The sequence below is a fragment of the Triturus cristatus genome, chromosome 4_1 (assembly GCF_964204655.1).
Source record: "Triturus cristatus chromosome 4_1, aTriCri1.1, whole genome shotgun sequence".
Lineage (NCBI taxonomy): Eukaryota > Metazoa > Chordata > Amphibia > Caudata > Salamandridae > Triturus > Triturus cristatus.
Window position 1 is genome coordinate 1,227,435,809 of NC_140585.1, and position 72,089 is coordinate 1,227,507,897.

The following is a 72,089-nucleotide window of genomic DNA, read 5'->3' on the forward strand; positions in this document are numbered from 1 at the left end:
AATGGTCCCTTGATTGTATGTTAGCCACCCACCGGTTAGCCAACTTCATGTGCTTGCAAAGAACACAGTCCCTTATCAAATTGGTGCCAACCCAGAACTAGTTTCTTTTTAATCCTCTCAACCTATGGGAGCAAAACTAACATCAATGGTCGCACTACCGACCCACAGCGCTCCAATTACCGACCCCGGTATGCCTACCTGCAAAGCTTCACCATGCGCTGCTTGGACAATGTGTTCCACACTTCGCACATAAGAACTCAATTTCTAAAATTTGTTACTGTAAAATGCTCCCTGCTGTGTTATATCACGATTGACGGTCAACGTTGGAGGGCGGGTGTGGGCCTCCCTGTGCCATGACCCCGCACCTTCGCCATCGTAACAGGCGGTCTGGAGCTTGTTGCCTCCGGTGAACTGCGAGCAGCCATGTGCGCCCCAAGATATCAATACCCTGAACCCCCATTGCTGATTGCCGAAAACTCGCATCGCCATTTGCTACGGATAAGCAGCTGGCAGGGTGTGCAGGCCTAGCACGGCAGTTGTCGGGAGAGAACTCTATGGGGGTCGGGCTGCCTAACTAGTGCGTCCCCTGGCAAACAACAGGGTTATACCCAATTAACTAATGCGTCCCAGTAATAAAATTCTCCGGCAAGCCGCAGGCTATTAGCAAATACACCGGGGCACGGGAGAGTTCGCAACCAGCGATGTGCGCCTCATCGTAATTCCCGGCGCATCGTAGCACAGCTGGGCTCGCCGCAACAGTACACCCACAGGGTCTAATTCCGGTACGTAACGGTTACCCAACATAGTCCCTCCCTACAGCCTTCCTCAAGATGCGGGTCTGAATGGGCCCTGTTGGGATCCACTCATGGCATAGGCTCGGTGGTGATTAATATCACTCAGCTGCCTCGACCTTGCCACCCGCAATACCGTGACTAATCAACCGAGGCTGCTGCGGTTCACTGAACCGGGCACCCCGCACTTCCGAAGCCGCCCCAGCATGCTGAAGCTAGGGCGAAAGCAGCTTGTCTGCGGGGCCGGGGAGGGCCCAAGGACTCTCCTGGCACTCACCCCGCAAATGCTGGCTCGCTGAACGGAGGCCTCAGCATTGCGTCGCTCGCTGCCCCCCCCCCCACACACGCCGGGGCCACATCTGTGAGCACGCGCCCGGTGTGATTGCTGCTGGTGGGGAGAAATTATACCTTGGCCCATCGGGGCTCGAACCCGTGACCCGCAGGCTGCACACGTGTGTACCGACACCTCTAGGCGAACCAGATCAAGGGAGGACACCTCGATTCGGTACTATGCGCCTTAAGTGCACCTCTTTTCTTGGGGTTGCGAAGCACAGTCAGCCCGCTCACCGCGCGCTGGATCTGCACGCTGGTGAGCCTGGGCTAAGTCCAGCTAGTGTGCGCTCGCTGCCAGCCGCCCCACAGTACCATGCTCCCATATGGGGGGCCAGGAGGGGGGTGGCGCTGGTCCACGGCCGGAGCGATAGTGAATGGGGCCGGTCGCCCCTGTAAAGGGGGGATAGCGGGGTTAGGATTGCCTGATCGGGGAGAGGCCAGCTGAAATACCTCTCAACTCCGCCCCTGATCCGGGTCACAAACACAGCAGCACAGACAAGCAGAGAGCCGGTGGACCTCCTGCAGGGCCGGACCACAGGGTAAGCAGCAGGGGCAGGGTACCGCACGGGCATCACCGCAAGGTGGGACGGAGAGAGGAGGGGGGAGGCAGTGCCTGCACTTACCAGCCTCATGTATCCAGGAAGCCCGCATCACGACCAGGGAAACGGCGTGCCTGGCGACAAAGAGGGTTATTTAATTTAAATATAATTTATCCATAACTGTCATGTTATACCGGACCCTCTCTGAAAGCCCCTGCTGTTCAGACATGAATCATTGTAAATATGTTTCTCTGATCTCCCTCAGGGCCGGCTTTAGCGCTCGTGGTGCCCAGTGCGACAATGCTTGTCGGCACCCCCAATGACCACCTCCGCTACGATTCTTCATAACCATCCTTTCAACAGTGCCCCCCAAGCCTCCCTAACCATTCAGTCTCCGGTGCATTTAATTCATTTTATAGCACCGCTCCTATCAGTGTAAGGTGTCAGAACACTTTACATCACACAGATTACATAGAGTCAATCAATAATTAGTGTGTAACCAGTGCATAGGAAATGTTACATAAGAGAGAGGACAAGAAGGTGTAGGAGTCACAGGTCATCCATACAGGTAGGCAGGATAGTTTAAGGGTGCTTGGTCTGGAGAATCAGAAACTTAGAATTGAAAACCTAGCACCATGTATGGGGGGGGTTCTCTTTAATAATAAGAATAAGAATTGATTTCTACCAAAATGAACCCATTTTGTAACATTAGGATAATGAAAAACTGGGGGGAAAGATTCTAGCCTATACCCTGCAGGTTGCATGCATCTTTGATAACAGTTACTTGCTCACTGTTTTTCATTAGGATTTGAACTCAAAGACTTAGCAACAATATGGTCTCTCTGACAAAATTGTAACCCACTGACCTATTTACATTACATTATATGCACTTTGTGAGCTGCACGTTCTTTGCAGAAAGCATAGTAACCCTCTGCGCTACCTTACGATGAGTAGAAACTGCCATTACACAAAACTTCGATCTCTCCCTCTATCTCTAAGAAGTGCATTCATTTAAACTTTTTTATTGGTGGCTGAAAATTTCCGGAGTCCAGGAAAGCAGCAGGTGCTTTTAAAATCATCATATTAGCGCCCCACACGAAGTTAGCACCCGGTGCTGTGGCACCGGTCGCACCGCCCTAGAGTCGGCCCTGATCTCCCTTTAACATGCCGCGCGGACCCCGAAGCCCCAGCATTGAAAGTTGTGAATTGATGAGAGAGCCGGCAAGAGGTGTCTCGAGTCATTGTAAAGCAGTGAATGTAAATACAGTCTAAGGCTGGCATTAAGAGCGGCTACTATGGTGCAGCCTCGGGGCAGGGGTCTTTCTAGTCTCTTTGGCTGTCGTACTTCTATCTGTTGGCCTGACGTGGTCATCCTGGTGTAAGCGCAAGACCCGAGCTGGGGACCAAGTACTGTCTGTGGCTCCTACGGGGTGTGCTCCCCTAGACCCCTCTTTTGTTTTTCGTCCCAGTTGGTGCCTGTAAAGCACCTTGAAGCCTGTGCGCCCCGTACAGAGCTATGTATGCATTCAGCCACTTTACAGCGCCCTGCAGGTTCCGGTGGCTCTGCAGTGCTTTAAATGACTGTTGCGTACGTACAACAAGCGTGGGCGAGCGGAATAAAACACAGGGCGGTATTTTCGGATATGTTAGCGTCTATGAGAAGTGGAGGGGCCCATGTGGGGGGCATTGAGGATTAAGTCTAACTTGTACCACCACACGAAGCCCTCTGTCTCTCTTTTACCAGCTGAGGGGCGTGTCCTGGCAGCAGTGATTTAAAGCAGCAGCACTGCAGCAGTCGCACACGAGCAGCAGGAACAGGCGCCCCTGCCCCAGACAGAATGCGGACGCAACCCTCCCCACAACAAACACCACCGCCCCGCAAAGGGGGGAGGGGGCTCAGGCGCACCAAACTTCCTGACGGCTTGGATGCCACCCGACACGACAGCGAGGCATAGCCACAGTGTGTCCGGCTTCAAAGTGTCACCCAAAACCTAGCATGAATGCTGAGGCCGACCCCCGTGGGGTTCTACACCTAGCGCTCTGGCCCACTGCGCCGTTTGCTGCCCCTTTCAGCATTGTCACTGGAGTCCTCAGAGGGCTGCTAACGGGACGGGCCGTGCCTGGAGGGTGAAACGAGAACCTAGAGAAGCTCCGTCGTGTGCAACTGCATGGACAGGGATGCGCGGCGTGAGGCCGGTGTTACAGTTAGCGCTCTAGCGTTAGACGCTAGAGCGCAAGAGGACACTACGCAACGCGTACGCCACGTTCGTGGCGTACGCCTCTGTATATAATAAAGGGGCGCGGCCTGCTGAGGCGGTCGGGCGCCGAGACCCAGGCCCAGAGTGTGGTGTCATTCATTGCAGCTGCGAGCATATGTAACGAGGGCCTTCACCAGCGCTAGCGGCCCCATAACACTGGCGACGAGTACGGAGATCGACCCCGTGTGCCCCAGCTGTGATACGCGCCCCGCGGCAGTCCCACGCGCGCGCACGTGGACCTGACGGCCCGACTGAAACCGGCTCCTTCTCCCGCAGGCAGTGCAGTTGGGCCCCCTGGAGTCTGCCACGACCAACGGTGAGTGCACGTGTGCACCGAATCACGCCCAGTTCGGCAGATGAACATTCCTGCCACCTGACTGAGTGCTGCCACCTGACTGAGTGACTCCATTTACCTGCTGTGCCCTGGCTGGGCCCTGAAGCCTTCTGTCCATCCCGGGTGTGGGGATCTTTTGCCACTGCGGCCTCCTCTGTCTGCTCCCGCCTCCGCCTCTCCTGCTGTGCTGTGCCCCAGGGAGCCATGGGTGATGACGAACGCCCCGCCCAGGCGGTGCCACTGCACCCCGCGTCCGGCGTCCTGCCGCCCTTCAGTGAAGCTGCTGACCCTGCCACTGCCGCCCCACGCTGGCAAACGTGGATTGGCCGACTCGACAATTATTTCGCGGGCACCAGAGAGACGGATGGCACCGTGAAGAGGTCCCTACTACTCCACTATGCAGGGGAAGAAGTATATCTCCTATTCAAGCATCTCCCTAACACCGGGAACGCAGACGACTATGACGCGGCCGTGAGGGCCCTCAATGCACATTTCGACCCCCAGCTGAACCCGGATTTTGAACATTTCAAATTGCGCCAAGCGAGGCAAAGGGAAGGGGAGTCGGTGGATGCATTCCACGCTCGACTGAGAGTGCTGGCAGACACGCACCTCGTCGGTCATAGAGCCAAGGAAGAGATCAGAGCACAGATAATATGCGGCATACGAAGCAAAAAGTTACGAACACTTATTCTCCGCCAACCAAACATCCCGATGGCGGACATTCTAGTGCTGGCACGGTCCCATGATCTATCCGACGCCCGCGCAGAGGAGATGGAGATGGCGCTCACACGAGGCGCCGGGTCAGGAGTGACAGTCAAAACGGAGCGGGCCGACGCAGTACAGACGCGTGAAGCATCCCGCCGACCGGCGGCAAAGAAGCCTGCAGCCCCGTGTGGGTACTGCGGGTATGACGAGCACGGGGGCAGGACGTGCCCTGCGAAAGGAAAGGCGTGTGACAACTGCGGCGTGATGAACCACTTTGCGTCTGTGTGCCGCAAACGATCCACGCAACGGGACCGAAGGGGAAAGAGGCCAGAGAAGACCATGGTGAGACAGCTATCCCAGCTGTCGTTGTCATCCCCCACCAATCCAGGGCGCAAGCAAGCACAGGCCCTGCGGGAAGATGCGATGGAGTCCGATGATGACGAGGGGGAAACATACCTGATTTCATTCACCAGAGCCCTCAAGAGCTCGAGAAGACCACAACCGAGGTGCGACGTCCTAGTCGCTGGATCCCGGATAAACGCAGTGATCGACACAGGGGCGTCAGTCACCGTGATGGGAGTGCAACAATACAATCGCCTCCGACCCAAGCCCGAACTCCGACGGTCAAAAGCCCAGATCTATGCCTATGGAAGTGACACACCGCTGCCCCTGGCAGGAAAGATGACGGTGCCTGTGAAATCGGATGACGCAGAGATAACAATTGACATACATGTGATCAATCAGGAGGCAGACACCCTCCTAAGCGGGCACGCAGCCGAAGACCTAGGGCTGATCGCATTCCTCCGGAAGGTACAAGAGTCCCAGACGACTACCCTGCTGGACCAATTCCCGAAGCTGTTCACTGGTCTGGGGAACATCCGACGACCACCGGTCAAGCTCCACATTGACCGTTCAGTCACACCCACAGCGTTAAAACACAGGAGGATTCCTTTCCACCTACGCCCGCTGGTAGAGGAGGAGCTGAGGAGGCTGGAGGAGCAAGGCGTCATTGAGACAGTGACAGGACCCACTCCCTGGGTATCACCCATGGTGGTAGCGGAAAAGCCCCGGCAACCAGGCAAGATTCGGGTGTGCATCGACATGAGGCTGCCCAACAAGACCATCAAAAGGGAGAGACACATCACGTCCACGATGGATGACATAATCGCAGACCTTAACGGAGCCCGGTGGTTCTCCAAACTGGACCTCAATGCGGGGTACCATCAACTAACGCTGGCCGAAGAGAGCAGATATATCACTACCTTCAGCACGCACCTGGGGCTATGCAGGTACCGGCGCCTTAACTTTGGCATCTCTTCGGCGGCCGAAATATTTCAGAACACTATCAGAGACATCTTGCAGGGGCTACCAGGAGTACTAAACGTCAGTGATGACATACTGATACACGCCACAACGGTGGATGAACACTACCGAAGGGTCCGGTCTACACTGACGAGGCTGAGGGAGTTTGGGGTCACGTTGCACAAAGAGAAGTGCCAGTTCTTTCAGCAAAGCATCGAGTTCTTCGGATACACGTTTACCAACCATGGCATTCAGGTGGACCCGAGGAAATCCCAGGCTATCAAAAACGCCCCAGCACCGACTTCCGCGTCAGAAGTCCGCAGTTTTCTCGGGATGGCCACGTACTGTGGGCGGTTCATCCCAAACTTGGCTACCACGGCTGAACCTCTCAGACGCCTCACGAAGACAGACACCCTGTGGCGCTGGGGGCAAGAGGAAGAGGATGCATTCCATGCTATCAAGACCACGCTGCTGGACCAAGCTACTCTGGTCTACTTTGATCCGACCAGGAAGACCGAACTGCTTGTCGACGCCAGTCCGGTGGGACTGGGCGCAGTCCTCACACAAGAGCAAGAACCAGGGAGATGGGCCACCCTGGCCTACGCCAGCAAGGCACTCACCGCAACTGAACAGAGGTATTCTCAGATTGAACGCGAAGCACTAGCCATTCGATGGGGCTGCCGGCATTTCCACCTCTATGTCTGCGGGCACCCTTTTACTGTGGTGACAGACCACCAACCATTGGTGCCCCTGTTCAAGGGGACAGCGCCCCACCCCCCCCCCCCCGAGGATCGAAAGGTGGGCCATCGGACTACAACAATACCAGATGGAGGTGACATATCGGCCAGGTGCGAAAAACCCGGCGGACTTTCTGTCACGACACCCGGAAAGTGGGGTGACGTCCCCGATCGGGAAAGAAGAGGAAGATGAAACCGAAGCACACATCGACCTCCTGGCTGCTCTGACCTGCCCTCGGATACTGACAATCCAGGAGATCATACGTGCCGGGGAGCACGACGCCGTGTTGGCAAGGACACGGGGAGCTCTTCAAAAAGGGTCATGGGCTGATTTCCTACACACCGCCAACTCGTGGGCAGACGAGGAGAAGAAGGACTTGCAGCAGATGTGGCGAGTGCGGAATGAACTAAGTATGACCCGCGATGGTGTCGTCCTGCGAGGGTCTAGGATCGTCATGCCGACCGCACTACGCCATCAAGCTACGATCATTGCTCACGACGGCCATCAAGGGACGGAGAAGATGAAGACCAGGATGAGGGCGAAGATATGGTTCCCGGGGCTGGATGGCATGGTGGACGAAGTGGTTAGAAGCTGCTCCGCGTGCCAGGTGACGAGCGGCCCGGAGCCTCCGGCCCCCATCGTGACAGAAGAACCAGGAAGGTACCCATGGGACAAGATTAGTATAGACTTCGGAAGCCTCCCAAACGGAAAAGTGTCGCTGGTGGTTATTGACAACTTCTCGAAATATCCCGTGGTGGAAGTCCTACCGTCCACAGCCTTCATGTTTGTGGGACCAGCGCTGGAGAAAATATTCGCCATGTTTGGGCGCCCCTCGGAGCTGAAGAGCGACAACGGGCCACCCTTCCACGGTCACGAATTCCGGGAGTTCCTCCAGCACCAGGGAATACAACACCGGCGAATCACTCCTCAGTGGCCACAAGCCAACGGAGAAGTAGAACGATTCATGAGGACCCTGAATAAAGTGATTCGAATAGCCGGCGTGGAGCAACTAGACCCCGAAAGGGAAATCCAGCGATTCCTGGGAGAGTATCGGAGCACGCCCCACTGCTCCACCAAACAAGCCCCGTGGTCTCTCATGCTCAATGGCACCCGCCGCGATGGGCTACCCACAGTCCCTGGGTGGGCGCACCCACCGTTCGAAGCGGAGCAGGTTTTTCAACGACGAGCACACCGAAACCGGCAAGTGAGCCGGGCCAGAGGCAGTCGAGACCGCGACATCAGACCAGGGGACAGCGTCCTCGTGAAGGATAGAAGGCCGGGAGGAAAATTCAGACCCCGGTATGAACCAGGTAGTTGGACTGTGGCACAGAGGCGGGGTACAATGATCACAGCGGAAAGAGGGGTGGAGTCGACCACCAGGAACATCTCGTGGTTCAAACGCATTCCGGAGGCCACTGACCGCAGCCAGAGGGGGCTGAACAGAGGGGAGGAAGAGATCTCAACCCCAGAGCTGGAACCTGGACTGACGCCCAGCGGAGCCAGCAGCGCCCCAGAGCAGAGCCCTCAGGCCCCGGCGGAAGGTGAAGCCCCGAATAGCCACCCAACCAGCTCCGGCACTCGTGCCACTGCCAGGTATGGTCTGAGAGAGAACCCCACGCCAAGCAGCCGCCTTAAAGACTTTGCATGCCAAGCAAGTGAGTGACTGTTATGGACTTCCGTTTATTTTGTTATCCAAGTTGGGGAGGGATGTTACAGTTAGCGCTCTAGCGTTAGACGCTAGAGCGCAAGAGGACACTACGCAACGCGTACGCCACGTTCGTGGCGTACGCCTCTGTATATAATAAAGGGGCGCGGCCTGCTGAGGCGGTCGGGCGCCGAGACCCAGGCCCAGAGTGTGGTGTCATTCATTGCAGCTGCGAGCATATGTAACGAGGGCCTTCACCAGCGCTAGCGGCCCCATAACAGCCGGGAAGCTTGACCCCCCCCCCCCAGTCCTGCCCCTTGCCACAACCCAGCGGGCCTCCGGGGGGCCGGACCTGGGAGCTTGCAACTGGGACGGGGTCCCGCAATGGCCTATGTGGTGGGCCCTGGGGGAGGTTATTGGTGATTGACTCTCACCTCGCTTCAAAATCGGCAGCCCTCACGTCCTCAGGCACCGTGCCCAGCAGCCCGACCAGACGGCGTGTCCAGGGCGCTAAAAGAGGAAGGTAAGAGGGTGGGGGAGGCCTATATCCCCCCCGTTCCTCGCGCCCCGGAAGTGACGCACCCTGCGCGCCGCAGCCACAGGCTGCAGAGAGGGGGGACTCCTCCCCCGAGGGATCCCCTAGTAGAAGGGGAGTGGGCTGGTGCCTTGCTGGCACTGTAGCCCTGGTCAGATGCAGTGGTGGCTGCTGTGGCATTTAAGTGGTGTGGCAGCGCGGGGGACAGCAGCGTGGGAGTAAATAATTAAAAAAATCATTCTTATGTGCATTCTGCAATGTTGGTTCTCTTCTAGCCTCTGCTCCTCAACTCTCAGCATGCCACAGGGTCCCCAACGCCAATCCAGATGCTGCTCTCGTGCTGGTATTACCCAGCATGAGAGCAGCACCGTGATTGGTGTGAGCACCATAGTTAGGTGCTTTCTAAGGGACTATGCCCCTCTGCTTGTTCTCCACCTGGCTGTAAAGCACAGCTCGGGTGGAGAGATCTAAGTGCGCATGATGGTTTGGCCGGCCTTAGACGGCCGACCAAACCGTCATGCGCAGTTGAAGCAGTGCCACCACTCCTACTCCTTCCTGCGGCTGTGTCGACGTTTCGGAATGGATGGCCCCGCCATTGGCTCAGCTGCAGTAAGTAAGCGGGGGAAAAGTAAATGATAATAACCTATGTTATTATCATTTTATTTTTCATTTCTTACTTTTCAAAATGAATGGGGCTACGGTCCTCCCCCTTAGCGGAGGAGCCGCCGCTTGTCAGCTGCAAACACTGCACAGCTAACAATATATTACAGATCGTAACCCTGGTCCAGTCTCCGTCTAGCAAGTCTGGCAGTATGATGCATTAACTTTCGAAATGCAAACAATTCATTCAGAAACGTTAGGCTCCAGTGTACTGTTTAAGCAAATGAAATATTTGCCTTTCAATTGTAAAATGCAATAAATTAACTTGATATTTCCATGTGCCTGGCAGAGACCGCCATAGGAATAAAAAGAATAAGCAAGGGTTAGGGGTGTGCTTGCCCACCCCACCCCTCCCATTAGCTCCACCTCTAGGTGGAAATCACTGAAAGATATCAAGTGCATGTGGCAAAACCATTTACAGAACTGCCATTATTATGTTATGACTTTCCTACATATCAGCTACTGGTAGTTGACTAGGAATGCAGTGTGGATTCCTTACAGAGAAATTGACAGTTACTCAGGGTGGATGAAAACCAGGAGGTAGGCAGGCAGCGAGTGAACTGGCACCATGTCACTCAATTTGTTTCTGTGACTTGAATAAGCCAAAGTGAACATAGTCCTAGCGGCACCTGACAGGTAAATGACGCCTCGATATTTGGACCAGGTGTAAAGCAGCTGGCACACATAGTGCACTGGCATTGAGGTTGGTGTATCTGGATAGCACTGTGGCTTGTGAGTTGCGTTTGTTAAGGCGAAGCCTGTCAGCCTGTGTGGAGGCTCTGGTTTTCCCTAAACAGCCTATACTTTTAAGCATAACATTGACTGAACCGGTATGAAAGGCCCCTAAATGATTGTTTCTTACAGCAGATGGAAATGTGATGTAGCTGCTCCTATTTTCGGCATGGATGAACCAAGGAAAAAAGATTTTTTTTTAAAAAAGAAACCCACTTACCTTGCTCTCGTCTCATCGCCGACTCGGCGATGCAGTGAACGCAAGGTGAGTGTTTAAATCTCGTTTTCCCTTGTCGTCTGTTGATTCCCCCCACCCCGTCCCACAGCTCTTACCTGCACAGGCCGCTCCTTCGAGGCAGTGCCGCCATCAATTGTGGTAGGCTGTAGACTCCGGTGGTTATCGCTGTCAGCTAGCTGAGTTAGAAGGGTATGAGAGCCTGTTGCACACTATGCTCCTTCCCAGTGGCCATATCACCCTTTCGAGTCTCACAAATTCAGGAGCAACATCCGATGAGACATATCAGGCAGGACACTCGCTAGTCGCCCTGGCAGCAGGATAAGTGAACATTGTAGGCCCAGACATCTCGCTCAGTAAGTGCCCAGAAACATGCTGTTGGAGTGCCGCTTGAGTAAAACAAGCATTGGCATAGCCAATAGGTCTCGCCTTTGGGACCATATAAGTATTTAGCCATGCAACAGTTGATGTTCTTGCACCAAGGATATTGTACTGCATAACTAAATACTTATAAGGTCCCAAAGGCGAGACCTGTTGGCTATGCCAATGCTTGTTAAACTTGGTAACACTCTCTGGGCATTGGTTGCATTACGTTAGTACCAATTAAACACCCAAATACAGCAATATTTGACCTGTCCAGGTTTGCAAAGGTCCTTCCACTGTGCAGCAACAGGTGGCGTCGCATTTTAGTAACCTTTGAACCTTTTGAGCTAGAAACTTTTTTGGGGGGGTTAAAATCTGCAGATTAAGCGGCAAATGCGGCAACTTTATAATGATGCGAAAATCGCAGCAGCCACACAATCGCATAATTCCAGTGGCCCTGGACAAGACATAGTGATGCAGTGTGATAAAACATACTGATGGAGTGTGAAAAGACATAGTGATGCGGAGTGATAGACATGCCCAGAGGTACTCTTATTTATCACAGTTACTGACAGTGTTATATTTAGGGGATGAAGCATAGAGACAGACATGTCTGTGGTGTGGCATGGATTTGTGTGGTGTGATGTGGAGTTGTGTAGTGGAAATATGTGGCATGGTGTCCTGGGAAATTATGTGGCTAGCAATTAAATGGGATTACATGCACTGGAATTATGTAGCGTGAGATTATGTGTTATGGAGTTTATTATGTGGAATGGTATTGGTGTTACGGAGTGGCATGTTGTGGAGTTGAATTATGTGGTATGCTGTTACATTTTGTGGCTTGATGTGGAAATCTGTGGTGTGAATTGGAGGTATATGGTGTGTTGTGTATTTGAAATTTGATGTTTGGTGTAGAATTATGTGGTGTGTATTCGAAATGTGTGGAGTTGAATTGTGTGGCCTGGAACTGTGTGGCATTGAGTTAAAATATGCTTATTGGAATTTAGTGTTATACTGCAGAGAGCATTTATGTGGATTTCTGGTATATGGCATAGATTGCATTTATGTGGGATGTATTTATGTTGTGTTGAGTAGAGTGTAATTATGTGGAGTGTAAACATGGAGCACTGAGTGGTATTATGTGGAATGCAATTATGTTGCATGGTCTAGAATTGTGTGGCATTGAATTGTGTGGTGTTGTGTGGAATAAAGTGGGTGGTTTGGAGTGGAATTATGTGGCATGTTGTGAAGTTGAATTTATTTTGTGCAATGCCTTTAGGTCTCACATTTGCCAGAAGGGCTATTGGTGTTGTACATGACAATGTCTTTTACTGGTGTGTTATGGAGTGGAGTGGACATATGTGGTGTGGAGTGGAATTTTGTGGATTGGATTAGAATTGATAGCTGTGAAATTGTGTGGTTTGAAAATTTGTAGTGTGGAGCGAATGCGTGTAGTGGAATTATGTGGCATGATTGTGCAGTGGAATTGTGTGGATAGTGATTATATGGCATTGAGTGTACTGGAATTATCTAGTGTGTAATTGAGTGTCATGGAGTTAATTATATAGAATGGTATTGTCTGTTGTGGAGTGGTAAGTAGTGGAGTTGAATAATATGGTGTGCTGTTAAATTTTGTGACATGATGTGGAATTCTGTGGTGTGGATTAGGTATGTGGTGTGTTGTGGAATTGTGTTTTGGAGTTGAATGATGTGGTTTGGTCTAGAATTATGTGGTGTGGAAAGGAAACGTGTGGATTTGAATTGTGTGGGATGGAACTGTGTGGCGTTGAATTCTATTATGCTGATTTGAATTATGCCGCATGGTGTGCTACATTAGTGTGTCATTTTGTAGACTATCAAATGCATTTGTTCACTGCTATGCACTAATCCGAGAAATACTTCACACATCTTAATTAAGAACGAACACATTACTTTATAAGCATCTAAATTTGATGAATTAATTGCAGAACATCTGCTAAAAGCAGAATACGCCACTAGCGCGTTAAAAGCCAAAAGACTGCACACACAGCAATATCACTGAAAAGTGTGCCATGTTTGAGTATCTGGCAATATTAAAGAAACATTATGGATCATTGGAAACATGGAAAAGCCCCATAACAGTTCAAATAAAACACGTTTTGACTGCTGCTGAACCAGTGCCTCATAACAGCATGCAAAAACTGTATGTAAGTAATTTACTTTATGGAATCAATAAGCTTGTTATCAAATGCAGGAGAGGGTTACCATTTTTAACAAAACATTTACAGAACGCGTTTCCGCTGGGGATATTATTATAACTAATAAACATGTACCTGCAAGCTGCTGTCTGCCCTCATCACTTCAAGCACTAAAATAGATCTGTAGATAGAGAGGTTTTCTAAAGTAATCAGCTGAGAACCAAGGAGCCCGATTGTTAAGGCTGCAAGTTAGCTGAACAGTGTAAACCAGAAGTGGTGACATATTGGTGAACTGTAAAGACTTGACAGTGGGAGTGGACAGGACAGTTCATCGGAAATGTAAGTAGAAGAATTTTGAAGCACATTGGAAACCTGTAAAAGCAGGACCTGAAACATCTGGAGAGCTGTAAATCATCCAGGAGTGCTTCGGGGAGCTAGAAACGTGAATTGGGAGCGCTTGTGCAAGCAGTGGAGCTTGGAGTCACGCCTATGAACTTGCTGCAGCCCGAAGGATGTAGAGATGTGTCTGAGATCGTGCGAGCTTTGGAAAGGAGATACAATAGTCTTGTCTTTGGACAGACATTGTTGACTGGATTGTTTCTTTCATGTGAAACAAACAAAAAAATAACAGAAACACAGGGACTCCCACCCAAACACACCGATCTATGCCCAGGAATTTTTTTAATAAGGCCGTGGCTTAACATCTTAAAGCTGCTGACTGTAGAACAGGGGAACAGTGTTTGAGTCTTGCTTGCGTCCATGCCTAATAAAAAATAAATAAACACAGTCACATGATTACAAGTTAACAACAAAAAAGACCAATCGAAAGGCAACTGCAGACGCTGCAACTGTATTGGTGGTAGGAATGTGTAAACACTTAGAGGAAAAACAGCTGACATTTTGACCAGGAGTGGTGCTTGCGTGTGTGTGCGTTTTACACTCGTGCTTGTGGCGCGCCGCTGCTGTCTCCCGCAAGGTGGATGCCGCCACAAGTACGAGTGTGTGCTTGAAAATGAGCTGAGCGACGGCTAAAGGCCCTCCTATGCAGCGCATGCATGCTGCGTAGGCAAGACCTAAAAAGAATAAAACTTACAGACTTGCATCTGTAACTCAACAGGAGCATGTCCCAGGCAATGACAGCAAACAACCACGTGCTCTGAACAGGAGCACAGCGACTTTCCTGCCACTGTGCTGCCAAAAGTACACTGCATTCCACCATGCTCAGCAAAAACAAGGCAATCAAGAGAGAATGCCAACTAACACTGAAGATGAGGTGGACTAAATGGGAAAAATTATTTTAAAATGTTTTAGAAAATGGGAGTAATTAGTGCTATAAACAATGAGTTGCAGACTTCCGTCCCGCAAGCGAGGAAGAAGGTACAATAGAGAGCTCTAGCAATTTTAATCCAAACCTTATTTGATTTTCAGAGGTAAAGTACTCTAATGAACAGTAAATATTTTAAGCACTACCCTCCTCTTAACATTAACTCCCTGCCTTTAGTTTTGGTTGAAGTCCTCGTACCTCCAACTTGATGCTGTCTGCCCTACCAAAATAAAAGGTCAACCTCTCTTCATCTCATTCTTTTACTAAGCTCTTTCGCTCTACAGGGGTCTGGCTGTTAGATGCTGTGGAGTGGATGAAAAGTCTTCACAAGGGTTCTTGGTGGCCTGCCATCGTATATCATGAACAGGGATTTATTTTTGTCTGCCCCTAGGTTCTCTTACTGTCACTATATATATATATATATATATATATATATATATATATATATATATATATATATATATATATATATATATTCACTTAAAAAACCATAGCTTTCACACATGTTATAGTTAGCTGGACATTTCACTCGTAAAAAACCAATGAAATTCCCCCGTTATAGTTAGTTCAGATAACTATAACTCGCGCGACCGCCACTCTATCACAAGGATGATGTCATGAGTGATGTCATGAGTGATGCCACTGACCATGTCATGAGTGATGTAATATGTGACGTCATCAGCAGTGGATTGCGGGCGCGCGAGTTATAGTTATCTGAACTAACTATAACGGGGGAATTTCATTGGTTTTTTACGAGTGAAATGTCCAGCTAACTATAACATGTGTGAAACCTATGGTTTTTATAAGTGAATTTGCAAGGTTTTTTAAATGCTAATTCCTAACTATAACGTGTGTGAAACCTATGGTTTTTTAAGGGAATTTGTACGGTTTTTTAAATGCTAAGTTATGTATTTATTAATTTATTTATTTATTCAAGGTTTTTCACCGTGCGCGCACTGTGCACGCACGGTGCACTACGCGCACCGCGTTTTTTACCAAAAATAATAAAATGTTTTTTTCACCCTTGGGGGTCCTTCTGTGACCCCCTGACAAAGGCTAGGGGGTCAGGAACTCTCTTCCCTGCCCCCTTTTCACGTTTTCCACCTTTTTTCCACCTTTCCTTTTCAGTGCGACAGACAAAATGGCGGCCGACACTTCCTGATTTTGACCGATTCGAATGTTTATTGACATCTATCAACCAATCAGAATTTCGCTCGTGCACGGCACCGTGCGCGCACAGTGTGCGCACGGTGCGCACGTATAGATATTTATATGCTTTTAAATGCTATTTTCTCAGGAAATACTGAACAGATTGACACCAGACCTGCAAAAGGCACTTCCCTGACCTGAGGACTACCTCTCTGCCAAATTTCAAGTAATTCTGTTCAGCCGTTCGGGCTGTACCTTCGACTAAAGGTCCTATGGAAAAATGCATGGGGAAAACGTGTTTTGGGACCCCCCTTTTTTCTCGGCCCCCCCTTGACGTATCACCCCAAGACTTTCAGGGTAGGAGCTGAGCGGAGCGCCCCATTAGTTTTGAAAATTTCGCGAGGATTCGTTAACCGGCGCCAAAGTTATTCAAAATAGAATTTTGAGATTTCCTATGGAAACACGATCCTAACTATAACTATCTACTGGCGACCGCCAGTAGATAATATATATATATATATATATATATATTGCTTCCAATCCTGGTTTCTCCCGTGGGATGCTATTCAAAGAAAAATCTTTATTCCAACAATGTGGCCCAGACGCGTTTCGGTGGACGAGTCCGCCTTCCTCACTGTGTCTGGCCTCACTCTGGTAAGTTAATTTAAGCATTTCAGTACTCGTGACACAAACCAAAAAGGTTGCTTAGCAACCAGAATAATCAGTGATAAACATAGAAAAAATACTAACAGAAAAATAGTTCTTCTGACTCATATTACCTTGATGAGTAATGTATTAGCCACCTTTACCACAAATAACTCAGTGTGGACTGTGTAACATTTTCAACATTCTATTTAAGCATTCAAAACAATTATTGTATTTACATAAATACATAGCGAGGGTATCAGTCCATTGTTATAAGCCCATATCTAACATTGGTAACAAAATTAATAATGATGTTACTTGCCACAAAGTGAAACGCATGTGCTGATATTGATTTTTGAGCATTATAGTCGCTGTGAACTGCAATGCAATATATAAACATAGAGCCCAAGTGGGCAGTGATATATCTGGCATCGGATCATACCCCTTCTCGATTTTGTTGAATTGGTAATGGTGGAAACCCTGAATAGTTATTACTACATTAGGAAATCTAAATAATTAAAGAATAAAGCAAGATAATGATAATAGGTATGTGATGAATGAAACATAATGTGAAAAGACAAAAAGGGAAAGGAAGAGTGAGTTAGATCTCATGGGGTTGGTTTAAAAATCTAGAGTGGGCAGTCTTCTACATCATAGTTTTAGCAGTGATAGATGATTAAAGGTGTACACTCATAGCTTCGTCAGCATTCATACCATTCAGAATTTTACAATCCAACTGGATTATATATCTTGACTCCAGTCTCCTAAGTGCTAGTTGTCTATTGCCACCTCTGATGTTCTTCTTTACACTGTCAATAACAAAGTAAGTAAGATCCTCCGCTTTGCCGCCATGTACCGCATTGATATGGCGAGCCACTGGATATGTGGGGTCATTATTACTGATGGCCCTTAGATGTTGTAGTATCCTAATATGTACGGGATGAATGGTACTTCCCACATACATTTTGTTACAAGTACAACGTAACACATATACCGCGAAATCTGTTTTACAAGTGTAATTCTCCCCAATCTCAAGTGGAGTTTTTCTTAGAGGAGTGGAAACTGATCTGGTGTTAATTCTATGTTTGCAGGTTTTGCACTTTGTGCATTTGAAAAAGCCTTTTTGGGATTTGAGCCAACTGGCACCTTTGTCCTGCGCAGGAGCGTTGGACACTGTTAGACCTGGCACCTTGGCGTGAGTTTCCCTTCCACTTTTTGATGGTGTGCCTCGATTGTTTTGCTGGTGTTGTCCGCTCAGGGCACTGCGCCACGGCTAATCCGTGCCGCAGTGCAAGTGCTCCCTAGGTAAAGTGTACCTGTAATTGATGTTCCTGATTGGTTTATTGGATTCACTGTCAGTCCCCAGTAGAGTGCACCAGGGGTGCCAGGGCTTGTGAATGCCAATGCTGCTGGTGGGCTTGCAGCGCTGGTTGCGCCACCCACAGAAAGCGGCCGTGTAAAATGTGTCTAGGCGTCTGCCACCGCAGACCCTGTGCGCGGTCCGGGACCGTCGCGCTGACTGCGCAAGTGCCCCCACTTGCCAGTCCCTAAACCTTCCCTTACCGACATATTAGCCACCCCTCTGGTAGGCCCAAGGGCAGGGTGCATTGTAGGCCTAAGGTAGGACATGCCCTGATGTGTGTGGCATGTCTTAGTAGTGAATTACAGCCATTTTCGTTTTTCACTATTGAAGGCTACCTGCTCTCCATAGGCCAGAATGGGCTGCTGGGATCACGCCAACGCTGTGACCCCAGTGGACTCAGAGAGCATGGTAGAATGTCAAGTTTAGTATGCCTGAACTCAGAATAATAAAATACTTCTTGTAGTCAAGTTTATTTTAATATCCTGGGTTTGTAAATACTACTTTTAGAAAGTTAGTATTTACTGACCTGACCATCTCAGTCCGCCTCTGCTGTGTGTGTGTGTCCTGCCTAGCAACAGTAAGGAGCAGGGTTGGGGAATCCCCAGAGACAGGTTGGCTGCCAGGTGGTGGGTAGAGAGATGACACCTGGATGGGTGGGAGGAGTACACCTTGACTCTTGAATAGACCTGTGCTCTGCCACCACAAAGCCGGCGCCGCCCCCTGTGGGCCCTGCTGCTGAAAGGAAAGAGCAGAGTCACCATAACAAAGTGCTCCAGAACTGGACTGAGCCAGGCCTAGGCCCCCTGGCGCTAAAGAACAAAAGAATCATGGTATAAAAGTAGGAGCCTGGCTCCTAAGAAATTAGAATCCTGTTTACCACAAAGAACCTCTACCCGACTAGAAGGAGAAGAAGACGCTGGAGGAGCTGGCCTGCTGCTTGCCTTGCTGAGAAAGGAGAGGAAGAGACTTACTGAAAAGACTTTGCTACTTTGTGCTTGAACATTCTCCAAGGGCTTGATCTGAGCTTGCCCCCTGAACTGAACCCCAGGACCAGTGGGTTCTCTGTGCTTTTGCTCGTCCTCCAATTCGAGCCGTGTGTGCATCCCGCTGGAAAGAGACTGCGCCCCTCATCGCCCCTCCTAGGGCCGTGACACTCAGAAGCTTGCCTGCCTCAAACCCGTGAGAGCCCCGCTCCGTCCAGAGCCGCTCTCTGTCCCCGGGCCAGGCCGCCTGCATCCCTGTCACCGCCTGCTACTGGAGCGCGCTGACCGCGCTATCACCCCTCCCGCCGGAAACCGTCCGACGACTGTGATCTACGCCGGGTCATCCAGCTGCACTGACCGTGCCCTGCGATCCCGCTTCGCTATCCCCGGACATCTCAGGCCGCGCCGCCCCCGCTGTGGAGACCCCCCGGCACCGCCGTGCTAAAGGGTCGCTGGCCGCGCCTGCCTACGTGCCCACACCTGCTGATTGAGGACCCAAGAACACTTCCCAAGCTGAGAGTCGCACCGACCTGTGCCGACTCTCCACATCACGAAAGAAGTTCCAGTATCGGGCTCGGGGCCCGCAACGCCTTATTTCCCCATTCGCAGGAGCCGATCTCTGTGAGTACTGGAACCACAAGTAACATTTGCAAGAGACTACAAGGTCTCCATTTGAAGCTACGAACAAAGAACATTTGCCTGCTTTACAACCTGGTGGCCTAGCGAAAACGTTATTGGTCTTGTGATAAGTCTGCTGAGATATATATACCTATTTTTACATAAAGAAGCGTATTTTTATATATATCCAAGTCTGGTGTCCGTTTCTGGGGGGATTGATGTATTTACTGTGTGTATGATTGTAAGTGCTTAACCAACAACGCCTGAGGAATCGCCTTGGCTGCTCACGCCACGCACCTAGAGGGTGAGCAAGGGTCATTCGCGAGGGGTTATCCTGTGCCCTGACGTGGAGGAGAGGGTTCCTGCTTGACACAAGGGCAACCTTGCGCCAACCAGAGATCCCCGACTCTAACATTGTTGGCAGCGGCTGGGATTTCGGATTTGCACTTGTAATTTACATACAGTGAATTATTAATCACCAGATAGTGAGAGCAGACCAAATAACGCAGCCACAGGTTTTTATTTGTTGAACTTTGTTGAGACATCTGCCATTACTGCAACCATGCCTAGCTCACTCTCCGCTGGGAGAGCACTCTCTGTGATTTCCGGAATAGATGAGGTGGATTGGGAGAGACTGGAAGGCTACTCGATGGAGCAATTGAAAGGCTACAGTGTAAAATTCTGAGTCCCCCATGCTGGATTCAAGAGGAAAACCCAGTACACCAAGGCGTTGAGAGCCTGGAAGGAGTCAAGAGACCCACGGAATGCGGGGGACATCGTTCCACCCGACAACCTTGAGGAGCCCAGCAGAGTCCGGTCGCCAGAGGAGCTGGCAGACAGGGCAGCAGACAGGGCGCATGCAATGGAGATGGCAAAGTTGGCAGGACAAATGGAAATGGAAAAACAGAAGTTGGCCCTGGAGGCACAACAACGCCAAATGGATCATGATATAAGATTGAAGGAGTTGGAGCTGAAGGCGAAAAGTTTGGACACCGCTCCTTCTGGTGGCAGCACTCCACCGGTGCAGGTAGAGTCCAAGGTGTACATCCCCAAAGATGTAGTAAAGGAGTATTTTAGAAAGGATGACATAGGGCAGTGGTTTAGAGCCTACGAGGTGGCCATGTCTTCACACCGGGTCCCTGAGAAAGACTGGGGAGCGGGGTTGTGGGGAAGGTTCCTTGCTGAAGGGCGTGACACACTGTTAGATTTACCCTTAGATCTCCAAGCCTCATACCCCCATATGAAGGAAGCTTTAATGACCAGGTATGGGTTAACTCCTGAGCTATATAGACAGAGGTTCAGGGAGACTAAGAAGATCCCTGAGAGTACGTATGTGGAGTATGTGACCTTTTTCTGCAGAGCGCTGGATGGTTGGGTGAAGGGTAGCAAAGTGAATGATTATCAAGGGCTGCTTGATTTAATTGCATGGGAGCACTTGTCCAGTCAATGTTTTCCTGAGCTACGCCAGCACCTGATTGATAGCAAGCTGTCCAACCCGAGGAAGCTTGCTGAGGAGGCGGACCGCTGGCTCAGCACCAGGGTCCACAAGGGTCAAGTGGGAGACTCCGCCAAAGGTGGGCAGGGTCCCCAGCAGAAGAGTGGGGGGGACAGGGGTAAACAGAAGGGGTTCCAAAAAGGCCCCCAAAGTAATTCCCAAGGGAACCAGCAGAAGGGTTCTCAGCCTCCCCCACCCCCGCAGCAGAACGGGGCCCCGACAGGTAGACCTGTTCCAAAGGGGCCCTTCAATTGTTATAGGTGTGGTGACCCGGGTCACATTGCCTCGGATCCTAAGTGTCGCCTGTTTGGTAAGACCGCACCCACTGGTGCTCCACCCCGGCAAGTAGCTAGTGTTAACTTTGGGGAGGAGGTAGCAGTCCAGGAGGGTGGGGGTCCCGGGCAGATGACCCTAGTCTCGCTAGGAGACAGTGAGATGGTCCCTGAAACCTACTTACCCTCTAACACTAAGAAATATGGGCAAGTAGTGACCATCAATGGAAAGAAGGTTGAGGCTCTTAGAGATACAGGAGCCAGCGTGACCTCGGTGAGGCAACACCTGGTGTCTCAAGAGCAGATTGTACCCAATGCCTACTGTAGGGTTGTCAATGCTGACAACATAGAGAGTCGTTGTCCAATGGCTCAAGTTCCCTTTGAGTGGGGGGAGGTCTCTGGTACTCTACAAGTCGCTGTGAGAACTGACATGCCTGTAGACTGTCTGCTAGGGAACGACCTGGAGAGCTCCCCTTGGGAAAAGGTGGAGAAGACCACGCATCTGAGGATGGTGGGTCTACCCGACTGGGCGTGCGTGACCACCCGGTCCATGGCAGCCAGTAGGGGTGTTGAGAGGGTCCTGGAGCCTGAGGGAAAGGTCCAGGAACCGGCCTTAGGGAGAAGGCGCAGGAGGCGCGGGAAGCCGGCCCCCGAAGTTCCCACGGCCCAGGAGGAAGCAGACCCGGAGGGGGATGCTCTGGAGCCAACCGGGGAACAGATTGCCGAACTGGGAGACCTGCCTGAGCTGACCCATTGGCAGCAAGAAGGAGGTCCCTCCAGGGAGGAATTCTGCAGGGAGCAGAAAGAATGCCCTTCTCTCGTGGGTATGCGGCAACAGGCTGCCGACCAGGCCAATGGTGTTCAGGCCAAAACACATTACGTGTACTGGGAGAGTGACCTCCTGTATTCCGAGCCTAAGGCTGCTGAACCTGGGTCAGCCCGTGTGCTGGTGGTACCCCAGAAGTTCAGAACCTTCCTACTGGGGCTGGCTCACGATGTGCCGTTAGCAGGACATTTGGGGATGGACAAGACCTATGACAGGCTTGTCACCCACTTTTACTGGCCCCAAATGCACAAGAATTCAGATTCCTACTGCAGAACCTGTCAGACTTGCCAGGCAAGTGGTAAGAGCGGAGGGCAGCACAAGGCTCCTCTGCAACCTTTCCCCGTGGTCGGTACGCCATTCCAGCGAGTGGGTATTGACATTGTGGGGCCTCTGGACCCCAAGACGGCCCTGGGCAACAGGTTCATCCTGGTCTTGGTGGACCATGCCACCCGGTACCCTGAAGCCATCCCTCTGAGGACAGTGACGGCCCCCGTGGTGGGACGGGCACTGATGGGAATTTTCTCCCGAGTGGGATTCCCTCTAGAGGTGGTGAGCGACAGGGGGACCAATTTCATATCCACGTATATGAAATCCCTGTGGAAGGAGTGTGGGGTAACTTACAAGTTCACCACTCCTTACCACCCCCAAGGAAATGGGTTGGTTGAGAGATTCAACCGAACCCTCAAAGGCATGATCATGGGCCTGGACGGTCCAATGAGGCGTAAGTGGGACGTCCTCTTGCCATGCCTGCTCTTCGCTTACCGAGAGGTGCCACAGAAGTCTCTAGGGTTCAGCCCCTTTGAGCTTCTGTATGGTCACCCGGTAAGAGGACCTCTGAGTTTGGTGAAGGAAGGCTGGGAGCAATCTCCCAGGAAACCTCCCCAGAATGTATATAGTTACATGCTGGCCTTCCGAAACCAGACTAGGCGTTTCAGGCAACTTGCTGAGGCAAATCTGGAAGCCAGCCAGGAGGAGATGAAGCGGTGGTACGACCGGAATGCCACTCTGGTAGAGCTTCAACCTGGACAAAAGGTGTGGGTCTTGGCCCCAGTGGAGCCTTGTGCACTTCAGGATAAGTGGACAGGTCCATTTGAGGTTGTGGAGCGCAAAAGTCCTATCACCTACTTGGTGGACACATGCGGTCTCCCAGGAACCCTTTGAGGGTCCTACATGTTAACCGCCTTAAGCCCCACTTAGAGAGGACCGAAGTGGGCATGCTGCTGGCCACTGATGATGGAATGGAAGAGGAGACCGAGCCTCTTCCTGACCTCTTAGTAGCCTCTGAGAAAGATGGGTCAGTGGATGGAGTTACCCTCTCACCCTCCCTGACGCCCGAACAACAGGAAGATTGCCGCCACTTGCTGGGGCAGTTTCCCGATAGATTCTCCCTGGTTCCTGGTGTCACAGATTGGTGCGTCCATGATGTGGACACAGGAGACAGCTTACCTGTGAAGCACAAGGCTTACAGGGTAACTGACAGGGTCAGAGCTTGCATTAAGGAGGAGGTCTCCAAAATGCTTGCGCTAGGGGTGGTTGAGTCCTCCAGCAGTCCTTGGTCCAGCCCCGTGGTCTTGGTCCCCAAAGCTGCTGCGCCGGGAGCCACACCTGAACTCCGGTTCTGTGTGGACTACAGAGGACTCAATTCAGTAACGAAGACTGACGCGCACCCCATCCCCAGAGCTGATGAGCTCATTGATCGGCTGGGGGCTGCCCGGTTCCTCAGCACGTTTGATTTAACGTCTGGGTACTGGCAGATCGCCTTGACCGATGGGGCCAAAGAGAGGTCAGCATTCTCTACGCCAGATGGGCACTTCCAGTTCCGAGTCATGCCATTTGGAATGAAGAATGCCCCTGCCACCTTTCAGAGGTTGGTCAACCAGGTACTGGTTGGGCTGGATGCGTTCAGTGCCGCCTACCTGGATGACATCGCGGTGTTCAGCGCCACCTGGCCCGAACACCTGCACCACCTCTGGGAAGTGTTGATGGCTCTGCGCCGAGCAGGCCTCACGATCAAGGCAAGCAAGTGCCAGATCGGGCAGGGTTCCGTGGTGTACTTGGGACACCAAGTGGGGAGTGGCAAGGTGGCACCCTTGCAACTCAAAATTGAGACCATCCTGGCTTGGGAACCCCCCAAGACGCAGACCGCAGTGAGGGCCTTCCTGGGGCTCACTGGGTACTACAGGAGGTTTGTCAAGGGCTATGGAACGATTGTTGCCCCCTTGACAGAGCTGACTTCCAAGAAGCAGCCCAGGAACGTGATTTGGACTGACATCTGTCAGAAAGCTTTCGACACCCTGAAGACTGCCATGTGCACGGCGCCCGTGCTCTTGGCCCCTGACTTCTCCAAGGAATTCCTAGTACAGACAGACGCTTCAGAGCATGGTGTAGGGGCTGTTCTCTCACAGATGACTGAGGAGGGCTGGGACCAACCCGTAGCCTTCATCAGTAGGAGGTTACTTCCACGGGAAAGTAGGTGGAGTGCAATTGAGCGAGAAGCATTTGCTGTGGTCTGGGCGCTGAAGAAGCTAAGACCCTACTTGTTTGGGTCTCACTTCCGGGTTCAGACAGACCACAGGCCCCTCAGATGGTTGATGCAAATGAGGGGTGAGAACCCGAAGCTGTTGAGGTGGTCCATCTCCCTACAGGGTATGGACTTTACGGTGGAACACCGTCCTGGTACAGATCACGCCAACGCTGACGGTCTGTCCAGGTATTTCCGCCTTAGTGACGAGGAACCCCCTGGGCAAGGGTAGTTCTCCCCACATTTCAGCTGGAGGGGACACGTGTTAGACCTGGCACCTTGGCGTGAGTTTCCCTTCCACTTTTTGATGGTGTGCCTCGATTGTTTTGCTGGTGTTGTCCGCTCAGGGCACTGCGCCACGGCTAATCCGTGCCGCAGTGCAAGTGCTCCCTAGGTAAAGTGTACCTGTAATTGATGTTCCTGATTGGTTTATTGGATTCACTGTCAGTCCCCAGTAGAGTGCACCAGGGGTGCCAGGGCTTGTGAATGCCAATGCTGCTGGTGGGCTTGCAGCGCTGGTTGCGCCACCCACAGAAAGCGGCCGTGTAAAATGTGTCTAGGCGTCTGCCACCGCAGACCCTGTGCGCGGTCCGGGACCGTCGCGCTGACTGCGCAAGTGCCCCCACTTGCCAGTCCCTAAACCTTCCCTTACCGACATATTAGCCACCCCTCTGGTAGGCCCAAGGGCAGGGTGCATTGTAGGCCTAAGGTAGGACATGCCCTGATGTGTGTGGCATGTCTTAGTAGTGAATTACAGCCATTTTCGTTTTTCACTATTGAAGGATACCTGCTCTCCATAGGCCAGAATGGGCTGCTGGGATCACGCCAACGCTGTGACCCCAGTGGACTCAGAGAGCATGGTAGAATGTCAAGTTTAGTATGCCTGAACTCAGAATAATAAAATACTTCTTGTAGTCAAGTTTATTTTAATATCCTGGGTTTGTAAATACTACTTTTAGAAAGTTAGTATTTACTGACCTGACCATCTCAGTCCGCCTCTGCTGTGTGTGTGTGTCCTGCCTAGCAACAGTAAGGAGCAGGGTTGGGGAATCCCCAGAGACAGGTTGGCTGCCAGGTGGTGGGTAGAGAGATGACACCTGGATGGGTGGGAGGAGTACACCTTGACTCTTGAATAGACCTGTGCTCTGCCACCACAAAGCCGGCGCCGCCCCCTGTGGGGCGGCTGATGTCTCTGCCCTGCTGCTGAAAGGAAAGAGCAGAGTCACCATAACAAAGTGCTCCAGAACTGGACTGAGCCAGGCCTAGGCCCCCTGGCGCTAAAGAACAAAAGAATCATGGTATAAAAGTAGGAGCCTGGCTCCTAAGAAATTAGAATCCTGTTTACCACAAAGAACCTCTACCCGACTAGAAGGAGAAGAAGACGCTGGAGGAGCTGGCCTGCTGCTTGCCTTGCTGAGAAAGGAGAGGAAGAGACTTACTGAAAAGACTTTGCTACTTTGTGCTTGAACATTCTCCAAGGGCTTGATCTGAGCTTGCCCCCTGAACTGAACCCCAGGACCAGTGGGTTCTCTGTGCTTTTGCTCGTCCTCCAATTCGAGCCGTGTGTGCATCCCGCTGGAAAGAGACTGCGCCCCTCATCGCCCCTCCTAGGGCCGTGACACTCAGAAGCTTGCCTGCCTCAAACCCGTGAGAGCCCCGCTCCGTCCAGAGCCGCTCTCTGTCCCCGGGCCAGGCCGCCTGCATCCCTGTCACCGCCTGCTACTGGAGCGCGCTGACCGCGCTATCACCCCTCCCGCCGGAAACCGTCCGACGACTGTGATCTACGCCGGGTCATCCAGCTGCACTGACCGTGCCCTGCGACCCCGCTTCGCTATCCCCGGACATCTCAGGCCGCGTCGCCCCCGCTGTGGAGACCCCCCGGCACCGCCGTGCTAAAGGGTCGCTGGCCGCGCCTGCCTACGTGCCCACACCTGCTGATTGAGGACCCAAGAACACTTCCCAAGCTGAGAGTCGCACCGACCTGTGCCGACTCTCCACATCACGAAAGAAGTTCCAGTATCGGGCTCGGGGCCCGCAACGCCTTATTTCCCCGTTCGCAGGAGCTGATCTCTGTGAGTACTGGAACCACAAGTAACATTTGCAAGAGACTACAAGGTCTCCATTTGAAGCTACGAACAAAGAACATTTGCCTGCTTTACAACCTGGTGGCCTAGCGAAAACGTTATTGGTCTTGTGATAAGTCTGCTGAGATATATATACCTATTTTTACATAAAGAAGCGTATTTTTATATATATCCAAGTCTGGTGTCCGTTTCTGGGGGGATTGATGTATTTACTGTGTGTATGATTGTAAGTGCTTAACCAACAACGCCTGAGGAATCGCCTTGGCTGCTCACGCCACGCACCTAGAGGGTGAGCAAGGGTCATTCGCGAGGGGTTATCCTGCGCCCTGACGTGGAGGAGAGGGTTTCTGCTTGACACAAGGGCAACCTTGCGCCAACCAGAGATCCCCGACTCTAACAGACACAATTTCTTGTTTCATCGATTTGGCTCTCCTGAAGGTTAACTGGGGAAGCTTAGTGCAAGATGGGCCTATGGTGGGATCACAGCGCAATATTGGCCAATGTCTATACAGAATTTTCCGTAGATTGTAATGGTATGTGTTATATCCTGTAATTAATCTTGGTGTCTGTTTTACAGACTCCCTTGGGATTATCCTGCTTTCCTTGTTTTTAAATATTAGATCTTCCCTAGTGATAGCTATACACTTCTGTTTTGCTGTTTCTAAGGTTTTCGACTTATAGCCTCTGTTGCTAAGTCTCTTATATATATATATATATATATATATATATAAATATATATATATATATATATATATATATATATATATATATATATATATATATATATATATATATATATATGCAGAGAACTCCGTCTTGAATATCTCATTCACCAGGAAGGACGAAAACGGACCCACACAGCTTCGTGCAAAGGTATTTATTATTCCATTAGAACACCAAGCACCGCCATGACGCGTTTCGGCCCCAGAAAGGCCTTGATCACATGACGCTGCCAGGAAAAACCATCTGATTTAAAGTGAAAGTGAAAATCACGTGACTGTGAGGCAAATAGACATAGAAAACATATATCGATGTATCAATACATAAATACATTGTGATCAATTGGTCTTTTGTAGTAATTTACACCAACGAATTGTCATGACAAATATCTTGACCTAAGTGTGCAAAAATGCAACAGTGTAAAATGAGCATGTGCAAATAGGCAAATTACATCTATCCCAATGGTGGGAGTAAAAGCACGAATCGTATATAATAACTGGGGTAAAAACAATGTGCAAATGCGCTTAGAGTCCAGAACCCCAACCGGCAAAGCTGATATTTATGTACTGCCTCAAATGGAATGTGCAAAATATAAGCAATAGTGCAAAAAAGCCCAATGCAATTATATACATTTCATGTTGCATAGAATACAATTAATTTAACATGGAAAGTTCCATCATGAGCATGTTTTAACCTTGATCAATGGTCATGTCACATCAGACCAACTAACATAAATGTATAAAAAAAGTTTTTTTCTCCCATCAATTTATTTGAAGTACTTAAGAGAATGGTAGTAAATCATACCCAAGTGGGTCATGGAATTGATGCATTCCCATGTAGATGGGATGTCCCTGATCTCTTATCAGAAACTTAAACCACAATTGATACACTCATGCAAAAAATTAAAATCAATTAATTGATTAAAATATTCATTCAAGATTAAAGTGCCAAATGGTAGTTAAAAATAACCCCTAAAAGCGCTAATAAAAATGTATTACGTCATAAATACCTAAAATTACCATATGTATAAAATCACATATATATAATTGCTTGGGGGAACAAACTATATTGTTTGATAATCAGGGAGACCCTTTGTACTCCGACTTGTAAAATAAAAAATGGTGAAATGGTCTCTAAATACAACCATATGAAGCCCACTTGGGCTCCACGTCTAATCTGCCTCAAACAGACACGTTATATTGATATAGCATCAAAAAGAGGAGAGGAGTGAAAAAAGAAAAAGCAAATATTAAAATCAGGGAAAATAATATGTCTGCCATATGACTTTACAGTACTGAGGTCAGACATTTGTGTTTAACACAATACAGATAGCTGTAGGTGAAATATCGCAAGAGTGGGAGAATTAAAGGCAGGTGAAAAAATCCTCACTCGAGTTGAGCCCATTCGGAGTTTTGGTGTCTAACTCGAGGATGTACCTTGTCTCTAACTTTCTTAACAAGGCTTTGCGGTCACCACCACGTCGAAGGGGTGGGACAGTATCCACCACAAAGTAACTCAAATAGTCTAGGCAACTACCATGGATCTCTTTAAAGTGCCTAGCAACTGGATATGCTGCGTCGTTATTACTGATAGCCCTCATGTGCTGGAGTATACACTTGTGGACCTGCAACTTGGTACTACCATCATATTGCAGGCCATACGTACACTCCAGCACATAAACAGCAAAATCAGTTTTGCATTTTAGTTTTTTAGAGATAACTACAGGAACATCATTAAAAGGGATTCTGTATGATATTTTGTTCCTTCCTAGTTTACAGGCTTTGCAGGATGCACATTTCATAAAGCCTTTGGTAGATTGTAACCAGGAACTGGTAGTTGATACTTCAGGACTGCTCTTGACAAGCATGTTGTTCATTGAACGTGCTCTGCGAAAGGTTATTTCAGGAGCTTTGGATAGAGTGTCACCAATCACTGGGTCATAACGGACAGCCACCCATTTTTTGTTGAATATCATGCGCAACTTATTGTATTGTTGACTGTACGTGGTAATCATCCTGGGTGATTCGATGACGGCTCTGGATATATTGGCAAACTCAGCTTGATTGGGGCTGCACCCTAACGCTGTAGAACAAGAAATAGTGTTTGCTTTCTTAATCGCACTATCAAGCATATTAACAGTGTACCCCCTAGCTAGAAATCTTTTCTTGCTCTCAACCTGAGCCTTTATGCAGTCAGCATCAACACTACAAATGCGTCTGATACGCAGCATCTCACCATAGGGGATGCTGCGTATCAGATGGTCAGGGTGGTGGCTGGTGGCATGTAGCACCGTGTTGCCCGCTGTGGATTTGCGATGTAACCGGGTCTCCAGATGATTATCATTAATGTACACTTCCACATCCAAAAAGTTTACGGATACCTTGCTAACATGTGCTGTAAATTTAAGATTGAGGTTATTGTCATTGATTTCCTCAATGAACAAATTAGCTGCTGACTCAGAACCTCTCCAAATGAGGAACAAATCGTCTATGTAACGGTACCAGGTTATTATATGGTTGGTCAGAATATGCCCAAACCTAGCCGTAAGGACCTGCTCCTCCCACAGTCCCATATGTAGACACACGTAACTGGTGGAGAAGCAAGCCCCCATAGCCACACCTCTCATTTGTTGGAACACCTGACTTTGGAACAAAAAGTCGTTGTTATTTAAACATGTCAAGATCATGTCAGACAGCATTTTGTTATGTTTCAGCATATGGAGTGGTTTTGTCCGTGAATAATGTTCAACTGCTCTGACACCATCCAGATGGTGTATGCTGGTGTACAGAGCAGTGACGTCAAGATTTATTAGCAAGTAATCCTCTTGCCAAATTATAGTGTCTATCTTTCTCAGGAAATCCCCTGTATCCTGTAAATACGATGGTAAATTTTTGACATGCTCCTGTAGGAAATAATCAATATACCCCGAAGTATTCTCCATGATACTGTTCTTTGCGGAAATTATAGGTCTCCCAGGAGGTTTGTTGGGGTATTTGTGTATCTTTGAAATTAGGTGTATTACTGGAATTACCGGATGGTTTCCTTTGAGGAATTTAAATTCGGCACTGCTTAGTAACCCAGCACTTTTCCATGATAGCAGTTTTGTGTTGAAGTCATTCCAAGCTAGTTTTACCGTCTTCCAATCACCCCGCCTGTAACATTGTCGATCATTCAGGTGTAGGAGTGCTTCATCCATATACATTGTCCTCGGCCAGAGGACAACATTGCCCCCCGTGTCCGATTGGCGAATAATCACATTATTGTTGCTCTGTAGTTTCTTCATTAGGCTGCCATAACAGTTGTTTTGATGTGAGCTTTTTCGTTGAGCCTGTAGTGTGGATGTGTGCATTCTTTTAAGATGAGTAGTCACTGACTCATTGTAAATATCGATCTTATCATGCAACATAATGGGATTGAATGTAGACCTTGGTTTAAATTGTGTCAAGCCAGGCATATCCATTCTGGTCAAAGCATCAATGTAGGTTGTTGTATCCTCAAGTGTGCCTTCTCTATATAATTTCTGTAGGTTACACATCAAATCATACTCCTTAGCTGTTATAATCGGTGGACTTAAAATTTCACATGGTGCTGCACTTTGAATTGTGTGCTGTTTAGTTTTGTTTAATAAGTGAAATTTGAGCAATTTGAGTTTGCGGGTGTACTTGTATAAGTCAATGCGAGTTTGTGCATAATTGAAATTGTTCGGCGGCCAGTATGATAGTCCAAGTGATAGAGTTTTATTTTCAGTGGCAGTGATTTGCATGTCCGTTCAGTTGACTATTGAAAGAGGTTCACCAGAGGGAAAAATCATTTCCGACTCAATTTTCTCTGTGGTTTTTTGTTATTGGACTTCCCGCCGCTGTCTGTTTTTGTGGCATTGTCTGCGCTCGCGGCGTTTGAAGTTTGCTCTTTGTGTTGTTTTTTTTTACTTTGGGCGCGTGGTCTTAGGGTTTGTCTGCGATCCTGGCGCAGGCAATCCACTTCCTGCGCCAGTGAAAAGTTTTGTAAACCCCAACCTAAAGCTTGTGGTTGCTTGTTCATTTTCGGACTCGCTACCCGGCACTGAGCTTAAATCTGACATGGAAGTTGACGATTGGGCTGCATCACATGCATTAGATGGCACTGATTGCAGTTGAGTCGTTTTTTCGCCCTTTTCAAAGAATCGAATTTTTTCGCAATGTGAAAATTTGCCCATTTTGATAATCTAAATTATCTCTCTGGAATTTAAACGCCTTGCGTTTTTTAATGATATCTTCTTCTTTGGACAAACGCACATGCATTTCCCCACGATATTTTTTTTCCAATTCTAACCCACCCATTTTTTATATTTGTTCATTTAGTTCATCATTTTTGATTTGTAGATAGGTACGATCACTCTCCGCATATTTTATCAGTATTTTCACTAATCTACACGAAGAGTCCAAGTTACATTCTCTCCATTTGGCCAGCATTTTTGGGTCGGGGTTCTCGTAACTTGGGGCCAACATGATGCAGAGGCCGCGCGGGATGCGCCCCACCTCCAAGTAGCGTGAAAGAGACCTATGCTCCCACCACTTCGATTGTCCTGTGCGCATAGCCTTCTCCAGTTATTTATATATTATTTCTCCTGTTTGCCCTCTCCTATTCCACAATTTTAATCCGTTTCATTTTCTCCTCGTTGTTGGACAGAAGCCTACGTGTGGCTGACTGTGAAGCACCTTTGCTCTCTCTAGGGATCTAACAACATCTAAGGGAAGATAACTCAACAATCAAGGCTCTTGCATCATTCCGTATATGGTGACTCCACCTTTCCTTTCTCCTGTTTGCTGTATTGTGTTTCTCCGGCCCCCTCTCCTGGCCCTCAGCTCTTTGAAGAGATCTCATGGTTATTCAAAGAACTATACATATAAGCAATGTAAATTCTTAGGACAGGCAGAGCCAACAATGAAAGACCCGTTGAGCTGCAATTATATAAGTTAACTTTTTTTTGCTTTCATGCTCATTCTCTCACTCTTGGTCTTACAATGGTTCTACAGGTTTGTCTCCCCCAATCCCACTCTCTCTTTCTCTTTCTGGACCTCGCTTTCTAGGTTTCCTTTGATATCTATGGCTTGTGATTTTTTTCTCTAGGTCTTTCTCTCGTCTCAGTATTGCATCTCCCCCATTATGGTCTGTGCACAGCAGCAGGATTGTCAACAAATAGTTCTTTCATAGGAGAAACTGAGAAAGAATATATCATTTCTACTGTATTCAACCCGATCATTCTTCACCGCACCGTCTTTTGCCTCCCAATGACATTTATACCACATCCTCGCATCCTCACCACACAATGCATCATCCCCTCACCCTGCACAGCTCAGGCTTTCCTCCACAGCCCCTTCATCCTGCACCCACAGAGCTTCTCCCACTCATATCTATTAGCTATTATCATCTGCAGCAGAGCTTTTGGATATTAATAATGCATGTTACATGCAAGACAGGCCTGATAACTGCATCTAATGCTAGAGATTGTGCGTTGTAGGTGCAGGGACTACAAACAAACTGTTTGAATGGTAATCCTAACAAATGGATGCTTAATTGCCATGCTTTTCAGTTTAGAAACTCATTGTTTTCTTAAACAGTTAAAACTAATATCACAGAGAAGGAAACAACTTTCCACTTCTCTGGTGCAAGTTGTACCCGCAGCTTAAAGAAGCGATGAGCTTGTAGAGATCTGTCTTGGAAGGAAGAAGAGAACATAGGATTACCTTTCATATGGTTACGCACAGGGGCTGATTCCTCGCTCCATAAGACAGCATTAGTGATAGTGCTATGTAAGGCTCTGGTGCAGGGCTTGCGTTAAGCACATGGACAGGTTGATGCACATGGACAGGTTGAAGAAGAAAGATGCTGAAGGGCTAAATTCCGACTGCTGACCCAATGACCACATAAAGGTATGCAGAGAAACTGGACTTGGCTTGGCATATTTTAGATTTAGTAAATTAATACAGCCCCATGAGCTGGAAGGCTGAATGTGTTTAGGGTGGAGAGTGGATAGATAGGTTAGGAATGTGTGATGAAGTATTATTGAACCCATTTAACATTCGCTCTGCCCTGCATACTATCTGCTGAATTGTTCGTAAATATTATTATCATACCAATATACATGATTTGCAAGCAAATAATACAAATTAAATTTTTGTATGATGATAAATTAGCATTCATTGTGTGTGTGAGCTGATTTGGGGATACAATGGCAGGGCTCAGTTTATCATCACCTGCAGATAAGAGAGCCTCTGGCGGGCTTGTCTAACTTTTAACACTCCTTGTCTAAGTTGTCTAAAAGGTCATAGCTCACAAAAGGAGGAGTGAGCAACACCTGCCAGTTCTCCATCCCTTTGAAAAGGGTGCAGTGCCTTTTTGGCTAATGGGATCTTCCAAGTTTGGACCCAATAATATTCCAGTGAACACAACACCATTGCCCTGCATGTTCTTCTCCCTTCAGGCCTCCGGAACGTCACCTTCCACTGCACAAGCCTTCCTTTCTTCACATCTATCTCTGCTCATCCCCTGCCCTCCCTATCTTTCTACTTTCAACACTTACCCTCATTTTCCATCCGAGACTTTTCAATCCTCTATCCCACCATCCTCCTCCCTCAAGGCTCTCCTCTCATCTACTTACTCAGCTTTCCTCTGATCCTTTACCATACCGACCCTACAAGACACTACACTGCCTTTCTTCCTGAAAAGAATGGCCTGCCACCCAGATTCCTCCTCCAGAAAGTGTCAGGACACAGGATCAACGAAATTTGGTCTATTTGTTGTTTATTTCTTTATAGTATCCTGGGAAATAGCATCTTACAAATGAATAGGCTGAGATTCAAACCAGTGTCCTGCAGGATACACATAGATTTCCACATAAGTCACAATACTGGCAAATCTATACACAAAGATGTTGTGTGCTTTTTATAGGAATAATCCTAGAACCTATCATATTGTAGCTGAATTTATATATCATGCCTTGCCCTTGATAAGGCGCCAAGTGCATTTGTAGTTGTAATGCAGACTACTTTATGGGAGTGCTTGAATAGGCATGCATTGAAGAGAAATGGAGCTAGAGATAGACACTTTTAAACCTTAGATGCTAATGTGTGGATAAATAGAAAGTATCCGACTGCAATGTGGCATATGCAGGAGGTACTTTGGTGACATTAGTTGCTCATACCACCTTACACTGAATGTGTAGTTGCATGTAAGCATGGGTGTAGGTGAAAGGTGTGTGAATCGACAGAATCATATAGGTTTGTACATACCATATTTAAAGTCATATAAAGAATACAGTCTAGCGACATTGACTACTAAACAAAGGAAAACTGCCCAAAGCCAAATGTTTCCACCTTTTCAGAGGTGCCCTCTTCCATCAGCCGTAGTAAATGTTCTGAACCCATCCAGGAGTGGCATAGGAACAATCATCATACATCAGTGTCAACGTATGCCGTCATGGGTCCACCAAGGAGAGACAGAAGAGAAGCTTTTTAGTCAGAGTATAATATCCTCAGGGGAGTCCAGTCAGAAGCAGCTGAGGAGCAATCACTATATATCCAGGCACACTACATGCTCTGAGGAAGCATCTCATATGAATTGGTACTAAACAACCAGCTTTGGCATACTCTATAGAGACCACTAGTAGCAGCAAAGGGGAAGCCATTATACAACCAGCTAGTGGTCCTCTGCACTATGGAAAAAGCAGTAAGCAACCCACAGGAATGGGCATTCCACTAGCTGCCAAATTATAACCTGTTGCCGAGGTCTATAGTGGTTGTTAAAGACCGTGTACCCAAGTTAAACGCTCGTGCCACAGGCGATAGATAGACAAATAGATGGACAGGCATACAGACTGACTGGCATACAGACAGACAGACAGGCATACAGACAGACAGGCAGACAGACAGACAGACAGACAGATAGATTTTAAGAGAGGCTGATGGATAGACAAAAATGTGCCCTAACTGGCACTGCTGGATTTATGGTCAGTAATTGTTGGAAGAATAACGTCAAAGGCAGCTGGAACTAATAAATAAAGTTGAAGTTCTGCTCATACTAAGCGATACAGAAAAATAAGCAGCCTATTACACTCGAATTTATCTAGCCAGATGCTTTTTAGTGGCTTCAATGAATTGCTTTATTTTTCTTGGATTTATTTTTAAGTATTACTGTAGGAAGGCGAGTCATAGAATGGAGCCCCATGTCTTTCTAGCGTTGGATGTAGAGAAGGCGTTCGACACAATTCACTGGCCCTACCTTCATCAGACATTTCAGAGGTTCGGTTTTCACCTTAATTTCCAGCGTTGGGTTAAATTGCTCTACCAGACCCCTACCGTGGTGGTGAGGGGTCTGGTAGGGCAATGGGGGGCTCCCCTCAGCCTTTCCAGTCTGCTGGGGCACCCGGCAGTCTTGCTTCTTGCCCCCACAGCTCTTTGATTTCACTATTGAGCCATTAGCTGCTATTATTCACTCTTGTTTCAACAATCGTGGATTCCTTGTTTCAAGGGCAGATAGGGAGGAGGAGAAAATCTCACTATATGCAGGTGACATATTGCTTTATGTGACTTAACCGGTTACCACGATTCCGGCTATCCTCCGGGAGTTCGAGTCATGGAGCATACTCAGGGTACCATATTAACTGAGGTAAATCGGTGCTCTGTCACCCCTTTGGGCCACCATTCTTCCCCGGACCCTTCAGGTGGAGACAGCGGGATTTCAGTATTTGGGGGTATTTGTGACTCCTTGTAGGGAGACATGCCTATCTAGGAATCTGGGTTGAGTGGTATCCAATTTTCAAGAGGAGGCGGAAATATGGTGTATGCTGCCATTCACTCTGCTGGGAAGGGCAGCTATGTTTAAAATGATAACACTCCCCAAGTTGCTCTACACCTTACAAAACATATATTACCTGGCTCACCAAATAGAGGGAGTCCGGTGGACTCTGCTGTGGGGTGGTGGACATCCTAGGATAGCGCTTAAAACCCTTCAGCGCAACCCGTATAACGGTGGGATTGTCCTTACGGACGTAAGAGCCTACAATTGGGCATCCCATCTGGTAGCTGTCGATGACTGGTACTTCACACCGCTGGATCATTCTACGTACAGGCTGGAAAGGGCACAGTTTTCCACTTGATCTTACTTCCATCACCTGTACAGTGTGAAGGGTATTCAGCAGTTACTACCGGCAACGTGGGTGGCAGTAGAGGCTGGAGGAAGGGCAGTAGATGTGTAAGTTGGACTAGGAGAATTACTCGAGCGACTCCACTTTGGAAGGGGGCGTGGATGCGCAAATTGAGGAAACGTAAGGGGTTTAGATCCTGGGATCTGCTTGGAATCTCCCGGGGTGGAGACCTCCTGGAGGACAGTGGTCTGATGTCCTTCTTCACCCTTCAAAGGGACTATAATATGATTACAACCAATATTTTAAATACACCCAATTGCTCCATGCTTGGCAGGCAGAAAGCCTGGGGGAGCTGGAGATCCCAGAATATGCCTGGGCACGGTGGATTTAACATTAGGCAGGCACATCAACACTCGAAATTAAACATGATAACAGTACTGTAAAAACAGCTCATACCCAAATAATATATTTACTTGATTTATTTTTTCCATTTTCTAGTTATTCTCTTTTTTTTTTTTTAAATACCAAACTATATATATCTCCCAGTATTCACACTTGTTTATAAACAACACAGGATGTACTTTTTTTCAGTTAATACACATATTTTCTTTGATACTCTGTAAACCAATTGTCAGGAAATCACAGTTGTCATATTTTTCATTTCATTATTACATTCAAAAATATTTCAACGATCTCTCTGATCAAATAGTCAATATTTTAGAACCATTAGTCAAATTAATGATGTGCAGAGACTGGCGACTTGTTGACAAACTCCGCATGTTTCGGCATAGGCCTTTGCTAGGACTCCGTCACAGTGATTACTAATGGGTGTTTATGATACAAAACAACCCCAAGCAGACTTTGGCAGGTAATGTTTCTGTTACTGCCGTATGTTGATTTTTTAATTTACATTTTTTCTTGAAGGTAGATAGCCCTCTGTATGTTCTTTCCTGTATCGACCACGTTAGTTTAAAAACGGCACTTCTTAGATCACTCCCAGTGGATAATCAAGATACTCCTCCCGGGTAGCGTTAAAGGTATGAAATACTTGATGTGCGTGTATCAGAATGGACAACAATACTTAGATGTAAGGATGTGTACCTCACAATATATATCACTATACACGTTTGTGTACAAGTTATTCAGGGAGCATGTATGTCTGAATTTCACATCTGTCTATTTAGGCTCCTCCACAGTTTCGGCCTTGTCGATCGCTATCTTTCACCTCTTCTACGACGCCAAAAACGTGCATCAAGTATTTTATACCTTTAACGCTACCGTGGAGGGGTATCTTGATTATTCACCTGGAGTGATCGAAGAATCGCCGTTTTTAAACTAACGTGGTAGAAGCTTTAGACATTAGGGGCGCTATTCACAAAGGTACATTTTCATGTATCGATTTACGACAAGTAACTTTACTCATACAGTTTTGAGCAATTTTACTACTTTGGCTATTAACCATTTATGAGTGTAAAGTTACTTGAAAATGTAAACTTATACTTATGTGTGCAGAGATCTCCACAGTCAAGATGAAGATCTCCGAACATAAAAGACAGAAGAAGCAGAAACATAGAGCTCTGCATGTAGGTTAGTGAATAGTATTTTATTGTATGGTAAGATATACTGTTGTAGTACTACTAAACATATTACAAAATGCAGTTTGTGAACAGGCACCTAGGAAGGCCCCCAATAAACAATCACTGCAGTAGGCAGTGGCATCGTCACAGTAATATATGTATTTATTTCAATTGTAAACTTCTAATTTTAAGTAATCCATCAGATGTTTTTGCATGGAGTGTGGGCATAAACAAGACTGCACCAGCCAGTGCTAGAAGTACTGTTAGTAATACATGAAAGCGCAACCCCACAATATGGCGTTACACTTATTTAAGAGTGGTTATGTGTAAAAATGTGCTGTTGCAACCACTTCTGACTGTATTGTTAGTAATTGTTGGAAGAGCAACTTCAGAATACATGTGATAGAAAAAGAGCAGTGAAACAGTGGTTACGTTTAAATAAAGTTATTCATTTTTGAAGCCTGGGCTGGATTTATTGTCAGCAACTGTTGCAAAACAACCTCAGAGACCGAGGGGCAAAAGAGGATGCAATGAGAATATCTGTTCCCAAGAAAAGGAAACATTGCAATATAAAATCATACATTTTCCTCACATTTCTGTGAGAAACACTTCTAGAATCTGCATAGATCCACACACTTCATACCACCCAGTGTTTCCACACTTCTCCCAATAAAATTGATGGCACGCTACTTGTGTGGCTGAGGCCCAATGCTTGCAACAGGGTCAGATTACGCACGCAAGGATGCAGAGTTGTCCAAATGTTGTATGGATCCAGGAAAACAACAAATAAAATCATCTCCTGGTGGCTTTCTGTCTCTTTGGTGGGGCAGGTGAAGGATAAATACCCGTACCCTCTGGCCAGGGAGGGCAGAAAGACTGTATTGCCCGGACAGTGTAAGTTATAGGTCCAAGCCCAAGGGGGCATCTCCCTCCCCACCCAACAGTAAATAAAAGCATTCGATGGAGATCTAGGGGGCCTTCTGCCACTCCGGGTGGGGCACATTGTGGTACACTGTACCTAGCTGTCCCAATTCAGGGCAGAAAGACGGGGGTGGTGGGATCACATGCCAATACCCAAAGGGATCTCCCTCCTCGCAGGAGTAAGTAACGTAATTCTCTGGTGGTCTAGTGGGCTTTCTGCCACCTGGAGAGGAACATTAGAGGCAAACACCCCCTATCTGTCCACTGTGGAGGCAGACAGACTGTTGTGCCCCGGTGTGGGGGGGAAGCCCAGGTTGGGCACGCACACCTCGCCCCCGCCACCCATAAACAGTATCCCTGGTATCCAGTGGAGGTGCTCCATTAGAGAGAGAGAGAGAGCATTGGAAAGGGGTCCAACGCTACCTCTCCAGTTTTGATCAGTACTTGTTGGGCAGAGGGATGAACCCATGGCACTGATCAAAAGTGAAAGCAGACTGCACCATTGGCGTGGTCTGTGTTCACTTTTGTTTTGCTGTGATGTCAGTGCACTGTGCAAACTGGTGTTACAACAAAAGGAAAAAAATCTAATTCAGAAATTGAGGGAAGATTTGCCCTCACATCCTCACTTCGATTTTAGAAAGGGAAATAATTCTCTTGCTTTCTCTAGAAACATTGTTTTTTTTGTGCAGCCATTGACTTGTTCCTAGTGTTTGCTCTGGTAGGGAGGCTGTTGGGTATGTATCAACTGCCGTACTAATGCTGTTAGAGGTGATGCGTGTATCTACAGTTAGTCATTCAGGATGTTCAGAAATGTAGAAGACCTAAAAGAAGATGGGTTGCACAATTTTACTGTAATATATCAATGGGGGGAGGGAAAAAGAAGCAGAGGTCCATTCGGCTTCCAGAGGTTAGTACAAAGATATCAGGGTGGGGGAATGGACCACTTGTCCTGTGTACCAGGGTCTTTCAATTTACGTGGTTGGGCATCCTTAAAAAACCCTCATATACGTACACTGGCGTTGGGCGGTATATCTTGATTCTCCGCCGTAGTGTATCGTGATAGCATGATCATTGGGCTTTTTATTGTCCAAATGCTAACCTCCCCATGGAGGAAGACCAACTGGTTATACAGTAGTGGTCAGGAATAATGGAACGAGGGCGTGCTCGTGCTCTGTGAACTGTGATGTTAAAATTCCTAAAGCCAAGTCCCGTGTCCTTTATTCTTGGGGTTCTTGACAAAGGGAAATTAAAAATGGTGTTCGTGCATATAAAAACTTGTTTATTAGTTTGATGCACTGGTATGTATCTAGTGTTATCTGGTCAACATGTTTCAGCCCCATGCAGGGTCTAGAGGCTTTCGTCAGGACCGGAAAGTGAAATGGAGGGCTTAATTGGGCTCTCCACTATTTTCTGTGGGTGGGGAGTAGTACTCACCACCATCGATTTAAGGAAATCAGACCGTTTGTATCCGTTCCTGTAAAGACAATCAAGGGTTAAATGACAGCCTAGCGTGATACTCTACAATGCTAAAACGATATTCTCGTGCTTTATGTCCTGTTAACATCAATATTTCTAATTAATGGACTGCGTTGCTATCGTGCCTTCTTTCATTACACGGTGCATGCTTTATTAAAAGGGACTAACTACAAAAAGGTTTTAGTGAATGCTATCTCGGTTCTCTTACTGGTGTGATTCTTAATTAGATTAAAAAAGGGTCGCTTAGGTGATGCGATTATTCCATCCTTGTTGTTCTCATAGCTACTCGTTTCCCTATGATAGCGCGAGCCGTCGTTGTGAATAAGTAAGTTTAGTGTATAGAGTCTCAAAATACGATTGTATGTATGGTTATGGTAACAAACATGAAGTTCATTGCATGGTGAGCGTAAAGTTATGTGAACAGACGGCGTTGCCGTCTGCTGATTCAGCGTTACGGAGACAAAGGCCAGAAGCAAACTGTCTGAGTCAAATACCTTTCAAAGCAAGTTGGACATCTTCATTCAGGATGTCAGTCAGTTAGGTGAGCGCCAATTGCTGCATGAAATGGGAAAATATAAGGTTACTTATCTCACAGGTTGACGCGGTGTAGAGAGCTCGCCTCGCCGTCGCTTACCGGCTACTCTGGCAGAATAGCTTGTTCTGACTCTGACGTTCCCCTGGATTAACGTGCTCCCGGTTGGGCTCGTTTTTCAAAGACCGGTTCTATTGAAATTAAAGTAGGACTAGTCGGTCTTGGTTGGCCTCGGGAGAGCACTGATGGTTGGCATAACGGTCTTTGCCGTATTAGTGTGATATGGTGTGCGAAGATGAGAATCTCAATCGTATTCTCGCATCTTGACTTGCGCCCAAAAGGACAGAGATATTGGTGGCAGATGGTTTCGTTTGGTGAGGCTTCCCTTTCACGGGATGTATTCAGCGGTGTGCTCAGTTATCATAATGAGCATTTTTTTGTCTCTTGTATACCGTGGTTGCTCAGTGTGCACAGTTATCATAATGAGCATTTTTTAGTCTCTTGTGTACTGTGGTTGCTCAGGTTAGTGTTTAGGGGTTACAGAGAGACTTATTCGTATAGAGATCATAACAGAGTGTACTCAATCGAATAGGCACTACTGCAGTTAGGTTCTCTTCCTTACTCTGGGTGATGGTGATGTCTGTGATTCATGATGAGTCTATACTTGGAATCTCCAGTATGTGGGGATTACATTACAGTATTTCATCTTTTTAGTGCGTGCCACGGTATGGTATCGTTCAGGCCCTCTTTATCTGTCTTAAGGCGGTGCACCCAGCGCTGTTCTTTTTCAAAGAGGGTGCGTTCCACATTATGGCCTTTGAAGAGTTGGGTTTCCAAAACAACCCATTGTAGATCTTCTGCAGTGTGTTTGGCTTCAATATAGTGTTTGCTCATTTGTGTTGTTGCTCTCTTACATGTGATGTTACTTCGATGTTCTATGATCCTTTGTTTGATTTTCCTGCAAGTCATTCCTATGTATTTCAATCCACACGGGCAGACAATCATGTACACCACATGGGTGGTGTTGCAGTTTGTGTGGTGACGTAGTTCCCATTTTAGGTTTGGCAGTAGTTGTAGGGTCTTGGTCACTTTCGTGAGTTTGCAGACCGAGCAGGTTCCACAAGGGTAGTGTCCCACTATAGGATTCAGATTCCAAACTGTAGTCTGGGTTTCTCTTGGAATAATATCTCTTGGTCTGGTGTGGACCAGAATGTCTTTGATGTTTTTGGTTCTCCTATGGGCAAATCTCGGTTTGGGCCATTTCAATGTGCTTGAGGTCAAGATTCCCCAGTTTTTATTGATAATTTTCTTTACTGCGTTCGATTCGGTGTTGTAGGTTGTTACGCATGTGAGGAGATATTCTGGTTCTTCTCTCTGTATCGTGGAGAGTAGGTTCTCTCTGGGCTGGTTACGGGCTCTTTTCTGGCATCTTTTTATGATCTTTGTAGGGTAGTCTCTCATCCTGAGCTGAACCTCTAGACCTCTTGCTTGTTCTTTATAGTCATCTAGGTTACTGCAGTTGCGTTTTAAACGTAAGAATTGACTATAAGGTAGATTGTCTCGGAGGGGTCGGGGGTGGAAACTGTTGTAGGAAAGAAAGCTGTTCCTTGCCGTGGGTTTGTAGTAGGTTTTGGTGTGCAATGTTCCGTTTTTGGAAAAGATGGTTACATCCAGGAAGTCCAGTTGTTTCTTGTCTGCTGTAGATGTAAACTTCAGACATTCGTCTCTAGTGTTTAACCACATAAGGAAATCATTGAGGATTGGTTGGCTGTCTTCCCATATCATAAATACATCGTCTATGTAGCGGCGCCAGAACTTGATGCTCTGGTGGAATGGATTGATGGCATTAAGTATGTGCTCTTGTTCAAAATTACTCACATACAGCCCTGCTACACTTGGAGCAAATGTACTGCCCATCGAAGTTCCGTGGCACTGTCCAAAGATGGTTCCTTCGAATTCAAAGTAGTTCTCTGTGAGTGCCAGTCTGCAGCATTCTAACACGAAGTGTCTTGGTGTTTTGTAGGTCCAGTTGTCTGTGAAAAGAATTTCCTCAAGGGTATCTAGAGTCTTCTGTTGGGGTAGGCTAGTGTAGAGACTCTCTACATCTAGACCTACCAGAAGCATGGTATGTTCATTGTAGACCTGTCCTTCAAGTAGATTGAGGAGATCACGGGTATCTTTTAGATAAGTTGGCGTTTTTTGTACCAAAGGTTTTAGGAATTGATCCGCAAACTGAGAGAGTGGTTCTAGCACTGAACCAATTCCGGACACTATTGGGCGTCCTGGTGGTGGGATCCTGTTCTTATGGATCTTTGGTAGAGAATAAAAATACGGGGTTCTTGGTGATTTGGTTTTTAAAAACGCAGCTTCTTGGCTCGAAATCCATCGATTGATCTCCGCTTCGTCCACCATTAATTCAATGGTTCTTTGTAGTCTTTTTGTAGGATCAGCAGGTAGTTTAACATAGAACCTTTCATTAGAGAGTAGATCTGTACATTGTTGTTGGTAGCCTTGTCTGGTTAGTAGAACAATGGCTCCTCCTTTGTCCGCTGGTTTGATTATCAGGTTGTCGTTTTTGCGTAGATCGTCCATCGCTCTTTGTTCCCTCTTGGGAAGATTAATGTAGGGTCTCCTGTTCATGGAGCCTAGGTTGTCTGCTTGCTGCATTATGGCTTGTTCAAATGCTTGTATCTCCACCGGAATTAGGTGCATGGGGGGGTTGAAGGTAGATTTTGGTCTCAGGTGTGTGTCTCCTTCTTTCGGTTGTGTATCCTTTCCTTTGAAAAAAGCCTTGAGTTTTACTTTTCTGCAGAACTCTGCTAGTTCACATTTCAATTTGAAGACGTTGAGTGTCGGAGTCGGAACAAAGCCCAGACCTTTATTGAGAACATTTTCTTGGTCTGTTGTGAGTGTGATTTCAGTCAGGTTGACTACCAGTGATTGGTCGTGCTGGTTCCTGGTTGGTCCTTGGTCATGCTCCGGGTGTGCATTTGTCTCTCTGGTTCGTTCCAGGTGACTGTTTTTCTTCTTCCTCTCTGGCGTCCGGGGCCTCTCCCTAAAAAAGAGGAGGGCTGCTGTTGCATATTTACCATCGTGCCCATGTGTGGTGGGCCTTGGAAATAGGGGTTCATCCATCCTTGATAATTAGGTACGTAGGGTTGGTAAATTGGTGGTGGGTGTTCATAGTACCTTGGCATTTGCCAATTATTTCCTCTCTGGCGGCGGTTCCTCCTATTTTGGCCTCTCCCTCTCCTTGGGGTTGTTCCTTCATCGCTACTCCAGTTAGAGTTGTTGGAACTCTCTACTGAGGAATCATCGTCTTCCCTGTCTTCAGGGGTAATGTAGTCCTCTCTTGAGTAGGGGTGCATCTTCTCTGTTGAGAATTTTTTTAGATCTTTATTTAATTTTTGAATTTTATTTTGGGTGATGTATTCCTTTGTTTCGTTCATTTCTTTATTTATTTCTTCAAGTTTTTTCTTGAAGACTGTTATATGCACGTGTTGCTGTTTTAATGATTAGGACCAGATAGTCTCTGGTGGGGAGGTTAGCATTTGGACAATAAAAAGCCCAATGATCATGCTATCACGATACACTACGGCGGAGAATCAAGATATACCGCCCAACGCCAGTGTACGTATATGAGGGTTTTTTAAGGATGCCCAACCACGTAAATTGAAAGACCCTGGTACACAGGACAAGTGGTCCATTCCCCCACCCTGATATCTTTGCACAATTTTACACCAGCTGGAGGAGCCGTAATGCAATGATGGTAGGCCATCATACGTCACATTGCCAAGAGATCCCGCTAAAGATTGAATAATACACTACTGCACCTCTTTGTGAATGTAAAGAAGAATGAAAAATGTCCTAGCTATCGTAATTGAAAGTTTCCATTCTATTAAGGACTCGAAGGTGAGGATTCTGCCTTCTTTCTTCACTTTATTAAGACAGGAGCCATCAAAACTTTAAACAAACTACTTTCCCATGAAACCTTTGGAAAAATTGTTGTACAAAAAATGACCAATAGGATCATAGTGAGTGTCTAATCAGTATGCAACCAGTCCAACGCAGTCCCACTTCACTGGCCCCTTGTCCTCTTTCGTAGCGAGAAGTCAGCCATAGGATCACCTTTATGCATCCTGTTTGTTTGCATCAGATCCTGCAAAGCCAAGGAACATTTTTACCACCAAGGCCTATGAACACAAAGCCTGTAGGGAGACAAAGCGGCAAAGAACGAAGCAAAACAATGCAATCAAGACCAACGTTTCAGTCGTCAATTGTAAATGCAAGACTTACGTACTCCAATACGGGGAGGAATCCCTAGGGTGGATAATCCTCGCCTCCGAGTCCTTAATAGAATTGAAACTTTCCATTATGATAGCTAGGACATTTTTCATTCTATGTCAGGACTGGAGGCGAGGATTATGCTAGTTCAAAGCTTGCTCACTACGAGGTGAGCCATATTAGGCACTGGTTTGAAATAGAACCTTTTAAAGGTTGAGTCCGAAGACCAATCAGCCGCTTTGGGGATATCTTCCAAACGGGCGTCCAATCCAAATGCTTTAGACGCCATATAACCTCTAACTGAGTGTGCTCTAAAAATCCGAAGATCAATACCAGCTTCCTGCATTACCCATCTAACCCACCTAGCTATAGTGGGGAAGGAAACTACCTTAAAAGGATTACGAAGTGCGATAAGCAGTTGTTGCTCCCCGGAAGGAAGAATCTCATCAGTCATTTCTTCATATGCTTTCAAGCATCGCACCACGCACAGTGTGAGGGAATCTGGGAATTCTGGGTTAGAAATTACTCTTGTGTGACATTTTGTTCTTCTGTGGAGAGTGAAGCTTACCCCGGTCGGGGAAAAAATCCTGCCTGCTATGTCTAACGCCCTCACATCAGAGACACGGCAGCATGATATGAGACACAGAAGCATAGCCAATTTGGCTGACAATTCTTTCCTAGACAAAAAACGATTAGGTCGCCAAGAAAGGAACAGGTTAAGGCCCTAGTTAACGTCCTTGAGAGCAGAATACCGAGGTTCTAGAGGAAGAGAGAGTCTGATGCCACGTAGCAATCTACATATTAAGGGGTGCCCTCCCACCGCTGAGTCATTGATTGGAATATACCCAGCTGAGATGGCCGACCGAAAGGTGTTAATCAATCTGTAAGCCAAACCCTTATGGGCTAAGTGGGCCAGGAAATTAAGTATATGGACTACATCTGCCTCCAGGGGATTGAGGCCCCTTCACATACACCAACCGGACCATCTGTTCCACGTGGATTTGTACCTCTTGACAGTACTATCCGCCCACGCTCTGGACATGAATGCCACAGCCTCTTCTGAATGCCCGGCACCTCCCAGCATCTCCGGTAATCCGCCACGCCATGAGCCACAACGCTTTCTCTTGAATCAGAGGATGAGGAGCCTGGTCGGGGCTCTTGAGAAGAGTCGGAAACTGGGGGAGTAGGATTGGAGAATCCCAAGAAAGTTCCAGAAGAACTGGAAACCAAACTTGCAACCTCCAAAGGGGGGTGATTAGAAAGACTTCCGCCACTTGTCTCCTGACCTGTGCTGTCACCCTTGTGATCATCGCAAAGGGTGGAAACGCGTATCCTGTCTCCTGACTCCAGTCCTGGAGAAACACATCTGTGGCCACCGCTAAAGGGTCTGGTCTCCAGCTGAAGAAGCGGGGAAGTTGGGGGACCAGCCTTGAGGCAAACAGGTCCATCGAGAAAGGACCCCACTGGGAGTTGAGTGTCGCAAACACTGCTGGATCGAGTTTCCAAAGACTCGAGTCAATGAAGTTGCAGGATTAGAAGTCCGCTACTTAGTTTCGCTGCCCGGCAGGTACTCTGCCGTGCCGGACACCTGATGGTCCAGGCAATATTGCCAAAATCCGGCCGCCAGGTCTGAGTGTGCTTTGGACCGTGTGCCCCCTAAATAATTGATATAGCGAACTGCTGAAATGTTGTCCATCTTCAAGAGGACACATGATTGAATAGATTCTTTTGTCCAACGACGAACTGCGAACAAACCTGCCAGGAGTGCTAAGCAATTTATGTGTAACAGTCGCTGTTCTTGAGACCACAAGCCTCCTGTAGAGAGAGCGCCGCATCTGGCCCCCCCAGCCTGTCCTGCTGGCGTCAGACTCTATAACTAAATCTGGCTTCGACCCGAAGATTGCTCCATGTGGAAAAGCCACCATTGGATATCCTCCCAAGCTGCCTCGGCTAGAGCGACCTTGTGAGAGATGGGGTAACAGCTGCACAGGTTGGATGCTTTTAAGCGCTGTAGGGCCCAGTAGTGGAGGGGACCTGGGAAGATAGCCCGGATCGATGCAGAAAGTAGGCCCACTATTCAAGCTTCTTTGGACAGAGTCCTCCTTAACTCGTGTCAAATTTTCGCTACCTTTCTAGATGGTAGACTTAGAGCAAAGGACATGTGTCATGCACCCCACAAGGCTCACCTGTAGCTTACGGAGTTTTCTCACAGAGACGACATGAGCTATCGCCCTCAACCCCACCTCACCCCCGTAGGGAGCTAACACCAACAGGGATAGAGATGGATTGGGGAAGGTAGCCAAAGGCAGTAGGAATGAGGTGTGGACGCGCCTCCCTGTGATGAGACCGCTGTGTATCAGCCTAGTAAAGGAAACAAGGGAGACCAGTTAGAGCAGGGACGCGCAAACCCCTATCTAGGTTACCTCTCATGCGCCAGGGGGCTCGGATAATTACCTGATGAAAGAACGCGCGTTGACCCAGGGAAGAAGCCACTCCGATAAGTGCTCCTGCACGTCCTGCTTCCCTTCCACGGAAAGATGGAGTGGCAACAACTAGTATCCTGGCGCCAAGGACTAAAGTACACACAGCGCTCTGCTTGTGGTGAAAAGAAAATGGTAAGCGCTACTGCGCGAGGTGAAGGAAAATGAAGCGCTCCAGCGCGGTGTCTGCAATGGCTTTGAATATACTCCAGCGCGTGCTTGCTACACGCCCTCCTGAAGTGTTTCTCCGTGTAGATTGTGCTGTTTCCCCTGATAAGCTGTGCAAAGGAAAAGAACAGCGCTCCTGTGCTATGAAAACAGCATGCGCTCCTGCGCGGTGTCAAAAAGAAAGCCCCAGCGCTTCTGCGCTAAGAAAAATAAATAACATGCACTCCTGCGCGGTGACAAATGAAAACCCAAGCGCTCCAGCGCGGTAACTGTTACGGCTCTGGCCGTGCTCCTGTGATATCTGCAAAGTGCCCCCAGGAGTACTTCGGCTTGGAACTAGAGCAATGTCCCCCAAAGATGCTCAAGCCCTGTGCTGGTCCCTTGCTCTAGGAAACGCTCAGCAGAGCGTCTTCACCAGGTCCAGATAGGCGCTGTAGCGCGGTGTCCTGAGCTAGTCTCAGAACGGTAACCCAGTACGCAGTCCGTCGAGTCCTCCGGAAGGGTACGAACCTGCGTGGCGGTCTGGAAGGCAGAGTCGACGGGATCAGTTGCAGCGTTAATTCGAAGCGCTGATCCGCGGGAACCGCCGTGGTTAAATCGGCGTTCCCCGGAAGCGCTGGTATGACGCAGCAGTGGTTCCGGTCTGAACACTAGACCGCTAACTGCCAGCTGCGTGTCCGTCATCACCATCCGATCCCGCATGCGCCTGAGAGGTAACGCGCAGCGGAGCCGGGAACCATGACAGTACCCCCTCCCAAGACAGGTTCCCCCGCTCCCCAGCACGAAGGTCAGACAGGGGTGGCAGGGCGAGGGCTAAGAGGATGGCCAATGTGGAAAGCACGCACTAGAAGAGAGGCATGCCGGACATGAGACAGAGGCTCCCAGGATCACTCCTCCGGACCATACCCCTTCCAATCCACCAGATAGTAAAGTCTTCCCCGGGTACGACGGGAACCCAGAATCGCCCTAACCTCGTATTCCAGGTGTTCCTCCCTAAGTACAGGGGAGGGAGGAGATGAGCGAGCACCATCGGGGTGGACAGCTCGCAACAGGGACACGTGGAAGATGGGGTGTATTCTCATGTGGGGAGGCAACTTGAGTTTCATTGCTACGGGATTCACCACCTTATCTACAACGTAAGGACCCAAAAAGCGGGGCAGGAGCTTCTTAGGACCATGCACATTGAGGTTACGGATGGAGAGCCACACTCTGTCCCCTTTCTTGTATGCTGGTTCCTTCGTCCTCCGCTTGTCGGCCTGTTGCTTGTAGGATTCTTTGGCCTTGGCCAGCTCGAACCGGGCCTGTTGCCAGAGATCGCACAGTCTGGCATGATGGATCCGGACGGTGGGCAGGGGACTGTGCAGGGGTTCCTCCCAAGCGGTGGTACGTGGATGCCGTCCCTGAAGACAAAAGAAGGGAGACATTCCGATGGCGGAATGTTTGCTGTTATTGTAGGCGTATTCTACCATCCATAGCGCCTCTGCCCAGTCACGGTCCACTTCCAGTAGCAAGCAACGCAGATACTGTTCCATGGTGTGGTTGGTTCTCTCAGCCTGGCCATCGGTTTGTGGGTGATAAGCGGAAGACAAACGTATGTCCATGTCCAGTATCCTGCATATTTCACTCCAAAAACGGGACACGAACTGGGATCCACGGTCTGTAATGACCACCGAAGGAATGCCATGGAGGCGCACGATGTTGTGTAGGAACACCAAAGCCAATTCGGTGGCCGAAGGGATTCTCTTCAGTGGTATGAAATGGGCCATTTTGGAGAGGTGATCCACGACGGTCAGAACTGCGGTATACCCAGCTGCAGTGGCCGGTAGTTCTACCACGAAATCCATGGAGAAGGTGTGCCATGGATACGGAGGCACTGGGATGGGATGCAGCAGTCCGATTACGGGCGTTGAAGCGGTCTTTCCTTGGGCACACACCGCACATCGTGCTATGTAGGCTTTGGAGTCGTCTTCCAGGGTTGGCCACCAGAAGTGCCGTTGCAACAGCTCTATGGTTTTGTGGCATCCGGGGTGGCTAGATGCTTTTAAGCGCTGTAGGGCCCAGTAGTGGAGGGGACCTGGGAAGATAGCCCGGATCGATGCAGAAAGTAGGCCCACTATTCAAGCTTCTTTGGACAGAGTCCTCCTTAACTCGTGTCAAATTTTCGCTACCTTTCTAGATGGTAGACTTAGAGCAAAGGACATGTGTCATGCACCCCACAAGGCTCACCTGTAGCTTACGGAGTTTTCTCACAGAGACGACATGAGCTATCGCCCTCAACCCCACCTCACCCCCGTAGGGAGCTAACACCAACAGGGATAGAGATGGATTGGGGAAGGTAGCCAAAGGCAGTAGGAATGAGGTGTGGACGCGCCTCCCTGTGATGAGACCGCTGTGTATCAGCCTAGTAAAGGAAACAAGGGAGACCAGTTAGAGCAGGGACGCGCAAACCCCTATCTAGGTTACCTCTCATGCGCCAGGGGGCTCGGATAATTACCTGATGAAAGAACGCGCGTTGACCCAGGGAAGAAGCCACTCCGATAAGTGCTCCTGCACGTCCTGCTTCCCTTCCACGGAAAGATGGAGTGGCAACAACTAGTATCCTGGCGCCAAGGACTAAAGTACACACAGCGCTCTGCTTGCGGTGAAAAGAAAATGGTAAGCGCTACTGCGCGAGGTGAAGGAAAATGAAGCGCTCCAGCGCGGTGTCTGCAATGGCTTTGAATATACTCCAGCGCGTGCTTGCTACACGCCCTCCTGAAGTGTTTCTCCGTGTAGATTGTGCTGTTTCCCCTGATAAGCTGTGCAAAGGAAAAGAACAGCGCTCCTGTGCTATGAAAACAGCATGCGCTCCTGCGCGGTGTCAAAAAGAAAGCCCCAGCGCTTCTGCGCTAAGAAAAATAAATAACATGCACTCCTGCGCGGTGACAAATGAAAACCCAAGCGCTCCAGCGCGGTAACTGTTACGGCTCTGGCCGTGCTCCTGTGATATCTGCAAAGTGCCCCCAGGAGTACTTCGGCTTGGAACTAGAGCAATGTCCCCCAAAGATGCTCAAGCCCTGTGCTGGTCCCTTGCTCTAGGAAACGCTCAGCAGAGCGTCTTCACCAGGTCCAGATAGGCGCTGTAGCGTGGTGTCCTGAGCTAGTCTCAGAACGGTAACCCAGTACGCAGTCCGTCGAGTCCTCCGGAAGGGTACGAACCTGCGTGGCGGTCTGGAAGGCAGAGTCGACGGGATCAGTTGCAGCGTTAATTCGAAGCGCTGATCCGCGGGAACCGCCGTGGTTAAATCGGCGTTCCCCTGAAGCGCTGGTATGACGCAGCAGTGGTTCCGGTCTGAACACTAGACCGCTAACTGCCAGCTGCGTGTCCGTCATCACCATCCGATCCCGCATGCGCCTGAGAGGTAACGCGCAGCGGAGCCGGGAACCATGACAGTACCCCCTCCCAAGACAGGTTCCCCCGCTCCCCAGCACGAAGGTCAGACAGGGGTGGCAGGGCGAGGGCTAAGAGGATGGCCAATGTGGAAAGCACGCACTAGAAGAGAGGCATGCCGGACATGAGACAGAGGCTCCCAGGATCACTCCTCCGGACCATACCCCTTCCAATCCACCAGATAGTAAAGTCTTCCCCGGGTACGACGGGAACCCAGAATCGCCCTAACCTCGTATTCCAGGTGTTCCTCCCTAAGTACAGGGGAGGGAGGAGATGAGCGAGCACCATCGGGGTGGACAGCTCGCAACAGGGACACGTGGAAGATGGGGTGTATTCTCATGTGGGGAGGCAACTTGAGTTTCATTGCTACGGGATTCACCACCTTATCTACAACGTAAGGACCCAAAAAGCGGGGCAGGAGCTTCTTAGGACCATGCACATTGAGGTTACGGATGGAGAGCCACACTCTGTCCCCTTTCTTGTATGCTGGTTCCTTCGTCCTCCGCTTGTCGGCCTGTTGCTTGTAGGATTCTTTGGCCTTGGCCAGCTCGAACCGGGCCTGTTGCCAGAGATCGCACAGTCTGGCATGATGGATCCGGACGGTGGGCAGGGGACTGTGCAGGGGTTCCTCCCAAGCGGTGGTACGTGGATGCCGTCCCTGAAGACAAAAGAAGGGAGACATTCCGATGGCGGAATGTTTGCTGTTATTGTAGGCGTATTCTACCATCCATAGCGCCTCTGCCCAGTCACGGTCCACTTCCAGTAGCAAGCAACGCAGATACTGTTCCATGGTGTGGTTGGTTCTCTCAGCCTGGCCATCGGTTTGTGGGTGATAAGCGGAAGACAAACGTATGTCCATGTCCAGTATCCTGCATATTTCACTCCAAAAACGGGACACGAACTGGGATCCACGGTCTGTAATGACCACCGAAGGAATGCCATGGAGGCGCACGATGTTGTGTAGGAACACCAAAGCCAATTCGGTGGCCGAAGGGATTCTCTTCAGTGGTATGAAATGGGCCATTTTGGAGAGGTGATCCACGACGGTCAGAACTGCGGTATACCCAGCTGCAGTGGCCGGTAGTTCTACCACGAAATCCATGGAGAAGGTGTGCCATGGATACGGAGGCACTGGGATGGGATGCAGCAGTCCGATTACGGGCGTTGAAGCGGTCTTTCCTTGGGCACACACCGCACATCGTGCTATGTAGGCTTTGGAGTCGTCTTCCAGGGTTGGCCACCAGAAGTGCCATTGCAACAGCTCTATGGTTTTGTGGCATCCGGGGTGGCTAGATGCTTTTAAGCGCTGTAGGGCCCAGTAGTGGAGGGGACCTGGGAAGATAGCCCGGATCGATGCAGAAAGTAGGCCCACTATTCAAGCTTCTTTGGACAGAGTCCTCCTTAACTCGTGTCAAATTTTCGCTACCTTTCTAGATGGTAGACTTAGAGCAAAGGACATGTGTCATGCACCCCACAAGGCTCACCTGTAGCTTACGGAGTTTTCTCACAGAGACGACATGAGCTATCGCCCTCAACCCCACCTCACCCCCGTAGGGAGCTAACACCAACAGGGATAGAGATGGATTGGGGAAGGTAGCCAAAGGCAGTAGGAATGAGGTGTGGACGCGCCTCCCTGTGATGAGACCGCTGTGTATCAGCCTAGTAAAGGAAACAAGGGAGACCAGTTAGAGCAGGGACGCGCAAACCCCTATCTAGGTTACCTCTCATGCGCCAGGGGGCTCGGATAATTACCTGATGAAAGAACGCGCGTTGACCCAGGGAAGAAGCCACTCCGATAAGTGCTCCTGCACGTCCTGCTTCCCTTCCACGGAAAGATGGAGTGGCAACAACTAGTATCCTGGCGCCAAGGACTAAAGTACACACAGCGCTCTGCTTGCGGTGAAAAGAAAATGGTAAGCGCTACTGCGCGAGGTGAAGGAAAATGAAGCGCTCCAGCGCGGTGTCTGCAATGGCTTTGAATATACTCCAGCGCGTGCTTGCTACACGCCCTCCTGAAGTGTTTCTCCGTGTAGATTGTGCTGTTTCCCCTGATAAGCTGTGCAAAGGAAAAGAACAGCGCTCCTGCGCTATGAAAACAGCATGCGCTCCTGCGCGGTGTCAAAAAGAAAGCCCCAGCGCTTCTGCACTAAGAAAAATAAATAACATGCGCTCCTGCGCGGTGACAAATGAAAACCCAAGAGCTCCAGCGCGGTAACTGTTACGGCTCTGGCCGTGCTCCTGTGATATCTGCAAAGTGCCCCCAGGAGTACTTCGGCTTGGAACTAGAGCAATGTCCCCCAAAGATGCTCAAGCCCTGTGCTGGTCCCTTGCTCTAGGAAACGCTCAGCAGAGCGTCTTCACCAGGTCCAGATAGGCGCTGTAGCGCGGTGTCCTGAGCTAGTCTCAGAACGGTAACCCAGTACGCAGTCCGTCGAGTCCTCCGGAAGGGTACGAACCTGCGTGGCGGTCTGGAAGGCAGAGTCGACGGGATCAGTTGCAGCGTTAATTCGAAGCGCTGATCCGCGAGAACCGCCGTGGTTAAATCGGCGTTCCCCGGAAGCGCTGGTATGACGCAGCAGTGGTTCCGGTCTGAACACTAGACCGCTAACTGCCAGCTGCGTGTCCGTCATCACCATCCGATCCCGCATGCGCCTGAGAGGTAACGCGCAGCGGAGCCGGGAACCATGACAGTACCCCCTCCCAAGACAGGTTCCCCCGCTCCCCAGCACGAAGGTCAGACAGGGGTGGCAGGGCGAGGGCTAAGAGGATGGCCAATGTGGAAAGCACGCACTAGAAGAGAGGCATGCCGGACATGAGACAGAGGCTCCCAGGATCACTCCTCCGGACCATACCCCTTCCAATCCACCAGATAGTAAAGTCTTCCCCGGGTACGACGGGAACCCAGAATCGCCCTAACCTCGTATTCCAGGTGTTCCTCCCTAAGTACAGGGGAGGGAGGAGATGAGCGAGCACCATCGGGGTGGACAGCTCGCAACAGGGACACGTGGAAGATGGGGTGTATTCTCATGTGGGGAGGCAACTTGAGTTTCATTGCTACGGGATTCACCACCTTATCTACAACGTAAGGACCCAAAAAGCGGGGCAGGAGCTTCTTAGGACCATGCACATTGAGGTTACGGATGGAGAGCCACACTCTGTCCCCTTTCTTGTATGCTGGTTCCTTCGTCCTCCGCTTGTCGGCCTGTTGCTTGTAGGATTCTTTGGCCTTGGCCAGCTCGAACCGGGCCTGTTGCCAGAGATCGCACAGTCTGGCATGATGGATCCGGACGGTGGGCAGGGGACTGTGCAGGGGTTCCTCCCAAGCGGTGGTACGTGGATGCCGTCCCTGAAGACAAAAGAAGGGAGACATTCCGATGGCGGAATGTTTGCTGTTATTGTAGGCGTATTCTACCATCCATAGCGCCTCTGCCCAGTCACGGTCCACTTCCAGTAGCAAGCAACGCAGATACTGTTCCATGGTGTGGTTGGTTCTCTCAGCCTGGCCATCGGTTTGTGGGTGATAAGCGGAAGACAAACGTATGTCCATGTCCAGTATCCTGCATATTTCACTCCAAAAACGGGACACGAACTGGGATCCACGGTCTGTAATGACCACCGAAGGAATGCCATGGAGGCGCACGATGTTGTGTAGGAACACCAAAGCCAATTCGGTGGCCGAAGGGATTCTCTTCAGTGGTATGAAATGGGCCATTTTGGAGAGGTGATCCACGACGGTCAGAACTGCGGTATACCCAGCTGCAGTGGCCGGTAGTTCTACCACGAAATCCATGGAGAAGGTGTGCCATGGATACGGAGGCACTGGGATGGGATGCAGCAGTCCGATTACGGGCGTTGAAGCGGTCTTTCCTTGGGCACACACCGCACATCGTGCTATGTAGGCTTTGGAGTCGTCTTCCAGGGTTGGCCACCAGAAGTGCCGTTGCAACAGCTCTATGGTTTTGTGGCATCCGGGGTGGCTAGATAGAACGTGATCATGACACATGTACAGGGCTTGTTGTTGGTGACTCACAAACGGTAGGTAGTATTTGTCATCCTTAAACCAGAACCCATTCCGTGCTACTATCCCCTCGTTTTCTTTCAGTGCGGGGGCGACCTCGTTCTGGTTGATGTCCTTTTGTACTTGGGTAAGGAAGTCGAAAGACATAAGCGCCCCCTGGAAATGGCGTTCTGGGATGACCGCTACAGGTTCTGGGGCAGACGGGTTGTCGTTCATGTCTTCCAGACGGGATAAGGCGTCGGCTTTAGCGTTCTCTTTCCCTGGTCGATAGGTAATGTTGAACTCATGTTCGTTGAAAATCAAGGTCCATCGCAACTTGCTGGATGTGAGGGCCCGGGCTGAACGAAGGAACTGCAAGTTCCGGTGGTCCGTGTATATGAGCACCGGGTGTTTGGCGTCTTTGAGATAATGGCGCCATTCACCGAATGCGGTTTTGATGGCCAGAAGTTCTCTTTCGGACACGGTATAATTGCGCTCGGCCGGTTGTAGCTTCCTGGAATAGAACGCCACTGGATGCAGGAGGCCCGTCTCGGTGTCTCTTTGTGATAGCACACCTCCCAGTGCGTCTTGCGAGGCGTCGGCTTCTACGATAAACGGCCGTTCGGAGTCAGGGTGTCGTAGGACAGGTGCCGTGGTGAATAGTCTCTTTAGTTCCCTAAAGGCGTGTTCTGCATCAGTGTCCCAATGGAACAGGACTCCTTTGCGTAACAACCGGGTGATAGGGGTCACGATTCTGGAAAATCCGGTGATGAAGCGGCGATAATAATTAGAAAAACCTAAGAACCTCTGTACTCCTTTCACGATGGTGGGAGAAGGCCATTGTAGTATTGCTTCTACCTTCTTGTTATCCTTTTGGATTCCAGTGGGAGTGATAATATGTCCGAGGAACTCGACTGTTGTGGTGTGGAATACGCTCTTCTCCAGCTTCACGTAAAGTCGATGTCGCTCCAGTTGCTGTAGTATGGCACGGACGTGCTGAATGTGTTCTGTAAGGGAGCTTGAATAGATCAGTATGTCGTCTATGTAGACGATACAGAAGACGTCAATGTAGTCCCGGAGAACCTCATCAATGAAATACTGGAATGCGGTGGGGGCGTTGCAGAGCCCGAAGGGCATGACCTGATATTCGAAGAGGCCGAACTTCGTCCGGAAGGCGGTCTTCCATTCGTCACCCCTTCGGACTCGGACAAGATGATACGCCCCCCGCAGATCCAGCTTGGTGAAGATGGATGCTTTCTTCACCTGGTCCAGGAGATTGGATATTAGCGGCAGTGGATACCGATTCTTTATCGTGATGGCGTTTATCGCCCTGAAGTCGATGCAGGTTCTCAAGTCTCCTTCCTTCTTGGCCACAAAAAACAGAGGGGAAGATACCGGAGACCAGGAATGGTGTATAAACCCATTACGTAAATAGTCGTCCAAATAGGACCGCAAATGCTCCGTTTCTTTTTCCGTTAGGGAGTAAATCCGGCTACACGGAAGCGTTGAACCCGGCTGGAGATCAATCCTGCAGTCGAATGCGCGATGTGGCGGTAAGGTATTAGCCCCCTTTTTATCAAACACGTCGGCCAAATCACCATAGTCTTCGGGTACATCATCTCGGAGTACCGCACCCACGCCCACTAAGGGGAGAGAACACCCGTGGATGGTGTTATCCTCAAGGGAGGTGGTCTGGTGGTAGCAGGTCTTGGTACAATATTCCGAGTCCAGATCTATGGTTCTAGACGTCCAATTGATCCGTGGGTTGTGCTTCACAAGCCAAGGGAGGCCCAGTATTACTTTACACTGTGGTGCGTCAATTACATCAAACCCCACTTTTTCCGTGTGGTTACTCGCGAGGGACATTGTTAGTTCTTCTGTTTGATATCTGAGGAGACCTGAAGTAAGATCCGTGCCGTCCACTGCTTTCACGATTTCGGGTTTGGCCTTGGGTATGTTGTTAATGCCTAGGGTCTTCGAGTACTGGGTGTCAATGAAATTACCGGTAGCTCCGGAATCAAGAAGTGCTGTCACCTGCCATACCTGGCCTGATTGGGCTCGTAATGTCGCATGCACGCCCAAATGGCGATGGTTGCCGAAATAGGCAGGGATCGCGGTCCTGCAGGACGAAGAACCCAGTAGCCGGACCCCTTTGTCTACTGGGTTTCCTCGTTTCCCAACTTTTCTCCTTTGGAGACAGGCAACGCAAAAGGCCTCCTTCCTTTAGTGCGTGTGGGATTGACAGGGCATTCCCTCACGAAATGGCCGTTCTTCCCACAGTACAAACAGAGGTTTTGTTTCCTCCTCTTCTCTCTTTCTTCATTGGAGAGAGGACCCCGGATTCCCCCTAATTGCATGGGTTCTGGTGTGTCGTTCGTTGGAGCTGGCTCCTACTTGGCCCTTTCTCTGCAGGGCAGGAACCGGTGGTCGCCTCCTCTGTTCTTGTCGGTTTTCCTCTCTTGTATCCTGAAATTCAGTTTGACCACTAAATCGATGAACTGTCCGATGTCATCTGGTGGATCTGGTATTTGTGACATCAGGTCTTTCAGTTCATCCCGTAGTCCCCTGTAAAAGACAGATACCTTCTTAGATTCAGGCCAATGGGCCTCTATAACCAACCTACTAAAGGTGGTGATGTAATGTAGCAAGTTATTATTTCCTTGTCTCAAGTTAAGCAGCTCATTATCGGTGGCTTGCACGAACGTGTGTCGGGCGAACATGCGCCGCATAGTTTCTTTGAATACGGGGAGGTTGTACAACATGGGATCGTCATTCTCCACCAAGGAGATGGACCACTGAGCGGCATCTCCACCCATATAGGACAGGATGAAGGCGATCTTGGATGCGTCGTCTGGAAAGGCAGACGCCTTGGCCATGAAGTGCAGTTGGCATTGGTGCAGGAAGACGCTGTATTTCGTACTGTCCCCATAAAAGCGTTCAGGAGGCGCCAATTGCACCGGATGGGGCGTCATGACCTGAATGGCATGGTCCTGAGGAGAAGCGGAAGAGGGACCCCCATAGGTAAAAAGGGGCGGTCATAATATCCCTTCCTGTATGACCCTGGAGATAGGAGTAAGACCCCAAGGACCTGGTGCCCCCGCTGCCGCTTGGCCTTGTAAGGCCGTGATATCCTGACGTAGGCTGCGGTTTTCAGCCTGTATACTAGACAGCATGGCTGCTATTTCCTGCAGGGTGATTTCCGTATCGCTCATGTCGCCCGGGCGAGAGTGTACTCGTGGGCTTCGAATTCTGTCATGCACCCCACAAGGCTCACCTGTAGCTTGCGGAGTTTTCTCACAGAGACGACATGAGCTATCGCCCTCAACCCCACCTCACCCCCGTAGGGAGCTAACACCAACAGGGATAGAGATGGATTGGGGAAGGTAGCCAAAGGCAGTAGGAATGAGGTGTGAACGCGCCTCCCTGTGATGAGACCGCTGTGTATCAGCCTAGTAAAGGAAACAAGGGAGACCAGTTAGAGCAGGGATGCGCAAACCCCTATCTAGGTTACCTCTCATGCGCCAGGGGGCTTGGATAATTTCCTGATGAAAGAACGCGCGTTGACCCAGGGAAGAAGCCACTCCGATAAGTGCTCCTGCACGTCCTGCTTCCCTTCCACGGAAAGATGGAGTGGCAACAACTAGTATCCTGGCGCCAAGGACTAAAGTACACACAGCGCTCTGCTTGCGGTGAAAAGAAAATGGTAAGCGCTACTGCGCGAGGTGAAGGAAAATGAAGCGCTCCAGCGCGGTGTCTGCAATGGCTTTGAATATACTCCAGCGTGTGCTTGCTACACGCCCTCCTGAAGTGTTTCTCCGTGTAGATTGTGCTGTTTCCCCTGATAAGCTGTGCAAAGGAAAAGAACAGCGCTCCTGCGCTATGAAAACAGCATGCGCTCCTGCGCGGTGTCAAAAAGAAAGCCCCAGCGCTTCTGCACTAAGAAAAATAAATAACATGCGCTCCTGCGCGGTGATAAATGAAAACCCAAGAGCTCCAGCGCGGTAACTGTTACGGCTCTGGCCGTGCTCCTGTGATATCTGCAAAGTGCCCCCAGGAGTACTTCGGCTTGGAACTAGAGCAATGTCCCCCAAAGATGCTCAAGCCCTGTGCTGGTCCCTTGCTCTAGGAAACGCTCAGCAGAGCGTCTTCACCAGGTCCAGATAGACGCTGTAGCGCGGTGTCCTGAGCTAGTCTCAGAACGGTAACCCAGTACGCAGTCCGCCGAGTCCTCCTGAAGGGTACGAACCTGCGTGGCGGTCTGGAAGGCAGAGTCGACGGGATCAGTTGCAGCGTTAATTCGAAGCGCTGATCCGCGGGAACCGCCGTGGTTAAATCGGCGTTCCCCGGAAGCGCTGGTATGACGCAGCAGTGGTTCCGGTCTGAACACTAGACCGCTACCTGCCAGCTGCATGTCCGTCATCACCATCCGATCCCGCATGCGCCTGAGAGGTAACGCGCAGCGGAGCCGGGAACCATGACATATGGAGTCTATCACAAAGCCCAGAAACGTCACCTTCTGAAAAGGGGATAGGAGAGACTTCTCCTCGTTGATCATGAAACCTAGACTCTGTAGCAAATCCACTACCAACCAGAGGTGGGAAAGTAAATGACGAGGACAAGGGTCCATAAGAAGTAAATCATCCAAATATACCATCATCCGTATACCTCGAGTCCTGAGACGTTCCACCACTGGCTTGAGCACCTTGGTGAAGCACCACGGAGCTGAGGAGAGACCGAATGGGAGGGATGAAAATTTGTATGTCTGATGTTTCCACATGAATTGGAGGAATCTGTGGTGAGGCGGAAAAATTGGAACCACCAGGTATGCATCCTTGAGGTCCAAATGGACCATCCAACCTAGGGGTCTCAACACGTCTCTGATGAGATGGATCCCCTCCATTTTGAAATGGTGGTAGAGCACCCACTCGTTGAACTCGCTTAAGTTTATCACGGGTCTTTGACCGTCATCGGGCTTGTCAACCAGGAAGGCGGGGAGTCGGGCGCCCTTGGAGAGAAGGGACGTGACCTCTTGGTCCACCGGAGCAGCATCCTGTTGGGAAAACTGAATAGGGCAGGGACGAACCCGCTGGAAGGGAACGCCGACAAACTCGATGTGGAATCCTTCGATAGTTTGAAGGACCCACGCATCCCCTGTGATGGAAGTCCACATCTTGAAAAACTTTGCCAGTCGCCCTCCTACTTTTAAGTGGGAAGAAGGAAGTACACTCGCCGGGGTTTGAAGAAGTTGTTGCTCCTCGTTAACCTCTGCCCTTGCCATGTCGTCCCCTCGTGGGGTAAAAGTTTACGAATCTGGTCTGGTCCTGGTACTGTTTGGGGCCTTGACCTTTCTGTTGATATTGGCTGGAGCCTCGGCCGGTCGAGCGGCCCCTACCTCGATTGGCCCCGTGGAAAACCCAAGGGAACACCGTCTTGATCGTTGTCTGCGCTTTGTCCAGGGAGGTGAATGTATTAACTAATTTTCCTAGCTCTTTTATAAATGGCTCACCAAAGAGCCCTCCCTGTGCGACTGCTCCTGTCTTGGAGTCTGCCAGATGCCCCAATTTTGGGTCCAGTTTGATGAGAAGAGAGCAACAACGCTCTGTAGACAGGGCAAAATTTGCATTTCCTAAAAAGATGATAGCCCTCTGGGCCCACTCTGAAAGGGACTCCGGAGAGATGAGGGCACCAGAGACCTTGGCTTCCTCGGCCATGTCAAGGATTTTAGTGAGGGGCCCCAGAGCATCCAGGAGCTTGTCCTGACATGTGCACCACGATGTATCAATACCCTTCTTAGGGTCCTTCATACATTTCAGCAAAAAAGTGGCCGTATTCGTGTCAATCTCTGGTGTAAGGGCCACTTTTCCCTCTAATGATGGGTGAGGACATTCAGCCCGCAGACAGTTACGTGCTTCTTTCGCTAAAGGTCTGCGGATGGGACCTGCCACGTAATACGCAACCTTGTCGGCCAGGGCCCAACCAGATGACCGGGGATGTATAATGTCCTCAGGGTCTAACATGTCTGACATGTCCAGGGAAGGGTTAGGCTGGTTATCAGGTCCCCTGAACCCTTAGGGGGGGAGGGGGGCGAAAGGGGCCAGGCAGGTTATCAGGATCCCATGAACCCTTAGGGGGAAGGGGAGGGATGCTAGGTGGTAAAGCAGGTTGAGTCACCAGAAAAGCTTGGCGGAGTCTGTCAAAGGCGTCTAGATCCACCCTTGCTTCACGTGTAAGTTTTGCAGGGGGCCCCGCTGAGTCTTGTGACGCAGGGGCAGTTCCCTGGGAATTTGAGGGAGGAACAGGGGCCACTGGCGGTGAGGCAAAATTAGCAAATGCCTGGGTAATTTGGCGAGAGAGTCTCCCTAAGGGATTCATAGCTTCCTCAACTGCCCGATATATTGAGGCGTCCACCGCGTCATAAAAATCATCATCCCATGCGAGGTCAGCCATTGGGTCTCCCACCCCCTGGGAATCAGCCTCGTAGTCCATGGTATTTCTAATTATAGGACTAGACTGGATAAAATATATATAGAATTATGCAAGTCAGGGTGGCAGACTGGTAGCCCTCTTCAAGTGACCACTTATTGGGGGACTGGGTGGCAGTCCGTTAATATATGGCTGTGAAAGGTTTTGCAAGGGTTTTTATATGTCAAGCCCTGGGACACTTGCCTGGTGCTGGTAATAGTTGAGGGAAAAGGGCCGGCCTGGGTATGTGTCCCCTGAGGCCAAATACAGACCCTAAGGCTTATGAGAAACAGTAAATACTCTGCAGCTCGCAATATTTCCAAAAGCAGACTCGATCGGCCTGTAATTAGCAAGGCTCGATCGTACAGACCCATTCGGGCGACTCTCTCAGGCCGCAGGTTACAATGGGCACAGCGCGCTGACTGAAATTCCTCTGAGAGGAATTTCAAACCAACTCGCCGCGCTCAATCGGCCCAAGCTGCCGAAAAACAGGAAGGAACAGAGGCAGCTACCGTGGCGGAGCAGCTAATGAAGCCAAATGAAATGAATCGGAAATACACAAAATAAGGCAATAGAAAGACTTTGGAAGAAATAATACTCAAATAAAGGCAATAGCAGAATGCTAATGATGCAAAGCGCGACACAGCTCTAGATCAGTCACAAAATCACAGCAATAATTGCAAATAGTAAACCAGCAATATTATAATTGCAAATAACTAACGGCCTAATAGAGAAAAGGCATAAGGGGGCAGATTTATGAGCCCCTTGCGCCACTTTTGCGTCACTTTTAACATGGGAAAAGTGACGCAAAAGTGGCGCAAGGGGCTCATAAATCTGCCCCAAGGTACTTATCTTGGCTGCGCAGCAGGGAAGAAAGAGGACGAGGGGCCAGTGAAGAGAGACTTTGTTGGACTGGTTGCATGCTGATTGGACACTCACTGTGTTCCTATTGAGTGTTTTTTTGTATTGCAACTTTTCCCAAGGTTTCATGTGAAAAGTAGTTTGTTTAAAGTTTTGATGGCTGTTGTCTTAATAAAGTGAAGAAAGAAGGCATAATCCTCGCCTTCAGTCCTGACATAGAATTCCCCTTAATATCTCCACATAATAAAATGAAGAAGATCCTTCCTTCTTATTATGAGGGAGGACATCTGGCAACCTCTTAGAAGACCAAGAGGTATGACAGAAACCTAAAATCAAAACCTCCATTTCTCAGAATATGATTTCAGGCAGTTCAAAGCCATCCACTGGCCACTGCCATGTAAGCAGTTGATCATCGCCACATCTGTCCAGTTTGGGAATTATGTGCGTGCCATCCGCATATCACAGAGAGGGCAGTCAGTAGCCCTGAATCAGCTTAGCTACAGAAGCCATATATAATTTAAAAAGAGTTGGGCTCAAGCAAGACCCCTGCAGAACTCCACACTGTATAAATTTTGTAGCTGTGTGAGAAATGAGCGGAGCCATTGCAAGGTGAGCCCCATTACATTATATCACCTTTCAGCATACTCCACATTAACTCAACTACAGCTACTGAAAGCTTGTCCAGATTCCTGGCTCTGGCTCAGTTCAAGGTACTTTTGGACCCTCGAGCCCAAAATGAGTCATGTTTGCATGTGGCGTTTGCTTGCCAACACAGCGTAACCTCATGCACCCAGAATTGAAGACAAAACATTAACCTTTAATATAAAACTAGAGACAGAGTAAGACATCCATCTAGTGGCTGAACTTCACAATGTGAAACTAGAAAATCTGTGATTAATCACAGCTTCACAGTTTACAAATTGTGTGATCCTGACCTAGGCAAATCTTTTGTTTTACAGAGCCTCACTTTTACTCTTTATCACATATACAAGCTCCTTCGATTGTGTGAGGTAATGATGCGCACTGTACAAAATCCTCTGGTGGTTGATTTAATAGAATATAATGTTTCTCAATCTACAGTAAGAATCTGTGTCACATATAGGGTGTACATAACAGCTGACTTACCTCTTGGTCACTATTGTCATTGACGTCAGGGGCAGGAATGACTCTTCATGTTTAAAAAACATCATTTTAAATAAATAACGTTCAATGTCGTGATAGAATCTGATGTACTAATGTGAAAATACAGATAAATACACTTTTTTAATTTTGCAGAGACTTTTTCATATTTTACATGCAAATATTTTCCAGGCATGGCGCGGGCATGGGCTCTTAAAGCCACGCAAGGCCGGACTGATAACTGAAACAGGCCCTGGCAAACTTGTCGGCTGGCCCCCCTGGGTTTGAGGAGGGGGTGCGGCCAAGCTGTTTGCTACAGCCGATTTTGGATGATTTCATTACAGGTTGCCGCATTTGCTGGCCCCCCATAACAGAAACAGCCCCCCAGGGCCTAAAACCATCCTCCACCCTGGCGGCCTACAGGGGTAATGCCCGGTGCCCGCTTCGGCCAGTCTGGCCCTTGAGCCACGCCAGATCCTTGGCTTGGCTCTTCCCGTCAATTTGTTGACTCGTCCACCTCTACACTCAACTCCGAAGTACTTCAAGGACAGAATTCAAAACTAATGTTCAACCACCCGCTCAACACAGTTGCTTAAGACACCTACTGCATGTCTGTTTGGACCTCCTGGATCCTCACATGTTTATATTCTCACACACTCTTTTAACCATATTAAAATCAACAGCCTGTAGGCGTCTCGGTCTCTTTCTCACACACTCTCCTTTAGACAGAAGAAAAAGGGTGTGTGGCCAAAATGGTGGAGCAGTAAGACGTGCCTCTTTGTCTCTCTGTCCTTGCTCACTGCTAAAGCCGTCTATACACCTTACTTGCCCAGCTGAGGAGACCTGGGATGGCCCCTAAAGAGGCGCAGACGACGGAGCTCCAATGAACAGCACGGAACAGCCACACACCGGGGCAGGGGCTTCACTTGATGACTGAGACCAGAGGGGAGCCGATAGAAACAACATGGTGGCTGCCAATACGAGCCTGATACAAACGGCTCAGTTCTGACTCACCCGCTGCTACAGGCCGGGCACCCAGCTACAAAACACTCGCCTGCCGGACCACCTGGTCATGCTGGAAGTAAGACGGGGTTGATTTGCGCGGTTTCCACTGCCCAGGCCACGGCTGCGTCTGGGGGTGGTCTGGCCGCTCTGCAGCCCTATCGGCTGCCCTTTGAAGAGCACGGTCTGCAGCACAGTCAGTGAGCCTCCACCTGCCAGCACTGAATCCCTGGTTCGGGCAGACTGGAGTGCCCCTGCAGGGCCACAGATGACAGGGCCCCAACATTGCGGCTGCCGCAGTAACCCTGATGTGATCAGCCTGGCCCTAACTCACCCATCGCTATCAGCCACGCACCTGCCTGCCAGCCGCCTACTTACCTCATCACCGGGTCATACTGAACAAGGGCAGAGGCAAGACCACTCAATGCTCACCACCCACACTAGGGCTGCATTCAGGGTGGGTCCGGCCACGCCAAGTGGGCACTCTCCCAGGTGACCCTTGGTGGACTGCGGAGTACTGCCCATACCTGGCTTTCCCGCTTCTGCGCCCTTGTCCTTTACTATTGTGCCTCTTGGCAGCCCAGCCGTCTAGATTCTCGTACCACTGACTGGGAGTGGGCAGCACAACACCAGAGGACCACTTAAAGACTACATGAGAGGTGAGCCAAGCACACCCAGCCCGCCATCTTTGCATCTAGTGGCACCTGTTCCTGAAGGCCCTGTCCGGCCACATTTGCTGCTGCCCCCCTCGCCTGCTTTGAAGTTAAAATGCCACAATCAGCGTGCCCTTCTGATACCTCCTGCGGAGCCCTGCTGGGGGCAGGCCAAGTCATGCCATAGTTGCAACTCCTTCACAGGGCCTGCGGCTCGAGCGACAATCCGCGAGGGGGGGGGGGCCCGGGGGAGCCATTGCCCTCAGTACAGCTAATTTACCTTTGAAGGTCCTTTCCTTAAAGTGGGCTCATCTTCAGCCGCCACTTCAGGATCCTGTGGACTGCGGGGGCCCACAATACACATACAGCAGTGAGCCCTAACTCGATAGAACTTAATAGGGCTTTTTGACACACTGGACCCCACTCACTCCACTGGTGCACACTGGATTGGCAGGCTGGGCTTGGGGGAATACTCTGTGACAGCCACTTTTATACATTTACCCTGGAAGCCAGCTTTCGCCACCTTAGCCACTCATGACCACTGCCTCTACAGAGGGTGAAGGCAGAGAGCCCAGCATTCACCCATACTGCCAGAAGCATTAACCTTACAGCATCTCACGATTAATAAGTTTACTATATGATAATCGACCTCCAATGCCGCCCTCTGGACACACTCAGGGAGACAAACTGGGACGAACCCGGAATTTACATGAAGCCCGCACTTCCCCCCCCAAACCCAGAATGATATGGCTTCAGCTAGGGCGAAGAAAACTGCGACCTGAAAGACTAGTTAACTAAACCTCGTGGAACCCCGGTGGGCAGTACCCACCAACATCAGGCCCTGGCCATCTACATGCCGGCGACGACCTAGAGGGAAAGGTAAATCCACTCTTTTCTCGAGGCTCTGTTCGCATCTTTGCTGGAAGACCTGCAGCAGTCAAACAAGGTTTATTAAATGACCTTAAAAAGGTGTGTCGTGCCCTAGAGACTGTTGGAGACTGCGTATCAGCCATCAAAGACCATGAAAACAACCACGACGAGGACATGGAACAGCTACAACAAGAGGTCATCTGCCTCTGGGAGCAACAGATAGACTTGCAAGCCCATGCCGAGGACCTAAAAAACAGGTTGAGGCAAAACAATATCCGCATCAAGGGAGCACGGATGAATGCAGAAGGAAAAGACTTAGATCTATATGTCAGAGAGCTCTGGCTCCACATACTAAAGGCTTCAGCGGACAAGGAGATCAAATTAACCGAGTACATAAGGTGGGCTTTCCGAGTCCAGAGTCCGCCCCTCCAGCCGATATTCTAGTCTGCATTCATGACTTTCAATTAAAAGAAAGCATCCCATGCAGAGCTCAAGATAAACAACCAGTCCACTTCAAGGGGCATACACTTATGTTGTACCAGGACTTGGCAGCAAACTTTGAACTTTGCAAAAACGCAGTGACTTCTGACCATTGAGCTCTCACTTGCAGAACATGGGCATCTCTAACTCTTTGGGCCACCCGTTCCGGCTCATCTTCCACCTGGATGGCAAGCGGCAATCATTGACGGAGGCATGTCTGATATTTGACATCGAAGACCCTGCTGCCGGGGACTAGCAATCTGTTCCACACAACTAAAACAGCTACAGATGCCCACGATGGCTGGAAGAAAAGCACCATCTGGCGGACAGAGACCATAGCAATTAAAAGAAAGGCAGGGATGGAGACACTGTCCGGAGACTCAGATAGGGCAGAAGTTATGTGACACCACTGGGTCTTCCAGGATTGTATCTACTATTGCGGTAGGGGAGGTAGGGACAGGTAGTCGGGGGCCTTGAGCCACAATTTGAACCCATTCTCATTACCTCTCGAAGAGACAGTAGTTTCTGTGTTGAAGCGTTGAACTTGACGATAATGTTTTTTGTGTTGCTGTTTTTTCATGTTGTTGCTTTTGGTGAAAAGTACTCACCAAATGAGAAGACACAATACAACCCTGTCACATCTATACAGGGGCTCAGCTCTAGTTGGAGAGGGCACGGGGGAACGAATTGGAGCCCAGAACTGAGCTGAGCCATTGCTTATACAGTGCTCACATGACTCACACTACCTTTATTTATTTTTTTAAACAAACTTTATTGGGTTTTTCATTCGTTTTCATCACATAAACACATTGTACATATGGATTGTACAAAATATACATTCCCCTCCAGTAAGATCTCCACACAGGTAGCATTATGTCCATGGATGTGCATAATCAGAGAAAGAAGAGAAAGGAAAGTTTGCACAGTCTACATTCCATATGTTGGGTCATAAACCATGTCTATATATAACAATGTTTAACTATTCCCCATTAACACCCCCTCCTCCCAGTCTGTAGCCCTCTCCCCCTCCCCAGGCTCTGACTGCATATTACAAAATCCTAAGACATCCCTTTCCAATTAAGTGACTTTGATTACATTAGCTTGTCACAGTATTCCATTCATAACCAACACTGAGTAACTACAGAGAAACCCTATGCTATACCTATCATTGTGTATGTGGATCGTCAGGAGTATAATTGGGATTGGCACTCCTATGGGCTTCTACCATTGTGTCCCAGTCCAGGGAATCGGGTTTTTACGCAGGCTGCGGGCCTCCTCCCTACGCAGTGCCGCACTTTCAGCCCCTACCCACCTGGCCAGTTCGCTAGGCCACATGTGCAACGTAGGGGCCTTGGCTGATTTCCAGCGCATAGTGATAGACCTTTTAGCGACTATGAGCGCCAGGTCCAAAAAGAGTAATTGAACCTTGTATGTCTATTTACGTTGATGAATGCCTAATAGGCACTCCAGTGCTGCTCCCCCAATGGATAGGTGAGTAGTTCCTTCTATCGATCTTATAACCTCCCTCCAATAATCAGTAAGTCAGGGGCATGCCCACAGTATATGCAGTAAATCCGCTGCTGGTAACTTGCACCGGGGCAGTGGTGGACGGTGGACGGGTACATTCTCTGTAGCCTATGTGGGGTCAGATAAGCTCTATACAAGATCATGCATTGAAAAAAATTGAACTTGACATTGCGAGGTATTTTCCGTGGGTATTCCAATATATCTTTCCATTCCCTGTCTGTAAAACCTCGTCCCATGTCTGTAGTCCATTGCGCTCGAATAATGTCTAAGGGAATTCTGGCATGTGCACGGGCGCTAATGTATAACCACTTAATAAGGTGGCTACCGTGTCCCATATAATACAGTGACTTAACCAACTCATTCGCTTGGGGCTCCTCCCGTTGTGGGGATCACTGTCTTTTAATATAGTGTAGTAGCACTGCATGTGTCATGTATAGCGTGTTAGGCGCACCCGTATCTCTCATAAAGGCATCGTGGTCCATAAGTGTCCCGCCATCAAATAATGCCCCCACAGTCTACACCCACGTACCAGGGTCCAAGTGTCTGTTGCGTCAATTTACCACTCACCAGTGGTATTCCCACCAGTGGGATGTTGCCTGCATATAGTCCCCCGTCCGAGGTGTATTTCAGGGCGTTTTTCCAACATTGCAGTGCAGTGTGTAATGGGGCGGCAATGACGGGGGGGGGGGTTTACTGCGTGGTAAAAGCAGAGTGAGGAGTGTTCCTTGCTTTATATCTCCTGCAAGTTACGACCTGCCGTCCAATAGGATAACCATTGCAACTGGCATGCGTAGTAGTAAGCCCTGAAGTTTGGTGCTCCCAGGCTGCCGCCCCGTGTGTCTATTTGGAGTTTCTTAAGACTGATTCTACGGCGACCCGTACCCCATATGAGTTCTAGCAGAATAGTATCCAGCGTGTTAAAAATGGTCGATGGCACCAGCAAGGGTAGGTTTGTGAAGTAATATAAAAGACGAGGTAGCACCACCATTTTAGATAATGCCACACACCCTATAGCCGATAAGGGAAGCATGATCCAGAAAGCCACCTGAGATCGTATACCCCAAATAGCCTTACCAAGGTTGCCCTCTAGCATATCCATTGGCGAGCGATATACATTAATGCCCAGATATTTAAAGGTGTGTGGGGCCGTTAATAATGTGAGTCTCCCAAAATTAATACTGTCCGGGTGTACGCTTTCGTGAAAAAAGAAAGCATTTGATTTGGTTTTGTTAATCGCTAAGCATGATATCAATACAAAGTCGGCAAAAATTTGAGGGATTAGGCCCAGTCCGTTCACTATGTCCGACACATATATAATTAAGTCATCGGCGTAAGCCAACACAAGATGTGTCAATGTGCCCATGGATATACCACACTGTGTAGCCTCCAATCGCAGACGGAGTGCCAGTGGCTCCAGAGCCAAGACAAACAATAATAGGGATAGGGGGCAACCCTGAAGCGTTCCGCTGTTAATATCATATTCTCTGGAAATAAGTTTCCCAGATCTTACCCTTGCAGTTGGAGTGGCATACAATAGCCTTATCCACTTGATATATTAAGGGGGTAAACCAAAACATGCAATAGCTTTGAACATGTATTCCCAGGACAGTGTGTCAAATGCCTGTCTCATTGAACATTGAAACATTGAAAGACACCCCTTCAACCACCGACCCTGGGCCTTGGTGAAGTGGACCCAAGGTGTCCCTACGTTCCTGAGCATCGCAACTTACCTCTCCAGATGTTGGTTTGTTTGACCAGCCTCCTGGCCTGAGCCTGCAGTCCTTTTCCGATTTTGCCTTTCTCCATTGCTTTACAGTGGGCACCCAACGTTGTGTTGGCACCCTGCACCCAGCAGCCCCTGGGCCGCTGGTGGTGTAGTGTTGGTGTTGCTTTGGACCCTGCCCAGTGCTTGCTTCCACCCGCGGAGACTGGTCCCTCAAGCTGCTGCTACTTACCTGTAATCAGCCTCTGACCGATTGACCCATTCTTCATTGAGTCGTATTGGGAGCCCGACAATGTATTTGCACCCTGCACCCAGCCGCCCTTGTGCTGCTGGTGGTGTGTGGTTGGTGCTGAACCTTGTCCAATAACTATCGAAGTCTGGTGTAGTAAGTTGATGTTACCTATCTGTATGGTGAATGTTTTCTTACTTCCACAGGTTAACGTTGCAAAGTCTGAATCCACTTTTGATATTGAGAAGTATTTCTATTGCAAAACGCATTTACCTAAGATGAAATTCTGTGAGTCTAAAAAATAATTATAACCAAGTATTATTTTTATAGATTGGTCTCGGATTTATTCATTGAGTGTGTGTCTCGTTTATTGCCACTATGTGTAAAACAAATACTTAACACTGCCCTCTGACAAGCCTAACTGCTCGCCCACACTACCACAAAAGCTTCTGTAAAGCCTGAGCGGATCCACTGGACTCCCTGCACACTATACCTCTTTTTGTTATATTATATAGAGAGCCAGCTTCATACAAGAAGTGTTGTCCACGACAGATAGGTTGATAAACCTGGGGGGAGATCTTAATCTGGTATTCAACAATGAGTTACATAGGTCAGCACAGGGGTACCATCACACGGGGAGGTACACCGTGGTTTCAAGGGATAGGTCTAAGGGATCTTTGGCAAAAGTACCACCCTCACACACATGATTATACCTTTTACTCTCATGCTTATCAAACATACGCCTGTCTTGACTATTTCTAAGGGATGAAAGACCTACACACTTTACAACAGAATCAGAGATAGAACCACTCACCCTATCATATCACTCAGCACTGTCCCTTACCATTGTGCTTGACCCCATCTTCTCCGCAAACCCCCATGTCACCTTCAACCACACCACGAGCTCCACTGGACCGACCATCGCTGCATCCACTTCACCTACCGGAAACCCACCACGCACCACCGCACTCAACAGATCTCCCGCCGCAGCTGGAGCAAAATCACCGAAGACCAGCTAAACACAACCCTCGCCCGAAGCCCACCCGCCGACCCCACCGACGCCAATATCGCCGCCCGCAACCGCAGGCATTGGATCGACAACTGCGCCAACACTCTCACCCCGATCAAGAAACCAGCTGGTTTACCGCAAACCTCCAGGCCTCCAAGCAAACCTGCCGTACACTAGAGAAGAAATAGCACCGCGAACAGACAGCAGACAGCTACGCAGCCCACAAGAACGCCATCCGTAGACACCATCACCTCATCAGATCCACAAAAAAGGGCCTCTTTCAAGGACCTACTCGACAACAACGCGCACAACAGCAAAGAGCTCTTCAACATCGTGAAGGAACTCTCCAACCCCAGTTCCAACACCAACGACATCCCACCATCGCAAGACCTGTGCAACTCCCTTGCCACCTTCTTCCATCGCAAGATCTCAGACATCCACGACAGCTTCAACAACCTGACCGCCCCGACACCCACGACACCTCAGACTCCGCGGCCACCACCCACATTGATCCCCTGCTCGCCTGGACCTACATAAATGACGACGACACCATCAAAATCATGAACACCATCCACTCCGGCTCTCCATTCGACCCATGCCGACACCACATCTTCAACAAAGCCAGCGCCACCATCGCACCCCATCTCCGCAAGGCCATCAACATCTCCTTCGAGACCGCAACCGTCCCAGAGAGCTGGAAGCACGCCAAGATCAACGCCTTACTCAAGAAACCAAAGGCGGATCCAAGGGACCTGAAGAACTTCCAGCCCATCTCCCTGCTCCCGTTCCCGGCGAAGGTCATTGAGAAGACCGCCAAC